At 42.7% G+C, this 60,948-nt stretch overlaps 2 protein-coding genes across 6 annotated transcripts; one reads left to right on the top strand and one right to left on the bottom strand.

Moving 5' to 3' along the window:
- Window positions 1-31,603: 31,603 nt before the first annotated feature.
- TACC3 (transforming acidic coiled-coil containing protein 3) lies at window positions 31,604-50,892 on the bottom strand. 4 transcript variants are annotated; one of them, XM_080343431.1, is made up of 16 exons: window positions 50,795-50,892; window positions 47,046-47,226; window positions 46,783-46,928; window positions 43,364-44,455; window positions 42,083-42,182; window positions 41,432-41,624; window positions 40,597-40,649; window positions 39,584-39,717; window positions 39,382-39,493; window positions 38,530-38,682; window positions 36,117-36,193; window positions 35,983-36,026; window positions 34,779-34,939; window positions 33,367-33,473; window positions 33,041-33,161; window positions 31,604-31,772 (listed from the first exon to the last, which is right to left on the bottom strand). In XM_080343431.1, the coding sequence occupies exons 2-16, from the start codon at window positions 47,223-47,225 to the stop codon at window positions 31,707-31,709; spliced, it is 2,739 nt and encodes a 912-aa protein (XP_080199557.1). In that variant the 5' UTR covers window position 47,226; window positions 50,795-50,892; the 3' UTR covers window positions 31,604-31,706. The 4 variants fall into 4 exon arrangements, with proteins under 4 accessions (XP_080199557.1, XP_080199558.1, XP_080199560.1 ...); XM_080343432.1 differs by lacking the exon at window positions 50,795-50,892 and adding an exon at window positions 50,761-50,779; XM_080343434.1 differs by lacking the exons at window positions 46,783-46,928; window positions 50,795-50,892 and having other exon boundaries at window positions 47,046-47,167.
- Window positions 50,893-51,158: 266 nt separating this feature from the next.
- TMEM129 (transmembrane protein 129, E3 ubiquitin ligase) lies at window positions 51,159-60,121 on the top strand. Of its 2 annotated transcripts, none has more exons than XM_080343976.1 (5): window positions 51,159-51,524; window positions 52,182-52,656; window positions 55,010-55,169; window positions 57,892-58,151; window positions 58,274-60,121. In XM_080343976.1, exons 1-4 carry the CDS (start codon window positions 51,320-51,322, stop codon window positions 58,138-58,140), a joined length of 1,089 nt encoding a protein of 362 aa, XP_080200102.1. In that variant the 5' UTR covers window positions 51,159-51,319; the 3' UTR covers window positions 58,141-58,151; window positions 58,274-60,121. The 2 variants fall into 2 exon arrangements, with proteins under 2 accessions (XP_080200102.1, XP_080200103.1); XM_080343977.1 differs by having other exon boundaries at window positions 58,321-60,121.
- The last annotated feature ends 827 nt before the right edge of the window (window positions 60,122-60,948 follow it).

The raw sequence follows: 60,948 nt of genomic DNA on the forward strand, positions 1-60,948 counted from the left end.
AATCCCAAATTAGATACACAGGAAACACAGCAATTTTCAAGAAAATGTGTCTGCGAGTGGATTCAAAGTCACTTGGGAGTGTCACCTCTCTGGACCTGTGCTGGTTCGGGACCACAGCCCCACCAAAAGTACAAAGAGTCTTAAGTTCATTTCCCTTTGTGTCTCCCCATGCTCACCACGTTGTAGATATTGTGCTTATACTCTGCAGCTATTATGAACCTGGGACTTTGTTCTTATACGTAGTATTTTCCTTTCCAAGGGCAAACATAATAAGCAGGTTCCTAACATGCTGGTAATGCTGGGAATAGTCTGTGCTTGTGTTGATTGCTGACCATCCTAAACTGCTCCCTCAGCTCCAGGCTGGGAAACGCTTGTCAGTGCTGGGGGGCTCTAATGCTGGAAGACTAGAAAAAGCAGGGCATCCATGTGGAATTGATCCACCTTGACAGCACAGACATCTCCAAACTTACCGCATTGTGTTTGCAAACTCCAAACACAGCGAAGGTGCAGAAGTTTCAGCAGGATATTGAGTGCTGGAGCTGCGATGTCACACATCCTACCCACTCACATGGCCATTCAGTAAAGATGTAATCAGCAGATCATAGAATCATTAAATCATAGAATGTCCCTAGTTGGAAGGGACCCACAAGGATCATCAAGTCCAACTCCTCAGAGCATCTTATGCTGGCCCAAGTTGCACAGAGAGGTGGTGGACGCCCCACCCCTGGAGACATGCCAGGCCAGGCTGGATGCTGGATGCTGAGCAACCTGAGCTGGGTGAAGATGTTCCTGCTCATTGCAGGGGTTTGGGCTAGATGAGCTTTGAAGGTCCCTTCCAACCCAAACTATTCTATGTACGTAAAAAAAGGGCTGAGCAGAAAAAGCCACACACTGCCAGTTGAAACATGGCCATGACATGTCCCTATTACATGCTTTGCTATGTGCTGTACAGAGTAAAGCGGATAACGATCTTGCTGCTTAGTGCCAGAGAGGTTAAGGGTCCTTGGCTGATGGTAAAGGCAGATTTTGGAGAAAGACTTGATATCACAAATATTTGTGAACACTGAAACAGAGTAAAACTTAATTTTTGGACCTCAAATTAGGAACCTCAGGAAGCAGACAGGCTAAACCTGCCAAATATGTCAGTTGCTTTGTAAAGCCCCAGTCTGGTGTTAAACTCCTGCCAAACACAGTGGCAATAAACTTACCAGCTATCGTCACTTGAGCTGGGGCTTGGAGAGGTGAAGGAAATGGCTCATAGACGAATGCTAGGGCTGGCGAGCACCTTGCTGGCCAAAGGAAGCCTTCCCTCCAACCTCATCGAGATGTGAATTCTGCCACTGTGCGAGGCATGAAATCTGAATGTTTCCTGACGTCCCACACTGCTATTAAAAATAAACTGAAAAGGTTTCCAACAAAGCAGCACATTTTATATATGCCAGGAATAAAATGAATTAAAAATGCATATCTTTGTTTCTTCCTGACAGTAAGCCATTGATGCAAAGCAGTTAACAAACTAGAGCAACAATCAGCACTCTGCAAAGAGTTGCCCATAGCCAAGCAAGGAGGAGGTTTTGTTCCCTACCTTTGGACTACCCTCGCTAATAATCTGGATTTCCATGCACATCATTTTGATCTGTTTCAGACGTGAATTTGCACCTGTCTGAGATGCTGAGAGGCTGCCATGCAAGTGCCTTATGGTCCCGGGCTCCTTTATAGACCAGCCTCAGCACACCCAAGGCTTCCCACCCCAAAAATACATCACCAGGTCCCACAGCACAACACAGAAATGCCACAAGGCAGAAGGCAGTACTTCATTGTGTGTTGTGTAGTCCAAATCCTAGTGACTCGGTCTATCTAAGAGAATGGGCCATCAAGTCTCCATCCTGTGTGAGCTGAGCACACAGAAACGTTGAACACAGCTGAGTCCAAATGTTTCATTTCAGTATTGTTGGCTTTGTTTGTTATTTAGCATAAATGATGGACAATTCTCAGCCAGCTGTAACAGTGTATTGGTCTGTCAGCACTCCAGAGACATCCCCACCTCAAACTACAGAGCAGAACTGCACCCCTGCTGTCTTCTCCATGACGCAGATGGGCAGGAGAGAGGGGCTGTGGTTATCAACACTGGAAAGCCTGTCCATACTAGTGTGTTCTTGTCCTGGATCTGTTCTGGGGGCTAGATCTGTCCATTTCTTCTCTCCATCACCATCTTCAAGAGATCAAGCTTCTACCTTAAGCTTGTTGCTTAAGCTCTCTCACTAAATCTGTCCTCATCTTGTGATCATTTGTCCCAGTCTTGCCTCATGCAATTTTCCAGAGGAGATCTGGGTCAGGGAGCAGAACGGTGAGTGGGGCCAATAGAAAGAAAGTCACCTTTGGAGAAAAGGAGAAAAAAATCATTCTCAACACAGAGCTGTAACAAAAAAAATCCCAGTGGAACAAGGGCCATTGTTCTTTTTTCTGTGAGCTAGTCTCAGCATCAGATTTCACACCATCCAGTAGAAAAGGATGGTAGAACTGATTGCGAGTTTTAGTTTTTCAAATGTCTGGCCTAAAAGCTGCTATTGTACATTTTCCACATTTAATGCTTTCTCACATATTGTTTTGTGCTCTCTAACCATTGCCTTTCTGGGAATTCAGGTGACCTGTGGCTTGTGCAGGAATTTCCTCACCAAACTTCATTCTTCCAGATATTTTGGGTATCAAGAAAAATAAGCTCCACTCCACACACACACACTGTTTTTACCTTTGAAACCTCAATTTCTCCTGGAGCAAGCACGGATCAGGAGCAGGCCAGGACCACACACAGATCTTCTAATATCCCAACCTGAAGAACAAGAGAGAGATGGAGGAGACAACCAGCACACTCTGCAGAGAGGAAGGAGGTGAAATTCAGCCATCAACAGGAAAGGACCGTGAAGCTCTTACCCAGATCAAAAATCCTGTGAAAATTAGTGGAGCTTTTGGCAGAATAAGGCCCATGTTCTGCATCCCAGAGCTATGCATGAGACCATAGGCCCCATTTTGGGGACATCGTGCAGGTTTGGTGTGCCCATTGCTTCCTCCCAGACGCCTTGCAGGTCCCTCCATGGGCCAAAGTCTTCTGGGCATCCAGGGACAAAGGTGGGCTTCTCACAGCCAGCTCAGCACCAAGGCTGGTCCAAGCCCCTTGCAAAGCTCCTGGTGAGGTGGGGGGCTGCCCCAGGGGCTTTGCTAGTAATAAATGTGTTGCATTCCTGTGGGTTTCCTTGCAGGCTGAGCAATCACACCCTGCTGAGTTAGGATCACAATGGTTCGTTTACTGTGGACTTACCTTCTGATCAAATGGAAGATTTGATTTTGCATCGTAAGTCGTAAGTCAAAATGTCACAGGCTGCGAGGATGTATCTAGCCAATGGCTTGAAATGATGCATTGGACAGATTTCTTGCAGAAGGGGATTGTTTTGTTCCAAAGACAAGTCTTCACCCAGCAAAAGTTGTTGCCTGCAAATGAAACTTCTTCCTGGAGCCCACAGCCCTCCACACATCCTTTGCAGCAAGCACTTCACTTACAAACAGGTCTTGCTCTTCCCTGTATTTTCAGGGTGTAGGAAGATTTTTGATACACAGTCTCCATGGCCACAAACACACTGTGCATGTTGAGGGCTCAACAAACAGAGAGAATTTGTTATATTTTCCATCAGATACTTTTCACCAAGATATCACACATTCTCAGGTCCAATCAGTGGAAGATTTTACTCAAGAAAAGACTGGGAAAGATGTCTGTTGTAGCAAATATTAGCTGATATTAATTGCAAAGGGGCCTTTATCTCCTGCAATGTTATGCTAATTAAAAGCAGATGGGATTTGCTTGGACACCATGGCGACAGGGCCAGGTTGTTAAAAGAACCAGGACTGTTCTTAAGAGCAGACTCACTCAACCAGACCTAAATCCTAGAAATGCTGTAACCTGGCCAGAAAGCACCTGACTTGTTAACAGGGTAGGTTCAACTGGTCCCACTGCGGTGAGGTCTGCCCATTCAGATGTGCAATCCCATGTCAGGCCAGGACTTCACCTCTTTTTCCCTGCTGGAGTGCCAAGAATACTCAGTCCTCCGCACTGCAAAAAGGCTGAAGTGTGTGGCTTTCTTTCCAGCAAAAGCATCAAGGAAATCACAAATTCTCAACCTTTCAGTAACCTTTAAATAATGCGCAACTTAGATAAGTTGAGACAGATTCTGACATTTTGCATCAACCTACAGCTGCATAGTAGGAACTGATGAGGAGTCACTGCATGTGGGGAGTAATTTGCTGGTGTCAGGGCAATAGAATTGATTAATTTCCAATCCTGCAGGAGCACAAAAATATGTATTTGTGGCACTGGTTTCAGAGGTTTTGGCTCCAAAAAATTCTTTTTTCAGTTTGCTTGAGACCCAGGGAGTGAAGACACCAGAGAGTCAAATGATGCTTCTCAAAGTAAGTGACTCTTCAGGAGTGTAGAAATAAGGATTTCCAGATGCAAAGTCACCTCACAAACTTCAGGAAAATACGTCAAAACACAGTTACAGACGGGGACAACAGCAGCCTGAGCAACCCTGCCTGCTGACTGCTGGCCCCAGCTTTGGGTGGGTGTCCCCTTTGGCACCCAGCCATGAAGAGATGGGTACCATGGTGGATGACAGATCAAGTAAAATCATTCTCATTATCTGCCCCCTGACTCCACTTTTCCAGCTTAATTTTACCTCTCAGCCTTTTTACTCTCTCCCTAATATGTTATCTGCACAGTTGTTTCCTACTTTGCTCCTAAACCTTACCATAGCCTCCCTCCACTGATGCTGAGTCCCTTCCTTGATGCTCCATGCTAAATGAATTCTTACCCTGGAGTCCTAAATGACACTAGAAAAAAAAATATTTCCTCATATTTTTGGAAGAATTGTCACTTTTCAGATGTGCTGGCTCAACTGTTGTACAGATGATTGACCTGAAATGAGGAACAGCTCATTTGCAGAGACAGAAAACAAGAGCAGCACAGATGGAGGAGGAATAAGGAGACCTCGCAGAAATGCCACACAATGGTTGAAGATGGCATCGATACCTTGCAGCAGCATAACTTCCACAGGTCGGTGGCAGTATTTGTAAGAAAACATAGTCTCCCGTGTATTTATCATCTCTGAGTTCAGATGTGTTGGAGATGGCCACAGTATTGCAGCTAAACAGAATGTCCACCTATAACTCTGAAAGTGGAGCCCTTTGACTCAGGTATCTTTTTTGTATGTTGTCGAGGGTTTTGATTGTGGGGTGACAATAAAACTCTGGCAGATGTATTGTTAACCTCCTTGCCCCCTTCCCCCTTTTATCCCTCCCTCTCCCCCCTTCACACTAAGTACAGGCGATTGGGAGGGAAAGAAAGACAGAGAGAAGAGAGTTGGAAAAATTAAAAATGTTTTACTAATGCTACTAATAAGAATAGAGAAAATAATACAAAATATACAAAACCAATCTTGAAAGTCTCAGCAACTGCAGAGCCGGCACCCGAAGTCCTGAACTGGACTCTGCAGCCAACCGGGACTGGATTCAGTCTCTCACTAGGTCTCAGTTCGCAGGGACAACTCGCGAGGTCCTCTCCTAATGTCAGCCATAAGCAGAAGGGAAAAGAAGGCAAAAGGGACGAGATCCTCGTGATCTCCCACTTTTATATGAAGTATTCACGTGAATGGGATGTGATACACAGTTGGTCAGTTTCTTGGTCACCTGTTTCTCGTTGCCCCTCTCACAAGATGTGAATCTGTCCTTATCAATAAGTTTGCATTCCATTGCTATGTTTACCAAAACATGCATCTGGTTCTCCAGGAAAATGCAGCTAATATGAAGCTTTAGCTGACAGGCAAAATTCACTAAAAGAGAAACTTGTTTTTTAACAAAACCAGGACATCTGTCAAGTCTTCCTATATCATCTGCAAAGCTGCGAGTCTGTACACTAACACAGCATCTGCTCACGGGTGGGTTCACTCTTTCTGCGACTTCAAATATGAAAATTTAAAAAAAATCCTAAAATTCCCAGTTCAAGCACAGAAGCACCAGAACTAATTTTCCGGCAGATGCAAAAGACTGTCGATTAATGTAGGAAATTAAATGTTTAAGGAAATTATAGAATGAAAATATAAACTCTTGAAAGGAAGCCAAAAAATACAAATTCCATCATTTATCAAAAAAAACCTCCAAAATGAGCCTGAAATGGTGTGGGGACGGCTGAATGAAAGGCTATATTCAGGCAGCAGCACTGTTTAGCTTACTTTTTGGACCTTTTCCCTTTATTGATGCTGTTGGGAGGCCCTCATTCCAAAACCTCTAATGCCGTCGTGTTCTAGGATGAGTTACTAAAAGCAACCGTTCTTCTGCATGTGAAAACATTTGATTATTTGCATGTTCGGTGTCTTTAATGCCCCTTTTGTGCCTCTGATTTTTGGGAGAGAGGCAGATGAGGGATCTTGAATTTCGGCAGTATTCTGATATAAACTTCCTCCAAGGGAGAGAAGGAAAGAAAAAGTCTTTGCAAGCCTGAAACAGAGCCGAGGAGGGCTGGCTTTCTTGATTTACTTGAAGGGACTCATGAAGGTGTTTATTCAGGATTTGTGAAGCCCTGCCAGCTCTTAAATGAAGACTCAGCTCTGAACTTCCAGCATTACTGAGCATTCCTTGAGCCATGTGACAAAAAAATGCCAGTACGAACCATCCCAAACTGTTGCTGTAGTGGCACAAATACCAGTGCTGTGCACAGGAGAGATGAAGGGCTCAGAAAGCTGTTCCATAAGCATCTCCACACAGAAAGGGGTGAGGGTGTGCATTTCTAGGCAAGTGTTTGGGAGAAGAAAACCTCCCAGCCAGTCACAGCAGTCAAGTCCAAACCTCCATGTGGTCATCTTGGCTCTCTCTCATATGGGCTAGAAGGTTACAGGAAAGCTGGAGGCACCTGGCCAGCTGTAGACATGTTACTAGCACTAGGAAATACTTTAGATACTGTCCAATTGGCCTGTGAAACTCACTGTGACAAGGCATTACCAAGACTCTGGGTATAAGCAGATCATATCTAGTTCCTTACCAATTTGGATGATGTTGAAAGAGTGTCTGGCGCTGGGGGAGATCCTACCCTTCTGTAAATGCAGGTTAAATCTCAGTTAAAACTGCTGCTGAGCTCCACTGAGCAATTGTAAAGGACTAAAAGCTCACAAATGGCCAGTGGCCACAGCTCAGTGGAGAAGCAGTAATTCTTCACACCATGACAATTCAATTGCTTGTGATTTTCTTCCCATAACCAACTAATCTATCAGGAATCCAAAACAGAATTGCTTGCATTTATGGCTCACACGATTAGCTGGTCGTAAGAGCCAATATTAAACAAACAACCAAAAAATAAATGAAAGAAGAAAGAACGAAATAAAAGAAGAACGGAAGGAAGGAAGGAAGGAAGGAAGGAAGGAAGGAAGGAAGGAAGGAAGGAAGGAAGGAAGGAGAAGAAGAAAGAAAGAAAGAAAGAGAGAGAGAAAGAGAGAAAGAAAGAAAGAAAGGAAGAGAGAAAGAGAGAAAGAAAGAGAGAGAGGAAGAGAGGAAGAGAGAGAGAGAGAAAGAGAGAGAGAGAAAGAGAGAAAGAAAGAGAGAAAGAGAAAAGGAAGGAAGGAAGGAAGGAAGGAAGGAAGGAAGGAAGGAAGGAAGGAAGGAAGGAAGGAAAGAGAGAAAGGGAGAAAGGGAGAAAGGGAGAAAGGGAGAAAGAGAGAAAGGAAGGAAGGAAGGAAGGAAGGAAGGAAGGAAGGAAGGAAGGAAGGAAGGAAGGAAGGAAGGAAGGAAGGGAGAAAGGAAGAGAGAGAGAAGAAAGAAAGAAAGAAAGAAAGAAAGAAAGAAAGAAAGAGAGAGAGAGAGAAAGAAAGAAAGAAAGAAAGAAAGAAAGAAAGAAAGAAAGAAAGGAAGGAAGGAAGGAAGGAAGGAAGGAAGGAAGGAAGAAAGAAAGGAAGAAGGAAAGAATCTATCTCAGGGTTTAAATGGGGATTAGGAAGAAATTTCCCTGAGGTTCAGTTATTCCTAATCTCTTGGGGATGCTTACATCTCCTGCCAGAGCCTTTGCCCAAGAAGTACTGGCCTAGAAAATCACTGTCCTCCCTCAGTGTGGACAAGCCTGGCTGCGAAGAGGACAGCTGAAGGAGAACGCCTTGTCCCCATGAATCCCACGGTGGTCGCCCACCACTTGACGCTGTCTCTCTGCATCCCATTTTTAACTCATCAGCGTTTGTCACCGGAGCTCAGGATTTACCCGTCAAGGTGCTCCCGCAGCTGTGAGCCACCCTGGTTTGCTCAGTCCCTATGGCTTGCTCAGTTAACACGGTTTTTTATCAGAACTTTTGTTGAGATCAGAGAATAGAGCCCAGGTTCGCTTTCCTGGGCCAGCAGCACCATCTACAGCCCGCTCTGACATCTGCAGTCTTATACAGCTGGTGTGTTGTACCAAAAGAAGAGAGGTAGGCTTTGTATAGTTAGAGGCAAGAATGATGTGATTTGAAGCTAAATGTTATATCTGCTGATACCTTGTTCTCAGGTGGCACTGCATGTGTTTGGAGGGGAAAGCTCTTCAGCCAGGGGTATGCGAACTGTGTACAGTGTTTTCTTGATGTAAAAGGGTGGAAAGAACTTGGGCAGAGTTATAAAAACAGTCAGGTCCAGACCCTGTGGCCACTGCTTATGATTTCCCAGCCAACAGCAGTGTTGTTGCTGTTTTTCCAAAGGCAAACAAGGAGGGTCATTGCCTTCAGTGTCCTAAAAACATCCACCCAGTTCAGACAAAGAGGCCATTGCACAGTCCCTCCACGTACCTCGACATGCGCTGGTGCTGTGCTGTGCTTTCCACAGCCACATATGGGGTAAACTTCCAACTTCAAGCAGAAAACCATACGAAATCACTATAACATGCCACTAGAAGAGAGCAGGAGAAACCCAGGGCACAGCCTCTTCCAGCTGTCTGCAATAGGAAGGAATTTGTAGGATAAGGCTCTGAGATAATTCCAGTAAGTGGAAAGTGCCTCAGGCTCACATAGGAAAGTAAAAGTGAAAAACTACATCTCTCTGTCTTCTGGTTTACGGGAAAACCCTTCGTCATGCCCCATCACTTTAAACTCACCAAGCTGACCTCTGAAGGACTCAGCTGGATGGAGGAGCTGGTACCCTAGAAGTGAGTGTGGGGTAGCGTGCTGCCTTCCCCATAATGACCTGGAAATATCATATCCTGAAAAAAAAGCTTAGCCAAAGCAGTGAGGTTTGTACAGGAAAGGACAGCCCTGCATGGCCCTGGTGCTACATGCCACCACCAAGGACATCAGAGCAGCTGTGCACATCTGCATCATGATACACACAGAAAGGCAGGAGAAAGTACTGGATGCTTGGAAAAAAAAAAAAATGGAACAAAATGTCCTAATTTATCCTGTCTGGTTTCACCACAAATCTGTGCTTTGCTTTGTTGTTACAGGAGTCACGGACCAGCAAACCCAAGGCAAAGGATAGAATTCTCGCTCTTCTCCTCTTCCTTTCTCTCCTCTGCAGAACACAGGAGCTGCTGTTGTGGCAACAGCTGAGTTAGACTCCAATAACACTTGTTAGACGAAGCTCCCTGCGGCACAGATTGTACCTTGTGGCTACATCCACCCTAGGGACCCAGATGGGACCAAAACACAGTCCCATGGTTGTCCATGCCTCCCATATGATGCTGGAACACAACAAAGCAACATGGGCCAGGAAGTGCTTTCTCAACAGGTAGTTTGGATGAAACCCTCAACCACTCATTGGAGGAAATGTTTTGAACAATTTGGAGGGAAAACCGCTATATGCAGTTGGACATCACAGTCTTGGGTACCCAGGAATAGCAACTACCAGGTCGCAGAGACACAATTGCAAAGCAAATGTTCATGCCAGGAGGGAGCAGAAATTTCCCAGAAGATGCTGAAGTGCCAGGACTACATGACTTTGATCTTGTTCTACTCTGTCTCTCTCTCTCTGAGTAACAAAGGACTGTATGGGAATAAATCAGCATATTAATGGAGATGCTCATTGCAGCTGAATCTGGGATGAACTAAAATATGCACATTCCTTTTAATTAAGAATTCTACAGCTCAATTTGAACCACATTTGAACAATTCATGAGAGCAACTATTATTTTAAAGATCAACCATCCTTTCAAAGGCTTTGATAATTAGATTGAAACATAGAAGCAGATAACAGGACAGATCCCTATCTCTATGTGACAGCATAATCCAGACTACGTCCCTTACAGTGAAGGAGACAATCAGAGTACCTGAAGTCAGGACAGGGCCCTGTATTCCATAGAATCATAGAATCACTGAACGGTTTTCTGTTGGAAGTGACCTTACAAATCATCTAGTTCCATCCCCCCTGCCATGTGCTGGGACATCTTCCACTAGACCAGGTTGCTCAAAGCCTCATCCAACCTGCCCTTGAACACTGCCAGGGATGGGGCAACCACAGCTTCTCTGGGCAGCCTGTTCCAGTGCCTCACCACCCTCATGGGGAAGAAAATGTGCCCTTTCAATAAGAGGCAGAAATAACACTTCTGTTCCATTTTTCCTTGGCTGAGCAATGCTGCAGGAATAAGTAATTGGCCTTTCAATGCCTGTGTGCAGTGACCACATTCTTGAGTGAGCATAGACCTATGAAGTACCTGTAACTATGAACCCTACATATTGGTGTGTCTGTATGTATATATATATACACACTCACATATTTGTGTGTGTGAGAGAGACATAATATGTACATGTATGTGTGTGTGCTGCTTTGGTACCACTCATCCCTGTGCAGAGCAGTCGTGGGGTTACGAGTTTTTCCATTCAAATTTCCCCAGCCCAGGAGGACTTCACAATGGGGTTTAAGCACCTTTAGCTTTTTCTTTTCATTATAGGCAGCTTAGTGAAGGAAACCTAAAAGAACTTTAATGTTCTCTCATACCCGTTGTGTTATACATGGCCCAGAGCCTTTTCCTGTATCCACTACCACTGAAGGTTAATGTCTCTTACAGGACTCTTCTGAGGGCAAGAGGAGAGATGAGAATCCAGGTTCTGGATCTTCCCTACCTTCTTCCAAGCTCTGCTCATTTGATTCTTCAAGCTGAGCTTCCAGACCTCAAGCTGTCTTGCATAATGAGTTCCACAAATCATACCAGCACTCCTCACTCAGCCCACTACTTTGTGTGAAATATCCCCAGGTTTTGCTTATAGAGGGTAGTCTAAGTGTCCAGTCTGCCATCTCTTGTTAGTCCATCCTCCTGCCAGTAGCTTTTTTCTCCCCCTTTATTGGTAATGATCATCATAAGATAAGACCCAAGTCTCATCTATCAATGCAGAATTTCGGAGTTTGCATCAAGTATTTAATGAGTTGGAGATACTTCCAACTACAGAGAAGCTGCAATAGCCCTTAGGAAATAATTTGAGTTAATCACATAGTCTCCTCTTTTTCTAATGTCTTTCCATTAAACTCTCTGTAGATCCCAAAAGCACCTCACTCAGGTCTTCTTCAGCCTTTGGTTGCCTGAGGTCTCAGCCCCAAGGCCAGACACTGGCTTCACTGGTACAGGAACAACACCCAAAGCTTCTCCCTCTGATTTTTCCAGAATGCCACCAGCAAGAGGCCTCTCCAAACCTCTCCCTCCCTCATCCACATGTGGTCTTTTCTTCATGGCTTTTCATCCTGAACACTTCTTACATGTAGCCACCCCAAAAAGGTTTGCCTGGAAAACAAGTAGGTTGGCAAGTTTCCCCATTGTAGCCTATTGTCACTTCTTTCTGGGGCTTTGTTTTGAGAGTGGAAAGATCCGGGGCCTTCTGACTTGGGTCACACCTCAAATCTGAAGAGGCTTTAATTGTGGCAGAGCCCACAGCTCTCATAACATCTTGATTTGGGATATTGCTCTACTCTTAATAGAAAGACTCAGGGACTAAGTCCACACATTCACATACTTCCTTCTATATGGAATTTAATTTATGGTGTGTTGTCATATAGAGAGCTGTTAAATGGAGTGCTGATCCTCTTCTTTAAGGCAGAAATGAAATAACACAGGAGTATGAACAGGTTTTTGCACTTGAATCAGTCAAGTGACATCTCTCCAGGCCATCTCCCCTGTAGATTCAGGGTGGGAAGTCATAGCACAGCTGGTGGCAGTGCCTGAAAATACATATTTTCTGACATAAGAGATATGCAAAAACTTGCATAGTACATATAGAAAAACTTACTCTTCAGGTTTGTGATGTGCAGGTATACGTAGAGTCTGGCTTCGTTTCTTTGGCAGAAACCTTATAACTGGCTGAAACATCCAAGTGTGACCAGAGAGTCACCAGGGACCCTGGGACAGTGGTCCTCAGTGACACTGGTACATGGGGCACAGCCCCATGGACACTTGGAAAGACAAAGTTTAGAGGGCAAGAGTAGTGCTGGGATGGCTGCGGATTCCCCACCACAAGTCTAACCTCCTCCAAGAATGGTTCAGGGGGATATTTCAGGTGATTATGGGAATCAGCTGTGTCTTGGAGCATGAGATTGCAAGAACCACCCAGCTTTGCTGGGGCTGTGATTCATCCCATCCCAAGGATGCTGAGCAGGATGACTTCCCCTCTGGAATCACTTTTCACTTCCAGCCTTCAAGAGCTCACCCTGTGCCAGGCAGGGCTAGAGAACAGGCTCCCCCCACACTCAGCCCACCAGTTCACCCAGTCCCACCAGCCCAGGATCTGGTCACATCACGGACGTATCCTGAGCACTCTGCCACCAAAGTGCCAGCTGAGCTCCCGGAGCAAATGGCTGGTGATTTAACAGGGCAAGCATCCTGTAAAGTAGCAAATAAGTGGGTCAAAAGTAAATAGCAGGTTTTATATAGTTTTTATATTTATTCTGCTGAAGTGTTTTGATGTCAGATTCAAGAGGAAAGGGGAGCAGAAGTTCAATTCACATAATGAGAGCTGGCTCCTGTATAAACATCCTTCCAAGCTTTGTCAGTCACTGTTATAAAAGGGGTGGCAAGGTGGTCTAATGCGCCAGCTTTTCAGACTTGCAGATATATGTTCAGTTCAGGGCCACTCACTGATTCCAGCTCTCACTAGTTTAACATGACCTTGACATGGGGCTCTGCTCCTCGAGATTATGCCCCTGCAGTCAAGGACACAGGTGAGATGCTCAGCTCATGATGAACAGCAAAAGCTTCAAGACACTGTGGTGGGGCAAAAAAGCTAAAAAAAAAAAAAAAATATACGGTAAGAACCTCAAATTGATAATTTATTTAGACTCTAGGAGTTTTTAAATGCATTCAGAAATTTCGTGAGCCAGGATACAGGTTTCAACAAGCGGGCAATCGGGAACAAAACCCATGCCTGTGTGCCCAGCAGTCCCTTTGGAGAGAGGCTGAGAGAGGGACCAAGGTATGTGTGATGGTTGCTGCTTGCAGGCTGGCTGCAGTGATGACAAATGCATGCATACAAGGAGGGAACTTTTTCCATAGGTTGCAGTTTAAAGTATTCACAGATTTGGTATTTTCCTCAAAGCCAAAGATCTGACCAGGTGATCTTTGTAATGTTTATCAACATACTCAAATGTAATGTATCATATCTGAGGATACTACAGGTCTTTAAATAAAAATCAGTTTAATTTCTATCTGCTTGTGCATCTGTCTACTGTGACAATGATCTCTGACCAACCTGCGATGCCAATCAGAGCTTCCCTCTGAGATTTCCACACTGTCATTTTACTACAGATACACTGGACAGGGTACAAGAGTGATGATGCCTGAACACAGCAGATGTGTGTGAACACACACATCCAATCCACTGCCCCTGAAAGCAGAAATACCAATATAAAAAACTACCAGCCACACAAATCCTTGCTGGTAAAGATTTTCTCATGACTACTGACATTTCTGCAAGAGGCAACATAATAAATACAAACAGGCTTCCATTTACCGCAAAAGCAGAGTTTTTACCCAATGGTACTATACAGCACACACAAAAAGTCAGCAGAGCTAAAGATCCTAAAAAGTTTAGCCAGGCCCAAGTCTACAGCATCATGGGATTTTAATACTGTTTAAACCTTTACCGAAGAGGTATAGAAGCAAGTGCCTAAATTATAGTACAGGCCAACAGAAATATGACACAAATAAGTGAAAGTCAATGGAAATGCACTGGAAGTTGAAGGGCATGCTGTCCAACATTGGCTGTTCCCTAAGAAATGGTTTCTTCTGTTTCCCAACATGCTACAGAAGCAGCCAAGGAAAACATGTGGGTTTTCATAAATAAAACCAACAGGACCAAACATCTCTCCTCTCCTTGGTGTCCTCACATGAGAAGAACTTTGCATTCACAGCCTTGTGATAAATTTTTCACATCAGGTGCCTCCTTCACCCTTTGGCTGGCAGATCTCCAGCCAGGCTGCCCACAGAGACACCCGGCTGGCCAGATATTTGTGCCCTGTCTTGTCTAAACAAGCCCTAGGTGAAGGTTTAAAGAAGCTGCTGCTGAAGCACAGGAATAACAGGAGTCTGCTGAGCCATAAACTACTAACCCCAGTTCCTCTGCTCTCCTAGATAGGTTCAATGGACAAAAGGTCCTATCCTGGAGCTCTGCAATGACTCTCCTATCCTGGAGCCCAAAAGGGCCATCCTGGACCTGTGTAACCACTGACCACATTGCTGGTGGCTCTCACTCAACATACGTGGACACTGAGTGCTTTATCCTGGCTTGGTCCTCTCATTCTCTGGGCACCCAGACAAATAACAAATCTCTGACCAAATCTGCCAGCTGCGTTCACAGGGTGGGCTTAAAGCAATGGAGACACATCTGCATCTTCAGAGAAATCCCATTAGCTATGAGAGGTGAAGATCTGCCTCTGTGCTTAGTAATACCATAATTAACACAAAACCACACCTGAACAGAGTCTGGTCCTGTGGGTTGCCTGACTAGGTGTTTTGCCATTGACCTGGCAGCAAAGAGGATCAACTCCACACATCAACATGACGGATCTGAAGGCTGCGAGCAAAACTCAGTGAGTGATGGAGAAGGAAGGAGGAGGAGAGCTGCTCAGTGTCCAGCTGGACACAGCCCATGCGGGGTCTTGGAAGCTGTAGCCTCACTGCAGCACAGACAGACCAAAGTTGGAGGTCACCAGTGTGGCAACAGCTTCCTTTCTGCTCTAAGGACATTGTAGATAAGCAAGAGGGAGAAGCATGGAGATGTGACCCTGCTGCAACAGGTCTGTGAGGAGGGGTCTTACCCTGAAACAGCCCCCTCCCAGCCCTGCAAGTGGTGGGTTCTGCAGATAACCAGGAAAGATGATCTAGCAGAACTGGGATGTTACTGGAAAAGTAAAAAGCTGTCACTGAATGACTACTGAAGCAGCCTTGAGTAGCAAATGAATGGCCAGATCCTGCAAATGGCAGTCATCTGCCCAGGAATGACAGGAGGAGCACAGGTTTCCCAAGGGAAATGCTCTAAGAAAGAAGCAGGAATTCAATGTGTCTATGCCTTGAGTTGTAGCTACAACTGGCAATTTGGTGATTAATTCTCCTTATAATGATTTGGCAGCATTTTTCACGGCTCTACATCCTTTGATGTTGTTGCCTACAGCCACAGGTTGGCTGCATCGTTGTGGAGATCTGGAAATCAACCCACTCAGACATAAGGCTGAGTTGGAGCTGGTCACCCAGCTCTGTTCCATGCCACCTCTGGGTGATAAACCACCCCAAACCTGAAGAACGTGGTGTCACCACACAAAGCTCCTTCCTTTTCTGTCCTGAAAACAATGAGACAAAATGCTGTACCAACAGAGTGAAAATATTGCTCCTAATATAGCAAATAAGAAGAAAATGAATGCAGGGGCTGCTAGCAAGATATAGCAATAGTGACAAAATTTTATAGACCTACTTTTTAAGTTAGATCAAAAAGAGATGACAAAGGACGAAGTGTTAAGGAAATGGGTATAGGCAGAGGGAAAAGAAATGAGCTTTCTACCTCCACAGCTAGGAAAGACCACAAAACAGGGTGAGGTCACTTCAGGTAGCCTAAAATATAAAATTAAGATAAAACAGAGTGGAGCCTGCCCAGAAACAGAGGGATAAGTACAGGCATTCCTTATTTGCAATAACACAGGTTAATATGAGTGACAAGCTGATGTGGGTGGGCTCTGCCCTGAGCCATGTCCTTACCATTGACTCCCTGTCCATGCCCAGATCTTCCCACTGCAGTGGGACCCCATCTCCCCACAGCTGGACCCCTGCAGCTTGGCAAGACTTAGTCCTAACCCACTGGCACCCCAAGAAGAGTCCTTATCACAGAGTCACAGCACAGCTGTGGTGGGAAGGGACCTATGGAGACCTTCTCATCCAACCTGCTGCTCAAACTAGGTTAGCCAAAGCAGGTTGCTCAGCACCTTGTTGGCATCCCAGTTTGTCTCACCAGCGCACATTTGGTCCTCCTTGCTGTCAGGGAGTTCACCACCCTCAGGGAAGCTCCTGCTGCAAGGACTGATCTGCAGCCCCACATGGAATCCTCTTGCTGTGCCTGGGACACATGCAGAAAGGCAAAACATAACCCCAGTTAAAAATCTGTGTCTTCACCGCAGGTTTTGCTCCCTTGCGTTCAGTTAAAAATCTCCACTGTAAGGCACATAAGTTACATCAGCCTGTGTGTCTGTGAGACGTGATGACAGAGGTTGGGCCAGAGATGGTCTGGAGCAGTGTGTTAGCAGGCAAACCACGTGGAAACAAAGCAAACCGGTGCCAGGACTCTTGGGAGTGATGGATTTCTAGAGAAAAAACATCCTTCAGACCAATGTGGAAGCAAGTGCAGTGTATATAACAGGTTGATGATGGGATAAAGTGAAGGAAACAAAAACGCAACCAGTTTTACTGTCTCACTGTGTTGAGAAGCCTATGAATCAAGCAGGGTATTGGAGAATGATGTCCAAAGGAATGCAAAGGCTGAGGAGTCATTTCATGAGCAACTGGGACTCCAACAATTGGAAGAATTAAAAGAAATAAAATTGGTTTGGGTTTTTGTGTGGGCTTTTTTTGTTTTGCTTTTCACTTGAAACTAAGGAATGTTGGACAGAGTAGAAACTTCTGCTCCACAGCTGAGAACTTTGGCATCTGCATATGAACCGGGAAGTATAAACCCCTCCTGGCTTGAAACAGAGCTCTTCATGAAACCCAAGATTTTCATAAGGAATTACTGTTCAGTGATGCAGAAAGGAAAAAGTACTTAAAATCTGGACAACAGCACAGGGGGAACGAAGCTTACTTTGTGTCCTTGCTTTCCTTTGTCAGAAATCAGGCACGAAAAAAGCAGTTCTGGTGACTGAGGCCTTGGCGCTCTCCAGCGTAATGGCAGGTGTCTGAGGAGGACCCAAATCCAGCTAGAATTAGACTGGATTAGAGAATTTTCCCCTCTAGTCCTCTCCTCACCATGTAAAGATATTTTTACTACAGAAAAAAGGATAAGTCAAGGGAGAAGCTAAACTCAACTGTGGTCCCAAAGCTCTGACACCTCTCCCATGGTGAGAGACCAGAGGCTGACCATGGTGCCCTGATGTCCCTGTCATTCCTCAGCATTCCTGGCACTGAGAGAAGGGTCTGCACCTTAAAAAAAAATGTAAACGTGAAGCATCTGAAGGCTGACAGCTCTCTGAACTTATATTCAGAGGTAACTCACAAAGAATCACAGAATGTTAGGGATTGGAAGGGACCTAAAAAGATCATCTAGTCCTGCTGGAGCAGGAACACCTGGATGAAGTTACACAGGAATGTCTCCAGAGAAGGAGACTCCACAACCCCCCTGGGCAGCCTGTTGCAGGCTCTGTCACCCTCACTGTGAAGAAGTTTCTTCTCAAATTTACATGGAACCTCCTGTGTTCCAGTTTGAACCTATTACCCCTTGTCCTAACATTGGTTGTCACTGAGAAGAGCCTGGCTCCATCCTCCTGACACTCACCTTTTATATATTTATAAACATTAATGAGGTCAAGAGGTGTCACAGAGACAGTCAGAAAACAGCAAAGACCATCCTAAGCAAGAGGTCACCCCTAAACTATTGCACCAGTGTAGAACAACCAAGGAACAGAGTGGAGAAGAGGGATAAGAACAGCCTAATGCACAGCCAGAAATCCCTAGAGCCTTGGCCAAGGATGGGGATGTTCCCATGAATGTGTCCCATTTATTGGCATCCTGAACATGGACCCATGTTAACCCCCCACCATGCCTGGCTGACACAAACAGCCAAATGTCCTCAGGTACCCACAGCTAACCACCTAAGGAGCTGGTGGTGGTTCCCGTCCCTCAGCTGGCTGCCTCCTTCCCTTCTTGGATGTGCCTGCTTCCAGGATGCCTCCCAAACCCCATTTCACAGCACACAAGGCCAAAATAGCAGGTGCCAGTTTCCCTAGCATCCCACCACAGAGGAGCAGTAGCATAATTGTGGTCATCTTAAAAGAAGAGCATGACCTTGCCCTGCACCCCTTTACTCCTCCTGACACAGCATATGACTGAGGATGACAGTCCCCAGCATTGCTCAGCCACTTGCTAGCAAATCCAAGACAGCCCCATCCTTGGATGTTAGGGAGCATTTTAAATCACATTCAGCTTTGTGATTTGACAGTGGCTTGCTATGCACATTATGGTATAAAGGTTTTTATTTGTTCCTGTTGTTGCAATGTTTATTCCCCAAAGTCTTTTAATAGTGAGCTTTTGACAAAAAGTGTTTCCCCAGCAGTGGGAACTACATATACAGCACAAAGTAAACACTTGCAAGATAAACATCCTTCACATCCCGTGCTGGTCCGAACCCCTCAGAGCTCGTCGTTACCTCCCTTGGAGCAATTCAGCACAACTTAATCGAAGTTAAAAATGATACTGTGTGATTTTATTTTTTGTACTTGCTCAGTGAGCTTTTATTGCAGCTGCTGCCAGGATATGGGACTCTGCCAAATTCCCTGGTTATGTTGCTCCAGTGTGGACAAACAAAGAAAGCCTATTTAAAGTTTCTTGGTCGCAAATAAGGTAAAAACATAGCAAAATAAAAAACAAAGTGCAATTATTTGTTTCCTTTATGAAGGACCTCCTTTGGAGTCCTTTGAAATCTGTTCTGGTTTCCACCTACAAAAGTCACCCAAGTGTATTATTTAATATTAACAGACATTCCTGAACAAGAATGTTACAACCAGAGGCACAGAATCCAAGGGAAAAAGGCTTTCTACCTTTGCCTTTCATATTACACTCTCTCAGCAAAAATAACTTTAGCTCCTTGCCTTTCCCAGTAACATTTGTTTCTTCAAATCATGACTCAAAACAACTTTGCACTTAAATTATTTAAGCACAATTATATTAATGAAGGATTTTATATTAATTAAAGATTAAAGCCATTGACAACAATGCCTGCCTTTATGTGCATGCATTGATTTCTTGACCTTTGGTGCTTCTGCATCAAAGCTGCCACCTTCTCACGACATTGTACAGGCAACCATTGCTCATGTGTGACACTGAGGGCCTTGTCACCTTGTTAAGGTCACTGCCATAGTGCTGGACCCTTCAATGGTTAAAAAACCAGAAAGACAAATGACAGCCCTGAATGCACAGTCTGAAATTCATCCCTTTGCACATAGTAGCTTTTGGCCCCATATCCTATGTCATAGGGAGAGAGGTGTGGAGAGGAGAGAGGGAAAAGTGGGGAGAGGGACAGAAGGAGAGGAGAGAAGGAGAAGAGAAACCAAGAGGAAAATCTCTCCCTGTTGGACAAGGCTATTTGGCAGCACTTTGGAGCCAAAGTGCCTCCTGTCAACAACACACACAATGGGCTTTTGAAAAAGCAAAAGCATACACGCAGTTCCTTGGCAATTGGAAATAACAGTCAATATACAGACAAGCAGGTTTTGGAGTATATGCTTTTTGAACTCCCAAAAAACTGCAGCTTATTTGCTTTTTTTCAGACCGCCTCCAATTTATTATGCAGAGTCAGTCGCTTGCTGGTGTGCACAGTCCCAAGTGACAATAAGCATAAGCAGAAAAGTCTCTCAGCGGAAAAGTCTGACAGCAAAAAAGAGCTAAAAAACTTCTTGTTTCTTTACCAGTGTCTGCAAAAAGGAGATTTGGGAGGAAATAAAATCCCTGCTTTGCTTCTCCGTCTCACTCAGCAAGAGAGTGCCTCTCAAAACTCATTTAAGAAGACTGAAAATTCGAAGTCTAAGCAAAATTCAGGTCAATTACAATAATTTTTAGGGCTCGGGAAATGTCTGGATTCCCTCCTGTAAGAGAAAGCAGGAGCTGAGATACATGCCTGCCTTGCTAGAGCACTTTTCTCACCTTCAGTACATCCAGAGCGCAGCTGCATCAGGACAGCAGACACGGCCACCCTGCCCAGGCCAGGAGTCACCTGCCAAAAACAGCCCTTGCCCATGGACACACCATGTGCTTTGGGCAGCCACAGGGACATGGGGACATGGGCTGGAGACCACGGTGCCTCAGACACTTACCTCTGGAATTTGGCTTCCTCCACTCTTGGAGACAAAGGTACCCCAGCACCCGTGGTGTCTGTGTAAGGGACATGCGCTAGGACACGCATGGTCCCACAGAGCCATCCTGGGGCTCATGAAGATGATTATGTTAACACTGTAAGTTTCACAACTCCATTTATTTCTGTGCAAGGAGATATTGGCTCTTTACTGCTTTTATCAGGGTCAATGTGATTTGAAATAGGATGGAGGAAAATAATTGGGACTTGATCCCAAGGTGCTCACAGCTCGTGTCAGACCCTCAGTCAGGTAGACTGTTTGGAGTGAAAAGTCTTGGATATGTAAAGGAGACCTTTAGCATGGCCTCAACCTGCCAATCTTTGGAAGTCACAGTCCTTCAAATCTACCAATTCCTTCCTTCAATTCATTCTCTGCTTTCTGCTGTGACCCATCAGCAGTTCTAATCCAGCGGGATTTCTTGTGCCTCCTCACTAGTTCTCTTCGTAAAGGAGGGATCACCTCTCCACTGGCCTAAAAAGAAAGCTGAGTTGGAAATCATCTATTGATCCATCTGCAGAGCTGTGGAAGAGAGAGATGAAAAGGAAAGGCAATTTACTGTGACACAAGCTTCCCACCCTGGAGAAGTGCATTTTGTGCTGGGGAATCAGCTGAGAGGCAGGTTAGCTCTCGGCCAGAGAAACGGTTGATTCCACTGCAGCAACACCAGCTTGCTTCAGCCATATGATTCTAAAGATATCTTTAAAAAATATAAGTTAAAAAGTATTGCAGCAAAAGGAAATTGCAGCAGAGTACAGCTTAGTAGCAGAGGTTCCCCCAGCTTTGCCATCTGGGAGATTACCCAAGGGAATGGCAGGAGGATGTGCCAGGGAGGTTCAGGTTGGACATGAGGAAAAGGTTCTTCACCCAGAGGGTGCTGGACACTGGAACAGGCTCCCCAGGGAGGTTTCACAGCCCCAAGTCTGACAGTGTTCAAGAAGAGACTGAACAACACCCTCAGACACATGGTGTGAACTGTGGGGTTGTCACATGCAGGGACAGGAGTTGGACTTGATGATCCTTGAGGGTCCCTTCCAACTTAGGACATTCTATGATTCTGTGATCTCCACTTGGGGAAAAACTCAGCATGTAGAGGAGGAAGAGTGCTCAGCTCTTCATCATGGGTAGGTGCCTCATTCCCATTGAAATACATAAGAATGACATATCTAAACCCCTTTGAGGATCTGCCCTTATTGTACCAGGATATTTCTATCTTTTCATGCATGAGAGTCATACTGAAGCACACCCTAGATCTATTTATCACTACTGCTGAGACGATGCCTGTTTCTGTTGGTGCTAACCAAGTCCTTGAAGTTTTGCAGTGGGAATAAAGCAAGTTCAGAGCACACAGTTTTACAGTCGAGGCAAAAAACTAGCTCCTTCCCATGCCTTGCTGCAGATGGTGAGGATACACTGCCTAGCAGTTTGGTCTGTCTTGAACGAACATTCCAAGGGATAAGGAAGAAGCAACTCCAGTTTCTCCTTTTCTTATCTGCAGACCTCCACCAGCACACCAAAGCAGGTGTGAACTAGTAACTGGAGCATCCAATCCCACTTACAGCATGTACTTACCTCTCATGGAGCCCCAGCCTTTTGCAAACCACAGGCTGAAGGTCACTCTGGCTCGTTCTGCCCTGTGTCCATCAGACAACATGCTGCCAGCAGCCTTCCCTGAGCTCTGGGGTCTGCCACCATCATCTGCCATTAATTCAGGTCTCAAATCCCTCTCAGCATGCTTGTATAGACCTAGAGACAGGCTCAGTGCTAACACAGGGACCCACAAATTTGTCCGAGCCATGCCAGAAGACCTGGAACTCAAATTGGCCCATCCAGTTGATTTTTCCTGCAATATTTGGGTTACAGCCCTTTCCTTTATATTTTACTCATTGTTAATCAAACTAAAACCCAAGCCACAGTTCATTTTACTTGCCAGAATGTAAATGTAATTCCCTTTTATCCATTTCTTTAACGTTGTCTGGATTTTGCAGCCACAAATCACAGCAAAATCCAACTGAAGGATGAAGTCTGAAGTAATTACTTTGTTGGTTGCCAGAAGGATAAAGTTCCTGCTAATAATATTCCTTACAATGCCAAGAAATTGAATATCACTGTGAGCAAATCAAGTAATGAAAGTGCAGAGTAGTTTCACACCTGGACAGGCAGTACAGGTAGCTTAATCATCTACAGCAATCAAGCTGCTTTGCTCCCTGTCCATACATGCAAATCAGCTGAAAAACACCTGGTAGACATGCAAAGTGCTTTCCTATCAGTGCATTGAGCCTCTTGTTTAGCTACAGCAGGACTTCTCCGAGCTGACAAGCCCCAAGGGGCTGCAAGGGGCATTCCACATCCCAGAGATGCAGAGCATTAGTGGCTGAGACCAGGCTGCGTGACAGGACCACTCCTGTTTTGCAGTGGGACCTCTGAGAAGAAGTTCTCATCACCCACCTGTGAACTGTTCTCCATGGCACACAGCTCAAGACTGGTGGCTTTCAGCACATGAATATTTTGGGCTTGGTAAGGAAGTTAGGTCACCTGTATAAGCTCAGAAGACGGACGCTGATTCTAATAATAAAGCAAAAAAAGTCAGATGCCTATTTCTTACATATGGCTTTAAAGATCTCTCTTTTGAGCGAGTTAAGCTTCTTGTGCAAGGGTAAACAGTCAATAATCTGCAGCCAGCCTCATCCTCATGGATCCCCTGTAGAACAAGGATACCAGGGAGCACCAGCTCTGCAACAAGCAGCAGCTTGCCCAGCACATGCCGGGATAAAAGCGAATAGATGGATATTAAAAGAAACCTTTAGCTGTGTTTCCTAACAGACTGATGCATGCATCATCTACATTGCTGCTGATGTCCTAGGCAGCTTTGATCAGAAATCAAGGAATCACACTTACAAAGATGCATGTATACACACAGATACAATGTATATTTGTATGTATTAATATATGTCTATAAAGAGAAAAAGTCATGTATCCTGCCAACATTTCCAGCTGCAGTTCTTTTCCTGCCCAGGTTAGCATGGATTTTCAGATCAGACCTAATCCTGGAAATTAAGATTAGGGCACACGGAGACCCATTTCCTTCCAGACAGGACTCCCACCCTTTCTGGACCCAGCCAAACACAACCCCTGTTTACTCTCAAATATACACAGATACTTCCCAATATTTCCTCATGCACTCTGAATGCACGTAATATTCTCAGTCCATTGCCAATGACATTTCATGGTACATTCATGCCTTATCCAGCTATTGATCAGTTACACACATTCCTCAGTTACCTTGTCCCACATCACCAGCTGGTGTCACCACCAGTATCCTCCTTTGGCCTCTGCACTCTGGAGTTCTCTAAGCTGACAGCACAGACCCTTTTCCAGGGCTCCTCAGATGAGATTTATGGGAAAAGATGAGAATAGCACTCGGAGGAGTGAATTACAGATCCCTGGCTGACAAACTGACTCCAGGCTCCCCTTTGCATAATTGTCACTGGAAGGACCTCAGGCACCAGAAAGAGGTTAATTACAGTCAGTACCCAGGTTGAGTCACTCCAAGTATTGAAACACCATGAGTTTGAGCAATGGATTTGTCGGTGCCAGATAAATGATGTGTGGTGAGGGCTCCAGGATGCCTGGTCCTCCTGGATGCTCATGAGGTGCATCTGCTTGGCTCCCAGCACTGACTGCTCAAGGTTCTAACAGGAACCACCACTCACTGAGTCCTTATAAACCCTCATCTTACAGAAAACATGAGGTTGTTTCCAGTTTTATTTAGAAGCAGCACATTTTCTCATTATAAAGGGGTGATGTTTACTGCCCTGTCTAGTCTAGAGGTATCATGGTGCTATGAACAGGGACAGTTTCTCCATCACTTGTCACAGGTAACGCAAAAAGCTCCAGGTCAGTATTAATCATGTTTCTATTTGGGAGGTGGGTGATTCTTGTATACCATCTACATTAAAGAGTTAAATCCAGAGCAAATGTGCCAGCCCTGATATCCTGGATTCCAGTGGGACTAGACCTCAGCTGGAGACTTCAGATTTTAGGACTCAGTTTTTTCCATTGTTTGGAAACAACTGCTGATCAAAACATTGTTTTGGAAATGATTTTATTTATTTACAGAAGTCTCCATAGAAACTACAGCAGAGGTTTTTCAACCAGATGTGATGCTTCATGGTTAATTAGTTCATTTATCGGAACAACGGCTTTTCTATCATGAGATGTAAGCAGCCAGAATTTGAAGTGCTAGCTCTGGGCTGCCCATCAGATGGAAAATATTAGTAACACACTCGGCTTTTGGAACTGAAAACCTCCAAGTGCGTTGTGTAAAAGCAGCAGACATTGTTAATCTCTAGTCACCACCATGGAAGCAGAGACACAGAGAAACCACCACCAAAGTGGTTTCTCCAACAGCACGTTACTATTCGGGTACTTGGATCCCAACACACAAACTCAGTTGCCATCAACTAGACCATCATACCCAGCAAAGCACCAAATTCCACCTCACTGCAAGATCCAATAAACAACATTATTGATTAATATTATGGATTATATCCCGCAACATTTTGCATTTAGGCTCTGGGGGCCATGGTGAGTAGCAGCAATAAAATCAGGGTAGCAGCAGAAAAACACCATGATTAGGAAAACAAAGCAGCCGTTGCATTCAGGGGTTGGACTAAATGACCTTTGAAGGTCCCTTCCAATACAAACTATTCTATGATTCTATGATCTCTGCCTCCCCAGCTTTACTGAGCGCAGTTTAGGAGCTAGGCTGAGGAGCTATTTTTAGACTAGCACTTACCTCTCTTCCAACCCAAACATAGTTCTCCCTCAGTAACACCAACGATGTTTTTAAATGGAACACGGAATCGTGGCGCCACGATTATAAATAAAATTATCAGCTGCTGGGCACAGGCTCCCGCACGACGACTCAGTGCAAACCAGGGTAACACTTGTCGCTTGCTCCCAAACACAGTCCAGTGGGGTTTGCTAATGGAAAGAAACGCAGAGGATGTTGTTTCAGGTGCCAAAAGACTGACAAGTGGTAGAACTTCCCACATGATGGAACGTTGCATAAGTGACTTTAAAAAAACCTTTATTTTTTCTGGGTCTGCCATCTAATGGTAGTGGTTTTTCCTTAATGTTACCTGTCTACTTAAACTGGGGACAAATCCCAGAAAAGAAATTAGTGGAAAACATTTGGATTCTCTCATCACCAGGACCTGACTGGTGCCATCCAGCATGCACAGCCCATTCACGCTGATTAATATCCTGCTCAGTCCCCCAAAGCCAGCATCACCTTTCTCTTAGCTTCTTTCTCTTTTTGCTGCTGTATTCCCCAGATGGAATAATGGAGAACTGCCTTGAAGAACTTGTCCAAAAGGAAACAGGTTGATTGAATTCAAAAATCACAACTTGTGTTGGGAGAGAGTGATATAGGCTCTTGATTTGGAAAACATAAGAAAAGACATGGCACTGCAGGGGAACTGTTTCTTTGAAGATCAAGTTAAATCAGATAATAGAAAGCAATCTGATTTTTAAGACATTAAAAGAAATGAAAAAGGAAAAAGTAAAGCAGTTAACTGAGCTCCAGGATGCAATATCATGCAGCAAGCTTGGAATACAAAAAGAAAGTGAAATGACTTATTGGATAGCTTCATGCCATCCTGCACCATTTTCCTCCAGAATAGTCTGAAGTCGATCCTGGCATTGTACAAGAGGGCTAGGTACCAGGTTAAGGACTAAGGCAACGTGGAAGTGAGTATTGGAAAGGTCTGAAGATCTTCCCCCCAGTCTTGCACTGCAAGTCTAAGTGGATTTAAAGAGAAAAAGAGAGGAATATTCACCATGTTTTTGTCCCAAGTGGCTCTTTCCTCAGGCTGAACAAGTCACAGGACACACATGAGCACACTTAGTCCCCTGCTGCAACCCATGATGTGCATCAATCCCATTAAAGTCAACTACTTCTGGGCCACAGAGACCTATAGTCAGACAAGCTGGTCCCCAGCTCCATCTACTCCTGATAAGTGACAGTGGCCAAGGGACAGTCCTCTTACACACCAAGAGCCAGGAGAAACTCCATAGAGATGAATAAAGCTACACAATAACCCTCTTAAGGACAGCAGAATTTTATCACTGGGAAGCTCTCTGCCAACAGAGAGAAAAATCAGACCCAGGTTCTGAGTGTGCAAACTACTAGAGAGACTTTCAAACAGCAAGGCATCATTGGCAAAAACCTGGCAGTAAGCACTGAAAAGTAAATAGCTGATGTAAAATGCAATTAATTTTACTGGCAGTATAATAAAAAATAGGATAAAACTTATGAGGAACTTCCTTCACTTCCCTCCTGTGGAACATTTAGTTTGCCTGCAATAGGTATTACTGGAAAGGAAAAGAAATCCATAAGAAAGTAGGTGCTGTGACAGATCCGTTTGACAAACTCAAAGCCACATCGGCCTTTGAAAACTCTAAAAAGATTAGTCATGTCATGATCTAATGACTTCTGAAAAGGCAAAGAGCTCCTCATACAGCATGCTGAAGTTAAATGATTTTTAAGTTTGTTTCCTAATGCCAAAATAGTGTTAATTTCCCATTTCTGCATTAAAATGCTCTGTTGTTTACTGGTTCGGGTAATAAATTCTCCCTACTGTGGAAAAATAGGAGATGGTCCATCATTTGTCTGGTTTTCTTCTGCACAATTTTTTATAACAGGGAGGGGAAAAAAAAAGATGAGTTACATCTGTTTCATAGGTATAAATTGCAACCCTAGAAGTGAAGCTGAATGTTTAAATGCTCACTTGAAGTCAGAGTTTGAATCACAGCTTTGCCTGGTTCCAGTTTTACACCAAGATGACTCTTGAAATTCCCTTATGTCAAGCTATGGCATTTCTTTAATTATTCTGTTCTGTCAGAGCAGCACAAAAGGACTAGAAAGTTGGTCAGAATTCAACCCACTAGGACCAATCTGAAGACATTCTCTGAATCCAGCAGGGTTTCAGCCATGGCTTCTGAACCAAAGCCTTTAACTACACAAGATACTAAAATCCGTGCTCGGACCAAGATAAGTGTTCTGCTGAAAATTGGGTTTGATGGAACAGGGGTGGAAATGGTTGAAAAGAAGGTGACTTTGGACCACAAGGCTACACAGTTATGTTTGCTTTAGAAACCTAAGAGAAGAAAAAGTCCTATTAAAGGAGAGACTGAGCAGCATCATTGTAGGTATATGGCACATATTACCCGCATGCAGAATGTTCAAGAAGAGTCCAAAGGCAGATGTGTACCCTGAAGACTTCCCAGAAAATGCAAGAAATGCCATGAAAAGGTGTTAAAAAGACAAATTTCTGGAAGCCCTTAATATAAACACACCAATGCTTTTAGAACATGCAAGCAGCTTTAGTACCTTTGATGCACCCTGATCAATTCTAAAATAAAATACATCCTCCCACATACTTGGACCAGGAACAGGCTGTCTGGAGCAAGAACTGTCATCCTCGGTTTGTACAGCACCTAGTAATTGTTCACATAAATAATAAAATTATATGACAGAGGCAGCAGGCAGTATCATTTTCCCTCCTATTACCTGTATGCAGAGAGGCCAGTTCTCATCAAATGAAGCTCAGTAAGTAAGCAGCAATAAGGTAAGAACCAAGCTGTCTGGTTTGTTATCTCTGTAAATGTATAGTAATTCTACTGAAACACACACATCTTACACACAGCAGCTCACACAAGCTCATTAACGTGCAACTGGGCATCTGCATTGTATGAATTCTTCTGAAGGGGACTGTCCAGCATTAGGATAGTAAAGATTACAGTTGTTTAAGATGAGCAAGGTAATATTTATAAAATACTTTTCAGCTAGGAACTACGAAATACTAAATTCTCATGGGTGGCAGTTCAATTGGAGGCAAGCACTCCACCTGCAGAGAAAAATAAGCTGTCCCTTCTGAGCAGCTTAAAAATGCAGAGTGCTCCCACTTTGGGCAAACAAAATATAGTTATTCAAGCCAAAAGCCAGGTAATGCTTAGAAGCTGAGCCTTGGGGTAGACTCATGTTCAAAAACTGCCCACTCATCCTCTTCAGAGTCCAGGCACCTACAGCAATCTCCATTTAAGCCTCAGTTTTCACATACCATCAGTGTTAAGTACTGAGACAACCAGGGAACAGCAGAGCCTCGGGCAGATTTCTCAGACAGTGATCACAGATGACAGACGTGCGGTGTGTTATCTTTCCACATCACACTGAAGTACAGTTTCCATTATCTAATATCAGCAGGCAATAACTGCCCACACAAGGTGTAGTTATTGATAAGGTGTAATATGAGACCAAATAAGAGTTGTCAGGCAACAACAGTAACACAGCACCTATATTTGGTATGCTGGTTTCTACTGGACTACTACTGTGTCCACATCCAGCAGTGATGTCCGTAATGTCGCTATATTCGAGCAACATCACAAAATAAGTTCAAAGTCTCCACTCCCTTTTACACCTAGCAGCTCTTGTCCCTTCGCCCAGCAAACTACTGGACCAGAGACATTCTGCATAAATAGGAGAAAGATAAGGAAGATCCCAGTGCTCCCTCATGCAGAAGTTGCCTAAAGACACACACAGCACTATAATACTTTGGCACCTACAGCACAAGAACTCCAGATAGCATTGTTCCTAATTACCTGCAATCTGTTGGCATACACCACTTCATAGCTCTTTATCCTTTCCAACAGGAATCCATTAAAACAATTATCTTATTAGCATGAAGCACAACTAGACAGGGACGATGTCCAGCACTGCAACGGGCTAAAGCACAGCCCAGTCTAGTGCAGCCAATATTTCAAAGAGCAGCGGCTACATCTTGTGGAAAGTTTTAGCATTGCAGGTTTATTCCTAATAATGCAAGTTTATGAAGTCAGGAAAGCAAGTTCAGCTTTGCATTAATCTAGCCAGGGATTCTGCTGAAATGTGCTGCCCTTTTCCACCCCTCTTTTTGTGCAAGATTAACGAGGGTTTTGATTGGGGGGTGACAATAAAACTCTGGCAGATGTATTGTTAACCTCCTCTCCTCCCCCACTTCCCCCTTTTGCTCCTCCCTCTCTCCCCTTCCCACTCAGCACAGGCGATCAGGAGGAAAAGAAGGACAGAGAAGAGAGTTGGAAAAATTAACAATGTTTTACTAATGCTACTAATAAGAATAGAGAAAATAATACAAAATATACAAAACCAATCTTGAAAGTCTCAGCAACTGCAGAGCTGGCACCCAAAGTCCTGGACTGGACTCTGCAGCCAGCCGGAGCTGGATTCAGTCTGTCACTGGCCTCAGTTCACAGGGACAACTCACAAGGTCCTCTCCTAAAGTCAGCCATAAGCAAAAGGGAAAAGGGGATGAGATCCTCATGATCTCCCACTTTTATATGAAGTATTCACGTAAATGGGATGTTATACACAGTTGGTCAGTTTCTTGGTCACCTGTTTCTCGTTGCCCCTTCACAAGGTGTCCATCCATGTTTATCAATAACTTTGGATTCCATTGCTATGTTTACCAAAACATGTGTCTGCTTCTCCAGAAAAATGCAGCTAATATGAAGCTTTAGCTGACAGGCAAATTCACTAAAAGAAAAACTTGTTTTTTAACAAAACCAGGACAAAGATGTACAAAGTAAACCTGCCCAGCACACTGGCCCACTGCAAAACAGCAGTTTTGTCCAGCCAACACCCATTCCCTTAGACCAGCTTGTCTGGCTCATCACACTGCTGAGATGATCCAACACCACAGAGGAACAAGCAGATCCAGCCTTTGGCTGTATGCTGAACCTTATGTCATGTACGCCAACAATCTGCAGCCTCAGTACTCCTTGAGGACTTTAACAGAGATCATTTGCCATGATTAAAACACACATGAGCAAGACAGTTCACAAATTAGACCAAATACAAGATAGCTCCCTTTTATTGTTGAGTCTATATACAAAGGAACATCCCAAGATGATCTGGAGTAATTCCTGCTCTTTGAAATTAAGGCAGGGAGTAAATTTTGCTGTCATACACTCTGTTACATGACTAATTGTTTTTCTCTGCTACTATCTGGTACTTTCCTAAGGTACAAGTTAAAGAAAACATACAGCAGCACAACTTCTGGAGCCAGGCATTCAATATTGTCATACTGACACCCTCAGGTTGGTGCAGAAACCACAATAAAACCCCACATACCATGAACTTGAAGTGTGTTAACCAACTGTAGACCTGTTCTGCACTATGGGATATTCCTGCTACACAGTTCCCAATACACAACACTGAGCACTAATACCTAAACGCAGAGTAATCCCCCAACTCCTAAGCACTGCCACTCGTATTTCCACCTGCCCTGGCAAACTACTCTTACATGAAAAGGGCCCCAATACAGTAATATCAGAGATAAAATGCTGTAGCTTGCAATGAGACAATCCTGTTAACATCTGTAAGGTAGTAACAGCTTATCCAAGATGTCTGCTATAGCCCTAATTAAAGCTGGCTTAACTTATGGCCTGCAGCCTACATCTCTCAAGGCTTTCCATTGCAGGGAAGTGGCAGGGAATTTTCCAAGTGGTGACTGGAAAGTCAAGAGCATCAGACAGACTAATGATATGAAGAAAATCCTGGAGACAGAGTAGTAAGTGATCTGCCCTGCTATTCAGTGCTCTGCTCAGCTTGCCTGCAGAAAAGGAATCACGCCAGCTCCTCTCAAAAAACAAAGTTCCTTTTTTTTTCCATCACTAAGTACTTTATAGCATTTGTGACAGGTCAAATTTTGTTATAATCTTGTACCTCTGGAATGTTTCAAGTGAGACAGCAGGAAGTACAAAATAAGTGACACAGTCCATGCTGACCCCCACCAGCAAAGCACATAACCCTAGTGTTCTTCAACAGAGAAAAGACTGAGGGTGAGACTATCAGAAGTTTTTCCTTTGAGCAACATGTGAAAACATTATGCAAGACATCACCACCTAGTGGAAGCAGAAACTGAACTTAAATTCGATGTTTCCTGCAAAAGATACAGCAAATAATACGCAAGACAAGTGCAAATCGAGAATTTTATTTCTTTCTCACATAAACAATTTAAAAAGAGTGAACACACAAGACAGGAAGAAAGACTGGACATATTTACAAGACAGTTAAGCTATCAATCTTTAGCCAGCTTCGAGATCAAATCATCACAGATTTTCGTTAGTTCATCGTTTTCTTTAGTCTGTTGAAGACAGGAGATAAAAAAAAGGAGTGAGTCTGAGGTATGGCTAAGCTATGCTACATCTGTGCAGTTAGCTGAGTCACAAGTCATGTTTTCCAACTTGTGGGACAGAAAGTCCATTTACATGCTAATGACTCCTGCACTTTTACTCTAAAGGACATGCTACTTCATAAAGGTCACACGACAGCCTCAGATGCCTTAGGCAATGAGTCATAGTCCACTATACTGTTTCTACTTCTTCCACAGATTTTCCCATAATGTGAAGACCAATTGATCTAGGGAAATAAGACTATTCAGACTCAAAGTCTGTTAGATGCACTGAAATTCAAGGCAGTAACAGTTTAGATTTTAATCTTTGAGAAAGACAATTGTGTGGCATGCTGCTTTGATGCTTTTACTGACATGTGGCAATAAATTCCAGTTTGTTGTAATTCCATATACGGTCAAACCATTTTAATATAGAAGTGTTTAACGTAACATATTACTGTACCTATAACAGGAACAAAACTAGTTCTGCATTAAATGGCTTGTCTCATCTCTCCAGTTACAGGCCGCTTTTTCCTCAGCTATGCAAACCTTAGCCATACGCTGAAGACTAACACAAATACTGGACTTTTTCCTAACAGGAACATGTCTGTATTAGATATTTCTGAATCCTCAACACCAGCAAAGATACAACCATGATGCAGTAGAACTCCTAGCATGCATTTCCAGCAATATGACTCTTGACTCTCAAAAAGCTTTTCTTTGCAGGTTTCTAAAAAAGGAGACTGTGCTTTTAAGACACTCTAAGACTACCTGTTATAATATGAAATATCAAATACAAAGATTAATGCCCTAAATGATATTAAAATAGTTCAGTCAATACGGAGTCTGTATTAGTGCTAATAGCTTACAAATCATGGAAATGAACATGCTGAACCAGACAGTGATTCAAGATTCATCCCCAGATTCTGCTCTGGGACATGATTAAGCTTTAGATCACCATCTCCTTTGCAAGTTCAGACAACCTCCTGATACATGAGCCTGGATTGACCACTTCTGTGACCCACCTATGGGAACAAACCTGCTCCAAAAAAATCTAAACATATAGATGAGTCAACATAAGAGTTGTACCTTAAAGTTTCAATGCCTATTTCCCAAAACCTGCCAAGACAGAAGCCAACAAAACCAGCACGCTTAGCATGGCTATTTCTATAGCACTGGTCCTTCTTGACCTAACGTAAGGCAACAGCTTGAAGAGGCTCACCTGTGGCATTTTGACTAACCTTTTGTTCAAGGCTTGTCTCTAAAGACTGGATCCTCATTTGTTCTTTGCGGAGACTGGCTTGCAGTGCTGCAGTCTCCGCTTTCGCTTTGCTTCGTACCTGGGCAATTTCCTCATTTGCTCTGAAACAGAAGCAACATGGTGTTTACATTCCCTTCAGACAGCACAGCAAAACCGCTCATGGAATCACCCTAGACGCATATAATTTGGATGAAACTCCAAGCTAAAAATGTTTTCAGCCAAGTCTTGCTGTAAGTTAACAACATTTTGCAGTAACTGTGATATATATTTCACTCCCAGTACTTGGCTTCTTGACATTGTACTTACTGATGCAGCTTTTCTTCAGCATGTGCCTTTAATGCCTGATATCTCTGCTCCTCTTTTTTAATTCTAGCCAGGTATTCTTCAGCACATTTTTTCAGAGCTTCTTCATTCTGTCGCAAAACCAAGAAATTTGGTTAGCTTTATATATGCTAGTAGATGAAAGAATCTCTCCACTCCACAAATGGGGTGTTTGACTACACCGAAGCAGCGATATTTGCTCATAAGAGTAACAAGAATAACTGTGAAGCCCCACAGACCTACACAAGGACTAAAGGTCCCCCCTTTCAACTCTTAGCTTTGCAAACTGAGATTTATTCACCTTATTTCCCTCCCAATATACTGTTTACTCAGTAGCAAACTTTAGTAAATGGGAAATCCATGGAACAATTGAGGCTTTGGACCCTGACATAAATGAATCCAATGTTAACAGCAAGAAAGTTACCTTGGTACGCACAGACACTATGACACCTTGTTTTATTAGCTATTATAACAAGTTGGAACTGTTTGAAATAAATGCTAAGACACTCTGCTAATTCCAGCTCTTGAATTGAGCAATTCTGTTTCCAAGTGACGCTTTAACTCTGTGCTAAGGAAAGGGTTTCTGAATTTCAGGTGGAGAGAAGGAAGGGACACAAAATGAAAGGCGGCTGACATGTGGTAGGAAGGCAGAAACTTAAATCATAACACAGACGTTATGCCTGTTTCTCAAACTTAGATACTACAAAACTTTAACAGGCTAGTTCTAAGCTTGAGTAAATAAAGGACATTAAAGGATAACCAAAGGGAAAAGTCTGAAGGCATTTTTTCCAAACACTACTGAATCAATATTTATGCATTTCATGCAATAAGAAACTATAGCTTATGCTGCTCATGAGCTTCATTCTGCTAGCCTCTGAAGATACTACAGAATGAAGGCCTGACTTTACCAAGTTTGGAGGTTTTTTGTTCTGTTTTTGTTTGTGGGGTTTTTTTTTGGTGATGTGGGGTTTGTTTGTTTGTTTTTAGCTACAGAACACCAAATAAACTATTAGCATTTTGACTTGCAATAGCAAATCATCTTTCGTCTCCATTCAACATGATGTAGTAGAAACAACCTGCCCTTACACAGCAGTCATGACATAAGAGTCTGTCTCTATGATTAACAGAAAAGTGATATGCCTGCAGCAAGAAACAGCTCATTCTTCTGTTTGAAGAAATTTTGGCTTCTAACAGAGAGATCATTATCATACTTTAAGCCAGCAACTAAATACAACAAGCCAGTAATTTTTTTAAATCTTTAAATAAACAACTTAGCACCTGGTTTTACAGGTAGTACCTACACTAGCTAATTAATGGCTGCTCTAGAAATCCATCATTACCTCTCCACCAAGTTTCATCTATCTTGGAAGGATATTATTTGCATTATAACATCTTACTTTGCGGTAACCCTCTAGCACTTCTTTCTGTTTTTCAAATCGTTTGAAGAGTTCAGAGAAAGATTTCTCCATAGAGTTGAGATCTGAAATGACTTGTTGCTTCTCTTCCACCATCTTCTGCATTTCTTTCTTTGAAAATTCCTTCTGCTTCTGAGCATCCTCTAAAGAAAGGGAGTTCACAGGGTTACACTCATGATAGTTATTACATTAGCATAAAACTAGTTCTATAGTATGGACAGATAACTCCTACATCTACAATTCTTCCTCTTAAGCAGAAAAAGGGTTTCATCATGCATAAGTTTTCAGATAATGCAAAGGGTTTCAGAGGAACATAATGCTCCTCTGAAAGGATCCCATAGCTTTGCTTTTAGGGAAGCAGTCACATTCTCTATTTGCTACATACTACCTCATACCAACCCTAAAGCCATTAAAAACCAGTTATAAGGTGCTTGCCAAATCATTGTTTTTCCTGCTATGTAGTCAAAATATTACACCCAAGTTTACCATAACAGAAGCCCCAAGTGTTGTGATAGAAGGAATAAAAAAATATTTTTCATTAGATATACACAATAGCTGGAAGATCCAGAGAAGACTGGGATAACAAGCCGAACTAGTGCAGCAAACTCTTTCAGGACAATTTTGTTAGGACATCTGAGCTATGCTTCCCACAGGCTTAAAGCAGCACAAAAGCACTGACCTAATATTCAGTCTCCTTAAAGAACTAAATTTAAGTGAGGCACAGATTAGGCTATTCAGCTTTGAACTAGGAGAATCTACCTATACAACAAAAGTTTCATTCAATATCCTCCTAGCTTTGAAGCTGAAGTAAAGGCCAGATGTGTCCAGCAAGAGCTCCTATTGACATCTTATCACTGAAATGAGGTCAGATAATCAGCAGTTAAACGCGAGGTACAGACAACAACCCACCAGTTTTAATAAACCAACAGCTCCACTGGACAATAAGAAAAAGATGTGTTCACGCCTGATTCAGGAAGTCATCATTACCCACCAAGCGACATCATGTCCATATGAATATACATAAAAGCGTAACTAACTACTGTTGTCTGAAGCCTTACACTCACCCTGGAAGCACTTGAAATATTTATGCCATCAGAAGTGAAAGACTACTAACTTCGGTTAGTAACCTGAGGTTAAGCATGCCCCACTGGCCTCAAGCTATTCGAAGTGTAAATGTGGAACTTACCCATCATTTGTGTTATTGTACTTTCGAACTCAGCAACTATTTTTCTAAAAAAACATGAAAAATAAAGTTGAATACAAGTTAGGAAAAGTTGCTTGAGTAAATAAGCTGATATAAAAATCAGGATGAATTCATACCCCATTTCCTTGTATTCCATATGAAGCACATCATACTTTCTTTTCCATTCCTGAGTCTCCAACTGTTTCTCTTGAACCTTTGAGGGAGAAAGTAAACCTTTATTTCTTGCATGGGAAGAGATACAAGATTTGATACTCAGAACAGTCTGAAAGGCAGCTTAGGAATACTTATAACTTGATACAGAGTGCTACATTCTAACTGCTTAACAGAATCAAAATTAAGTGTTTCATTACAAATGTGAGGAAAATAAGATGTGGATTGATATGCAGATTTTTATATGCATGATACCCACTCAATGTTACCGATATCTCTTTTCAAATAGTAAGATCGGAACCACCTCAATCAACCTCTTGGCTACTCTTACCCATCCTATATGTAGATCATAATTCCTTGGGCAGTTACATTCTCTCAAGAACTATTATCTCAGGTGACATGTATTTAAAAGGCAGGCAAAATAAACCACAAAAATTTGCTAATCTTAACAGAGGAAAGTACAAATTATAGAAGTCTACTCTAGCCAAGATTAATTTGCTGTTTGGAGTAATTTATACTCAACATTTAATCCTTCCCTGACTATGCTTCCAAATTTAAAGATGCTTCAGTTCATTTAAGAATAACCACACCTATTTCACATCAGTTGAATTAAAGCAGACCTCACGGCAACAGTATTAAGCAGCAGAAGCACTCTTTGCTAAATGCTTTGTGCAAACTCCATAAATTTAATGTTGTCTTAGAGTTTCTATTAAGAACCTTAACACTGATATCTGACTGCAGTGTGTGAGGCCTTCAGTAAGAGGCCCAAAATATATAAAACCACCTGGAATTTTTAACAAGACAATGTGTTTACTGCTGATTCCACCTCAAAGTTGCACAGTATACTGTAGTGCACTGATTTTTTTAGTATTTCTTTTTGAGAAAGCTAGTTTTAAATGTATTATAATATTTCAGATATCAGGAAGGGAGGCAGATGTGAAAAAATAACGTACCAAAATATAAAGAATTAACGATAGTTAGGCTAGAAATAAGTGTTACAAAACCAAAAATGGGTGAAGATGGAAACTGGCTAGAAACTTTCATTTGTAAACTCAGAGGTTGCTCAGTAGACCCAGAACAACAAAACATGCTTCTCTGAAGTGCTGCATTTGCCCAGAAGGGAGACAATGAGGCTTTTTTCCTCTCCTCTCCCTCTTGAGTCTTGTCACCAAAAAGTCATTTGAAAATTTGTCTTCCTTTAATGTTAATATAGTAATTCCAAGCATTTTTATTTGTTTATATGACACACAGCTGGAATCATCCAGTCATGCCTGTCTTGCTACAACTATGTTGTCATGTTTAAAATACATCTCTGAAATGAGAGATTAGAGCCCCAGTTTTAAGATATTACAAGCTTTACTCCCTGTTATTATATAAATTCTTCATTTTAGATCAATGCACTAAGAACTGTCCTGTCAAAGCTGCACTTGTTTTCCTGGATTAGACAATATGCTGGCTAAGAGTCTCCTCCTAAATGACAGCAAGCAAGAGTTACTCCTAGGGTACAAAGACACGGACTTTTCTAAGTGGAAAGAATGACTTAAGCAGCAAATAACCACAGGTCATCTTTGTCTGATGTCCTTAGTGTCACTGCCTGCAGCAGAGCTAGTTAGGAATTTTGAATGCTCCATGTTCTCCTGAAGGTAATTTTGAAGTGACATGATTAGCTGTAAGGATATTTATGTTTAATTACCTCTCCTAAGTTATTTAGTATTTGTAAGGTTATATAACCCAGAAGCCATAACAAATCAAGTATTCTGCTTTTTGAAGTAAGTGTATACATAACTCTTCTTGCATCAGTAAAAAGATGGGTGTTCAACAGAATTTCCATAGGGACATAGTTACAGAATATGCTTAAAATCCTACCAACTGCTTCTCATGTTTTTTTCCTACAGACTAAGCTCCAGATCTCACTTTTATCAGCTGGACATACTGTTGTGCCTCCCCATTCCACAGGGAAAACAAAAACAACACTGCACTGATTTAGCATTACAATTTTATCTTGTTTTAAGGAAATAGTTGTGTAAAAAGTTCTTCCCAGTGGTAAGAAGAGGTATTTCCTACCTGGTTTAATAAAAAGCATTCAGATCACTGATATTAAGCCTAACCATTCCATCGAATAACAGATGCTTTTTAATACTGACCACTTCTAAGGCAGAACCTGACTAACAGTGAAATTTACCACACTTCCTAAGATATTAGCTCTGAAGAGTTCTATACGTACTGCTCCTATCAAGTGCACAGCAAGCTTTTCAGAATGAGATGCTTATGCAAAGTACAATAGAAAGAATTACCAAGTATAGATATCTATACCAGGTAATCTAAACACAAGTGACCTTCAAGGCTGCACAAAGTTCCGCTTTGGAAGGGTCACCATACCTCTCTCTTCACCAGTTCAACAGCTGCATCCATGTCTTTTTGGCTATATTTTAACACATCTATAATAGCATCCACTGCAGTGTTTGTGGAAGCAGCAAAAGGGAGCTGAGAAATGTCACTAGTCAGGGAGTCTGGAATAAGGGGTTCTGAGTCCTGTGAAGAGGGGGAAAAAAAAGTGGAGATTCAATAGATTCCTATCTTCATGCCATTGATTAGTTGTATGCAAATTAATCAACACTAAGTCAACATATTTTACTTAACACCCAAAATACCTCCATAACTTTGTTACCACAACTTTCTTACTTTGTAGATATATTTTTGAACCACATAGTTATCTTTAAGGTATAACAGAAACTACTATCCACCAATTATAGCTAACAGAAACAAAGCAGAAGACACCACACCATTCCCCACCAGGATAAAAAGGCACCATTTCAGGAGGAACTGCTGTGGGCAGATCTGTTGATAAAAGGCTGTTCAAACTATAACCCTTAGACTACAAAGCATCAAGTTTAATCAAAAGTAGTGCTTTTTATCCCAGTGGTGCAATTAAAATTGTGGCTTCAGCTGCAAGAAAGACTGCTTGATTAAAGGATTCTTAAAAAGAGCTCAAATTCTCCTAGACCACGTGTCATGTCACCAGTTTCCACAAGAAAGACTTTTAATTCTTAATAAAATTAAGTCCACCAGAAAGTTCAACTTTGATATGAGTATCCAACCTGCTTTTTAGGATAACAGTTTAGATAAGCATTATTTGAGCGATCCTTAGAATATCCACATAATCCAGAACCTAGCCCAATCCCCTTCCCAAAATATCAACATGAAAACAAATACCACTCCAGATGCCCTTACACGAGCTGTAAATGTTCCCAGAAGATCTAGCCCTTTTGGTTTTTCTTCATTTTGAAGACTTGCTGCAGGCTTTTCAGTTTCCTCAAGTAGTTTATTTATATTAGCAACAGGACTGAAAATGAACAAACATACACCATTACATTCAAGCACTGCCTTTCTTTGTAAAGCTTTGTACTAGAGCCTAGACTAAGTCAATACCTACCCACACAGATGTGGAGCTGTCATGACATTCATGTTTGCTTCAGTAGTACCAGATATTGGTTTTCTCGGACTGTCTCTCAACAGAGGGTCAAACTTCAAATACAGCGACTGTTTCCTCAAGGCAGACTCCTTGAACTGAGGGTAAAGAGGCATAAACTGGCAGACCTGCTGCTTCATAGCACAACACACACATCCCACACACACACATATAAATAATCCTCTGGAGAGAGGGTGAGCCTGTTCTTCAGTGTCCAGAGCATTGTTCTCAGGAGGAAAAATTATGTAAGAGAACTCTGTGCCCACATGCTTAAGTCCTTATGTAATATCAAGTGAACTCCATCTGCTCACAGACAAAACCAAAAGGGCAAATATTAATGAACTACTCAAAACCAGCAGAAGACACTGAAAGGGAAAGATAGTATTGTAAGCCAAACAAGCAGAGCATGTCATTCTTTGTCTTTGCTCATACAACAAGAACAAAAACAGCATGACCAAAAAACAATTTCAATTCAGCATATTCATTGTAAATTCAGAGCCTCTCCTACTCCGGACCAAAGCAGGAGAAAGAATAAATAAGCTGAACTGATTAGAACATGACATGTCCATTTTAGAGACAGATTTCCTGAAATTGCTCATAAAACAAAAGAGCTTGGGAAGAAATATTTTCAAAACAATGATCCTGCACTTTCAAAGCATTATGTTCTTGCAGTTTTGGCAACCAGAGAGGTGAAATGTCATCCATCTCAGTTTCACCGCTGTTAAAGAAAAATAGCATGTTTGCAAAATGAAAGCATAAGACCTCTGATCCTTAGCAGAATTGCTTATGACTGTTCCTTCGTCCATCACCCCCTGCCCAGCCTTGTAGACACATTCCTTTGGAATAGAACCTGTATTTCTGGCGGCAAGTTCAAAGTGAAGTTATTTCACAAAAACATTTCAGGCTTGACAGTTTCATTTTACCTCCCTGGCAGAGGGAAGAGGAAAGGAAACAAAATATTTCAATGTCATACTTACTGATGAAGTCCCAAACTGTTCCAGATAGTCTATTTCTATGCCCATTCCTAGAACTGGAAAAGAAGGAAATGATACAGTGAAGATGCAATATTGTCATATTATCTTAGAGTGAAGCACCCACAGACAGAAACAGGTATCTGTATAAAACAAATAAATCCCTGCTCCCACATGAGTTCTAGTTTTACATTTGCTAAAAATATTCTATTTTTAGCTGGACCTGAAAAAAGTAACATTAAAAAAAAAAAATCAGGCAAAATTTCTAAGCTAAATGAACTTACAGTTTCCATTTGTCCTCAAATACTTGTAAGAATACATAGAATTTAACACACAGTTGAGGAACTTCTATTGTCCTATGGTTAAAGTAGCAAGCACATTCAGATATTCTACTCTTTTACACAATGCCCCATAGAAGAGTAAAATGGGCAATCTCACCACTAACATGAGCAGACAGCTCAGATTTGAACAATGAAATAGCTATTTCTCAATACATTGTTTCCTTAATAGCAGAAGTGATTTTAAGGGAGCATTTTTTCAGCACAGAAAGCTGCCAATGAAACTCTAAAAACATTGTTTCTGTACCAGCCTAAGCTTCATCCTTCCAGACAACTGAATGCCAACAGCCAGCTTTGAATTTAACTTAATCCAGCAGAAGTTAGAAATAAGCTTAAGTACATTTCCCACCCCTGCCAGTCAAGGTGGGTTTTACAGTCCTTTCAGAAGAGCAAAACGAGAGACAAAGAACAAGAATCAATTCCAAAAATCTAAGTAGAGAAGTACATACACAGAAGTTACTGTAACAATATACTTTCAGACTGTTCTAAAGAAATGTGCTTACCTTCTGATGATGGTCTGAAGATTTCCTCAGGTTCAGTGCTTGCTGTCTGCTCATCTGCTGTTACTTCAGTTCTGTGGGAAGTAGGTTTATTTTCACCTGCAGACATCAAATTTTCTCCACTGTCAGCAGAAACCAAATTATCTTGGGAGGGGACGTTAGCTGGAGACATTTTAGATGGGCTCTCTTGCTTCTCCTGATGAGAAAACATGCAATACTTTTTACTGTTCAAATAGTGATTTAAATACAATGAAAAAAAATCATGATAATGATTGGTGTGTCATAAACTAGCTGGGCAGTTAGTTTATTATGGCTAGTCAGCATAATAAACTAAGAGTTCTCAGGCACAGAAACTAAACTACCAATAGCTCATATTATACAGGAGACATTTTTTAGAGTCCACACCCCTATGTTTGTAATTATATGTGATTCCTGATCAAAAAAGACACTAAATACCAAGGTACCAATTTGGCTGTCTCTGATGTTACCTTCAAAAGACAAGTCTGCACAGTTGATATTCATTCTAGAGATGCTGAAGACACACAAAAACACACATTCTTAGACAAAATACCAAACAGGAGTTTAACAGGTTAAGTGAAAGAATTCTTTCATGGAACAATTTGGTAAGAACTGGCTATGTTTCCTATACCTTACCATGTCTATCTGTCCTAGAGGTGCAGCTTCTGCCTGAACTTCTGGCTTGTCTTCTTGAGTTCTCAGCTTGTCTTCTACCACAGCCTGTTTACTGACTTCCCTAAAGCAAATAAAGAAATTCAAGTCACACAGATAGTTCTGAATTCTGTTTACCAGATACACTGAAGCATCACACAAAATAAGTTTATTTCAGAGTTTCTACTGCCACAGTACAGAAAGCTCCAAGGAGGGTGGTGATGTAAATTTAGAGTCTTGACAGCCTAAGCAACAGAAAGTTCTCCCTTCATCAGAAGCAGCGCTACCTGGGAAGCAGCAAGTCACAGCAGGATCACTTATTCATATTTTTTTAACACTGATGTCTTATTTCCATTTGTTAAGACCATTATTTTAATTAAAGATTGGCTTCTCTAATTAAGAACAGAATTAATAGCAGCCTGCCACTCTTTCCAAAGTAATACAGCGATTCTTGGTATAAAGTACAGAACTACATTAGAGAAGTCCAACACTTTAGCAACTGCTGACAGCACAAACTTAACTTTTTACCCTGGTAAAGGGTAGCTGATCATGATACACAAGGATAAAGAAAGCAAATGTTTCTGTCAAATGAACATCTTGTACCAATCTAGTTCTGATAAGCACTTGGCTATCTATAGCAATGCTGACATTTTAATAGTTAGACTTTCTAGGAAAGGCAACACAACATCTCCCATTCTCAAATAAAAAGTTCTACATGGTACCAAAAATATGCAACTTTAGAGACAAGCCTTTTTATTGGAGACAACATTCAGATGCAAAGCACATGCAAGGAAGGAACAGCACCTCAGTTCAGCCAGGACGCTACACAAAGACACAACTGCCTGCTCCTTTCAGGTGCTGCATGATGTGCAACTATGCTGCCCACTTACCTGGCACTTTGGTCTGGTTGGGTTTTGTGGTGGCAGAGGGTTTTTAAGGCAGCAGCAGCCACACAATTCTCCACATTTTACTCTAATCTTGGAGAATTTGGGAAAGAACCACTTGACCAAAGTACTAATGCTCTTCCCATATGTGCCTGTTGCCTCCCATTTCACCAGATTTAAGAACATCCTTTGCCCAAAGGATGCTTTCCCCAAGGAGATCTCTGCTGTTACAAGGTGTTATTAAAGGTTACAATGTGCAACAGACTCAGACAACCTTGGAGAAAGACAAGGAGGTAGGAATCAACTAGTTAGAGATATCATTAACTATCTTTTCCTCACATTAGTTCAAGGTGCTTCTACATTCAGGTATAGATTTACTTACAGACTTTCAGGTTCTCTTTTCTCAAGAGTTTCACAGGTACTTGGCATGTTATCGTGCTCCCCTGGAAGAGGCTCCCTTCTTGATGATGTCCTGTCCTGCTCCTTCTGCAAGTGACCTTCCTGAGGGCTAGGTTTAGAACACTTGGGTGAGCTGGAAATTTTAGAGCCTCCTCCAAACGGATTAAAGTCTGGATCATCACATTTGTCCCAGTCCAACTTATAAGATGCTTTGGGAACAGGGATTTCATCTTCCACATTACTTCTATTTTGCACTTCAGTATTCTCTGTTTTTGTTTTGTTAATAGGAGCTTTTTTGGAAGGTGGCTTAATTCCAGGTCTTTTACCCAGTCTCTTAGGAGGTGGCTTTCTAGCAGTGGTATTATCAAAGTCAAATTCCAGTTTTACTGGTCCAGCCTTGGTAACGCCAGGCTTTTCTGCAGGTTCCCCTTTGGAGATAGCCACCTCTTCCACAGGCTTTGACTCTTCTGCAGAGGCTTTTTCTGCTACTGAAACATTCTCAGGCTTCGATTCGCTAGTTTTAGGAGAATCAGTTACATCAGAACCACTGGGACCTAAGCTGCCAGATGACTGCGGAGGAGGTGGAGGCACTTCTGTTAATCCCACTGAACTATCAATTTGGCTCACATCTGTGGAAACAGACTTCACATCCTGCACAGAGCCACCGATTGCTTGCTTAGGGGATACCCTGGGTTTGTTAGACTCCAGCTCTCTCAATACAGATTCTTTTCCAGAGAAAAGAGTCTTCTCTTCACCTGAGCGCTCTGTACTTGCTGTGCTTGAGGCAAAAGAAGCTGTATCATCTTGAAGAGACTCATTACTTTTTTCAACAGCTTTTTCAGGGATGCTAGATGCTCTTACAGGAGACTTTCGTAGATTTACAGGAGAATTCTGCAACTGCGCTGAACTTTGAAAGGGATTGATGTCATTTAAGTTATCAAAATCAAGATTGTAGGAACCTCGACTCTTCACTGGCATCTCATCATCTGGGTAAGGAGCTGCACTGACCTTCTCTGGCATTTGTGTATTTTTCACTGTATTATTTGCTTCAGCTTCAGTCTTTTGTTGACATATGCTGCATTTAAAAAAAAAGTCAGGTCACCCATGCTATAGTTATTTTAAGACATCATTCAAAATCATTTCTAGAAATACATTTGCACAAGTAGCTTTATATGCTCAGAGTAATCCAATTTTTTTGAGACATAAGGCAGCTGACAGCAAAAGATTATCATACAGCAAAAATTCAGTTGCCACCTTCACAGTCAGAAGTTAGGAACTTTGGTACACAGAGATCAATCCTTTAAACTAGTCAGTATTCTTAAGCTACCTGTTCTACACAGCTGTATTACCTCATATATTATACACCAGTCACCACTGGAGCCTGCTTTACTTACTACAGCACATGGACACCTCTGTTTCACTTGACTGTGAAATTCAGATTGCTTAGGAAGAGTTATTAACAACAAGCAGCTCAAATACAGGCACTAGTAGTACATTTTCATGTAGATTCATCTGTGAGTCATGACAGACTCACAAGTCTATGGACCAAACTGCATCATGATTCAGGTTCTCCAATTCTAGTGATTACTTGGGTCACTCTGCAGATATTTTTCCCCTGAAAGAATGCACAGAATTTAATCTATGATAGCCTACATACCAGAACAGAACCTAGACTTGAGAAACTCTAAACTCTGTACAACAGTAGATCTGAAGAGCAAAGCAGTATACAAGAAAATACTTCTCCAGTAAGAGAAAAATAAGATTCTCTAGCACAAGAAACAGGTTAAAGAAAGTTTGTGCACTCACTACTGTGGGTATTTTACAATTTATTGCTCTCCACGTTATTTCCCCAAACTCTACTCAACTTCTAAGACTTAGCCTCAGACTACAGAGAGTTAAGCCATTACTTCCTGAAACAGGATTTCCTCCCATTGTTTTGTCCCTTCGTGAAGTTATTATTTCTATGTGCCATCCATATCTGCCGTAGAACAGAACATGATTAAAAGTCACTTACTAAAGACACCACTTTGATAAGCTCCAAAGCAAAGGCTGAGATAAAAGTTCAGGAAGCTCTTCTCACCCGCTCTGAGCGCCTCTTCCCTGCAATAGCCCAGCCCCAGGCTGGTTCAGCTGCTCAGGCCCCTCCCTTTCTCCTTCAGTCTTTAACCTGATAAATGCCAGTCAAGAGGAAGACACCTGCTTGAAACTTCAATTTATTGAGACTAGCAGAAAGTGACACCCTTCAGCAACACCCAGTCCTTTCACTTATTTGCTACAAGCAGATCCTTATATTTTAAAGTAGAAAGAATATGTACAGTAAAAGCGATATCTTGATATATAACTATGTCCTAACTAAAACCATAAATGCTATTAAGTTATTTAAAAATTGTGGTGGCTAGCTCAGAAGTACTTTTCTAAACTAGAGTACGCATACAAGTTAACAGCCAAACATTTAAATGTTCCCATATTTCTCCTTTGTCCCCTTCCCAAAAAACAAGAATAGAGGTCAAATGAAAGTAACTGGGTCATTAAAAACAAGGAAAAGGATGTATTCCTAGCAGAAGGCAAAACTAAGATCTGAGATTTCTTGCCACCGGGCATTAAAGATGTCAGATGTTTATACATATTTTAAAAAAAAAAAAAAGGAGCTGTAAAAGTCTGTAATGAAAAACATGCATTGAGCCTTATTAAATAACATTATATTATTCTATATTATTCTACCATTGTAACAATATTTCTAGTAAAGGAGAGTTGCAAAGCCCCAAATTGGGACACTGCAGACTTTGGCCCCTGCTAGCTGTCTAGAGAAGAACACACTTTGAGATCCAGGCTGCTAGACTATAAATGCACACAAACTTGTTTGTACTTGACATTGATGTTATATGCAGTTTGTGCTGCTAGATTTTCTTTAATCTTAACACTCATTGACTCAAGGTGTCAATTCAAGCTAACTTTTCAGAAGATATATCTTAAGGAGAAAAATCTAGAGAGAAAACTACTCTACATACAACAGAAGACATTAATGCTTAGCTTCTGAATAGTTATAGTCTCACATGAAAGCCTTACTGTAGGAAAGTTTTGTACTCTCAGCCCAATGCATCTCTCTTCTCTTAAACTGTTTACCAATATTGTAAGTCATCTCTACAAAATCAGTTATTGATGAATTAGAAACTGAGTTCAGTATTCAATATTACAACCAACATAAAATTTTAAGAAAAGTAATGACAATTATATTTGAAAAAGTTTGTGCAAAGTCAACATTAATTTTGGTCTTTTTATGTAGTTTACATCTTGCTATAAAATACAAACTTATATTTTAACTAGACAGGTTTATGAGGGGGAAAAATTAACCTGAGTATGCCCCACATTGCTAATACTACTAGCAGTGAACACGTTACTTACTCAACACTGAAGGATGTAGATAAAAGATCATCCTCCAAGACATCACTGCAATCATCAAGTGTGAAAGTGGCATCAAGTTTGTCAGTCATAGTAGGACTTAAGATTTTTCGAGTTTGAGGATCTCTTAGAGGAGTTTGAAAAGTTACCTTTAAGAAAGGGGCAAGGAAGAAAAAAAAGGAAGAACATGAACACCACAATATTTTCAAGCTCCAAATAGCACATGTAGCAACGATCAAAGGAGAAATAATAAATCAAAAGTTTACCTTCATAGCTTTTGCCACACTTTTTGGCGGCAAGTTTTCTTTCTGGGACAGACGTAGAATGGAAGGTCTCCCTGTAGGTTCCGGAGGTGCAAAGAAAAATCCACAGTCTTCCGCTGTTAGATCATCATTGACGTTTCCTCCATTTTCTCCATTTTCTGCATTTAAAATCTGCAGACTCATTCTAGAATATCAACACATACACCATGGCAGCATGAATGAGAGGGTGTGGTCAGCCAGATGCACTTTCAGATAATCAAAGTAGTGGGAAGCCTGGCACTGGCTAGCAAAGATTAACACTGAAAATCTTCGTACAAAAACATGCATCTCAGAAGACTCCAAAAGCGTCTAAGTGCAGCACCGCACGGCCCCTCTGCTTTTGTGGAAGGCCTGAGAAGTTAATTGTTACACTTTCTACAGTTAACATCATGTCCTTACTAATTAAGCTGTCCATCCTTTAAAGCGAGCTCTGTCATTTGCAAATTTCCTCATTCCTAGTCCCTTGAAGCCAGCAACGACTTGAGTCATGTCTCTCCTAATAGGGCATCTAGCTAACCAAAATTACAGCTTTTGTAAAGGGCATATGACAATCATTTCTCTATTTTATTCACGTGGTCTCGTTGCTACATTGCACCTCAGTAAACAGCAACAACAAATTTGGTTAGTTAGGGTGTCTTTAGAATCACAGTCCTGAATAAAGTTATCTAGCTTTTTCCTGCACGTGCTGCTTTTGTAAGAGACATAGTGCTTAAGAATCCTTCGCAGCACAGACATTATTGGTATGCAAATTGGAAAAACAATTAATTAAAAGGGCATTTCTTAAATATTGTTCTTAGAGTGGACATGCATAAGCTTTAGTAGACCATGCAGGCTGATCTCATCTTACTAGTATTTCAAGTGTGAAGGACTTGACTCTAAAGCTTGCATTGCATCTAAGACTACAGGTGAAAATCAGTTAGGAATAGAGAAAGAACACATTGAGTATGCCAGGCAAGCCAGTACAGTAAAGGTACTTGAACTCTGTCTACCTTTTATTCCCATTGGAGCCTCTACTGTTATTAAAGGTTTAACATTACTGCTCAGTAATGCTACTGCTGTTTCTTTAAAACAGACAAACCCCAAAACAGGACGAGAGCACAGAAGGCACATTACACAAGATCCAAGCATAACCACCATCCATCCAACATGACCCCTGAGAAGCAGTTAGTTGTCTGTCAAACTGCTTACAAGGGGATTTCTTTCATAAGAACTTGTGTTATATTATACTGCTTATACAAGGTAATTGGTATCATCAAGTGGAGGAGAGACATTGGCTTTCTGCAATGGATAACCATTCTAAATTATTTCAAATGCTTATTTGATCAAACAGCTGAGCCTTAGCTTGTTTTTCCATCCTCCATCATGCAGTCAAGATTAATTCAGAAAAATCAACTGGGAATTCCAAATTATTGTTTTAGCTGTCATAAAGAGGTAACAAGAACACTCCCACTGAAAACTTTAAGTCACATTTTTAATCTCATTGTCCTTATGTATTTGAATTTCTGTATTTAAGTCTCCGCATGAATTTCCCCACTCTTACATTAATCCTCATGGGAAAATTCACTTCATACTCTGCACTGAACTCAGCTGCTTTGTCTGTGAGCCCAACAACAGTGCTTTTAATCACCAATGGAATGCAAACAATGGCTACAGAAGCAAGAGTAAGCCTGTGTTAGCTCTTTCATTCCTCCTTTATTCTTCATCATATTCATACTTTAACCCAAGTTATTTTATACATAAAGTACTTTCATACTAACATCTTGTAGAACTTGAAGTGAACTTCATTACTTTCCTTCATTCCAAACTAAAATCAAGACAAAAGATCAAATAGATCTTTACAGACTACAGTTGTTTACTGTAATTACTTTATAAACAAAGCCTAAGACATGAAAAAGTTGGCAACACCTTCTAAAATAAAACCCTCAAGTAAGAGAGGTTAATTTGGAGAATTCCTCAGGTTTGTCACTGAGCTATAATACTTGTGCACCATTGCTAAATCAGATCATTAAAATACCCATAGACACATACTGGGTTTGCCCAGCAATTTAGATATTAAAGCTTTAAAAAAAAAAAAAAAAAAAACAAAAAACACACCACACACCAAACTCCTTCCTAGGATTAAATCATTAAAGTACTTCAGCATGTACTTAAAATATTTGCAACCAAGATTTCATCTAAATTCTATTTCACAAGTTTATTTGCTAGTAGCTGCGATAAATTGAAAGGGATGCTTTATTAAAGGCATATTTTTGTGTAAGGCAGTGTCCAATGCATGAAGTGTTGTGAAAGGCAGCAAGTTTTCCCACTATGGCAAATCAAAGTTCACAAAAATGAAACTGCTCCTAGTTTTAGAATAATATTTATCCAGGCTCAAGCAGCAGTCTGTCATCCTGTTTGAGAATGAATGTAAATTCAATGACATCAGATAATTAAAGCTTGGGTAGCTATAGCTTGTAAATTAAGGGTTTCATGGCCACTACCTACTTAATGATCACTGGGGCATATAACATCCAAATCACCAATGTGGTCTCAAATACCAAAAGGAGCTGTTGAACATACAAAGATGGAACTTTTCTACCTAATTACACTTCTCCAGCAACTAAGATGCACAGTACTTGCTCACAGAGCAAGTTAGTATGTACTATGAATATTTCCATACAAACTGACACAGAGATTACTGATATAGATAGATAGATATGTATAGTTTTAGTGCAAATATCTCGAGTCAGAACAAATCAACACTTTTCTGGTTAACAGACTCCTTCATGATCACGAATGTCCCCTGACTGCAGAAGTCACTCGACTCTCAACAGAGCGTCCGAGGAAGGGGAATTCACAGCAGTTTTAGCCAAAGCCAAGCTTTAGCAGGCAGAGGATGCAGATCCAAGCCCAGAGGCCTCGTTAACGCCCGGACCAGGCACTCGGGGCCCAGCAGCTCGTAGCATGGACACAAAAGATGGCCTTGACCTTCCCGGCTGAGTCAGAGGCAGCCGGGGCGGGGGCCGGCGGTGTGGGGCTCCTCCGTGCCGGGCAGAGGAGAAGCAGCAAGGCCAGGGAAGAACCGTCCCTACCCATCGCTGCCCCAACCATGCTTTAAGGTTTGTTTTTTAAAAAACAAACAAACAACAACAACAAAAACCCAACACCTCCTCTCGCACAGCCCCCCAGTGCTCCTGTGCCACGACAGCCCCATATCACCCACTCCAAAACTCAGCGGAGTGTCTCCACCGAACCCTGGCCGCCTGAACTGCCAGAACTCCCCGGCCCCGCAAGGCCCCCAGAGGTGCCGACGTGTATTCGCCTACTCACCCCACCCCATACTCAGAGACCCCAAAGTCCTTGACAGCCCCATATCCCCCTCAAAACACACAGGGACGCTCTCAAGAGCCTCCCCAAGCCCCACCGCGCCCCCAAACTAATGGGGTTGCCCCTGAGCTCCCCTCCCATCACCCCCGACCCAATCCCTGTCACCCCTACAGCTCTCGGCTCTGCTTCACCCCCAAACTCACAGAAGTTCCCCACAGGTCTTTTGTCCCAAGCTCACGAAAGTGCCCATGAGACTCCTCGACAGGGGCTCCCCCAACGCCGCACCACCCCCAAGCCCGCAGAGGGAGCCCCTGAGGCTGCTCCCCCACTCAGCCCCACACCACCCCAAGTTCCCCCCTCATCCCTCACACACCCAAACTCAAGGAGGCACCCCAAAGGACCCCCACCTGCCGGCAGGGCCCGGGCTGGAGCCCGCAGACACTCAGCTGAGGTGATGCACCGGTCCCGGCTGGCGGAAACTCCCCCGCAGCTGCAGCCACCGCCGAGCAGCGCCCCCCTCCACCACCGCCGCAGGATTTCAAATTTCAACGGCAGCCCCGGCCCGCCAATGAGAAAGCGCCATTCGAAACGTATTCGCCAATCAGAAGAGCGCTCTGCGGGTGGGGCGGGGACAGCCGCCACACTTGGCCGGTGAGCCGGTGCGCAGGCGCGGGCGGTTCGTCATGGCGCCGTGCTGACGCGGTGGCGGTTAAACACCTCAGAACCAGCGCCAGGAACCCGCCTCCTATCGATATCCCTGGGGCCGCGGCTCCGCCCGGCGGACGCGGCAGCGCTCACGTCGGGCCAGCCCTTCCGCCCATCCGGGGCTGCCGCGGCGCGAACTACCGCTCCCAGGGAGCCGCGGGGCGGCAGGTCGGGTCGGGTCGGGCCGGGCCGGGCCGGGTCGGGTCGTGGCGGGAGCGGGCCGTAGCATGGCGAGCCCGGCGCTGACCTTCACGCTGGCCTACGTGGTGTTCGCCGTCTGCTTCGTCTTCACGCCCGACGAAATGCGCTCGGCGGGGCTGACGGTGCAGAGCCTGCTGTCCGCCTGGCTGGGCAGTGAGGACGTGGCCTTCGTACAGTACCACCTGCGGCGCAGCACCGGCACGCTGCTGGTTCACTCCCTCCTGCCCCTGGGTGAGCCCCGGCCGGCGGCGGGAGGGCCCCGGGGAGGGGGGGATCCCATGACAGCCCTCGGCCTCGGGGTGAACCTGCGCTCGGGAACCGGCCGGGCGGGAGCCAGGGGGTTCCTCGCCTGTGACCCAGTGGTGGGTGAATGAGGTGACACTCTACATCTTGGATATACTGTGTTTTAGCATCGCTCAAGCTTCTTTGTAATGTACAGCCTAAGCTTTGTAACAAGTCGGCTGCATCGGAGAACAAGCACTTATAAAGGAATAGCATTTTATTTAACTAGTGAATTCAAATCAGCTTCCTGTAGCCATATAATTCTGCTAAAACTAAGTGACATCTCACAACTAGTTTTATTCAATTAGCAAATTCAAATCCTTTACATACTTAATTCTGATAAAAGCTGTATATTACAGGTAATTTTATTTAACCTGTACATTGAAATCAGCTTCATTTAGCTATATAATTCTGGTAAAAATCAATGACAGGTAAAATGTTATTTCAGATTGCTTAGGACAAGAGGCTTGAATTTGAGTTGTCATCCAGAAGTACAGTAGCTCTCCAGGAGCTGAGCTCACTGGTTAGATAACTATATGAGTCAGGGGGATTTGCTTATGCATATACTTAATTGCATCCTGAAAGTAAGTCTTTCTTTCCTTGCAGGTTATTACCTTGGTATGTGCTTTGCTGCTCCGGAAAAACATCTTTGCTCTTTCTACCTGGCTTCAAAAGGATGGAAGACTTTCTTTTTTTTCGCTGTTTTCTTTCCAGCAGTCACCGGTACCCTGGCATATTACTGGTCACGGAAAGGTTGGAATAATCATCCGTTAGCCCGAACACTTGCTGTTCATGCTCTCCCGCAATCAGGTTGGAGGGCAGTAGCTTCTTCCATCAATACAGAATTTAGGAGAATCGACAAATTTGCTACCGGACCCCCAGGAGCGAGGGTGATTGTTACAGACTCATGGGTGATTAAAGTGACCGCCTACTGTTTACATGTTGCCCAGCAGCAGGACATTCACTTGACAGTGACAGACTCCAGACAGCATGAACTCACTCCAGACTCAAACATGCCTGTGCAGTTCCTCACCATCCGTGTTTCCAGTATTAACCCCTACGTGAAAGCATTTGATATCCGGTAAAACAACTACCCTGTCGTGTTATATAGATGCTATTTTATAGTGCTTTGGTGGCAGATCTGAAGATTTCTTGGGTCTCATCCCTTCCTCTTTGCTCTCTGCCTGGTGTTCAGAGATGCTGTATGCACAGTTCTGCCACACAGTGCAGTGAAAAAAGGTTGTTTGGAAAGATTCATACACTTGCAGCATTGAATCCACAGTGGCTAAACAGAGGGACTGCCCTGTTAGATCTGGAGAAGATTGTCCTGGATGTAGAAAGAAGTAACTGGAGAAACGTAGGTGGAAGATGCAGAACAGAAATAAAAGGGAGAATCTTTGATCTTCCAAATTTTAGGGGAGGATAAATAGTTATTTCTCTAAAAGCGGATGTTATTCACCCATGACTTTTTCTTTTTTCCTTTGGCTCAAGGCTCCTAATTTTGTTACTGCTCAGAAGAGTTCTTGTTGAGCTGCTGTAAGCTGGCTGCCCTTAAAGCAAGGAAGTAATTGTGGTCCATTGCTCATGTTTGTGTTCTCCTAGCAGTAAATCATGGCAAACATGCTGTGAACTGTTTGGGCTTGTTTTCCAGAGGCTCATGCTATTTTTTTCAGCAGTCTCTCTGTGTAGTTAAGCAAAAGTGCAAGTTCTGCAGAAAGCTGTAATGCTGATTAGAATGGTGCTAAAGTCTCTGTTGTCACTGTGTCATTAAAAGGAGTACCCAAAGCCATGCTAGTGTTCTTAAAACTATATATTTGAAAAGGTAGTTGAGTGTCTGCTTGGTGTAAATCTGTATGTCAGCAGCATTTATTTACTAGGTAAGTAAAAGGAGGCAGACCACCAGACTTACAGGTCAGCAGAGGGTTCCTGGTAAGCATGAAGAAGGCATAGAGGTGATTGTGTTATATATCCAGGTGAACAGAGCTCAGAACAAGAGCTTAGTTAAGGTAAGCATGACGATCCTAAGAAAAGAGGAGACTTTTATAGACCTGTGGGAGTGGTGACCAAATAAGTATAAAACAACTAATGATTTACTTCTTGAAGTGCTTCAGTGCCAAAGTGACAAAACTACATCCCCAGCTGAGAAAATCATGGCTTCTTTGACAATTCCTTTTAGGGAAAAAAAATCCAAATCCAAAATCTTATTTTGTGGCTAAACAGTACAGCAGTGTTTAAAAGTTCAGAAATAGCAAATCTCTGCTAGAATGCAGCCATACAGGATTTAACAAAAGTGCCATAGGACAAAATTCCCCTATTTAGGATATAGGATCATTGTACATATCAGGAATTAGATACAGTGGGATGTGTCTGAAAGAAAAATGCTTTCGTGCAGGCAGGCCATATTTCCGTGCATGTTCTATGTGAATTTCTCCTCTGGATACAAAGGTCTCTGTTATTTGCACAGATAGCATCTATTGGCAAATAACACTATCCTATAGTAATTAAAACAATGGAGCCCGCCGGGAGCTAAAGCTAAGCCAATATTACATTGTATTGGGCTCAGTGAGTGGTAGGAAGAAGGAGGAATTTCAGGGCAATGTTCCCTGAAATTCTTCATGAAAGCTGTGTAATGAGTGGAAACATCGAGCTGCTGGGGAGTTCTGAATCTACACTTCAGAACTGTCATATTAAAAAGGGGTAACAACAGTGATGTGTCACTACAGAATGTGCACAAGGTCTCACCTGCCCCTTGAGGTCTGTGAGCCTCACTTAGAGAGACTTTAGCAGCAGCAACCTAGTGTGGAACACAGCCTGTTACAGCCTTAAATCAAAGAGTAAGTCACATTCAGCAGCTGTTTGTAACCTTTGGGAAATTTCAGGTTTTATCTATAATTGTATAATGAAATGACAGAAACTGGTACTGATTGACATTCTCCTAATACTTCTCTGTACTACATCAATGTGATACATACCACATGATATAACTAATTTCTGTCCTCAGGAGTTTATAAAGCAGAATTTAGATATAATATAGGTAAATAGGCCTTAGAAAGGTAGACAGAAACTGTGCATGCAGTATCTTACAGTTAATGCATTATTTTTGTACCTGTATTGCTGCTGTTCATGCTGATTACTTCAAAAGCCTGCCTGTATTTTTGTATGATGTTTTAGCTCATCTCTAGCCTATCCTGTCAGCAATGTGACGCAGATATGAACGAGGACAGCGTGTTCTGTTGTCTTAAGTTGTGTCAAAAACAACAACTAAACAACAAAAGAAAACAAAATGCTCACTATGTATTTATTCTGACTAATATGTACCAACCTTAATGTTTTTTCTGTGGATTAATTTCTCTGATGTTAACCTCTGCAATGTACTGTCAAGGTATCTGAATGTATAATCAATGTAACATTTTGTCCCATCTTTTCCTCATCAGGTTGAACTCCACAGAGTATGGGGAGCTCCGAGAAAAGCTCCGTGCTCCCATCATCAATGCAGCTAATGTTGTGATCCATCAAAGCCTTAGTGATTTATTTCTAGAAACATTTACATCTCTGGTGGAAAGTAACCAACCGTATCCTGTTCCAAGCACTCAGGTGAGACTTTCTATCCACTGTAATAATTACACTTTTCAATGCAGGTGAGCCTGTGATTACTGTGTAATTGATAACTGTGTACGTAAGGCTGTCACGGGTGAATTATTAAAAGAAGTCACTATTGTAGGGTTAACCAAAAGTATCATTAAATGATAATTGAATTAATTAATTAAACAATAATTATTAAAGATTATTATTAAATGATAATTAAAGAGTAATAAAATGGTCATTAAACTATCATTAAATTATGGTCAAAACTTCTACTACTTTCTGCATTTCTAGCAATTAAGCAAGCTTGTATACAGTATGCTTTAGATCTAATATGATGTGTCACTTATCTTGCTGTAGATAACATGCCAGGTAAGGGATTTCTCAGCCTCAAGGAGTAACTAGTGTCCTACCCAAGAGGCGATGAACCACCGTGCAGCCCGCTGTCGGTCAGGAGAGCTCTGTGGGCTCAGGGGGGCTGCAGATATTTTTAGCGTAAAGTGACTGACTCATAGTCAAACTCCCCTTTGGTGTACGTGCAAGTGTGCAGCCACAGCAGCTTTAGTTTCATCTAGTTCCAGTCCAGGCTGGCACCATTAGCTCCTGATAAGACCTAGCCTAAATTCCTTAGCTTTGTGAGATGTGGCCTAGCACACTTTCTCAAGGTCTGCGCAGCAGGGCTGACTCCAGTCAGGACTCCGTTTCTGTGGTTCCTGCACTAAAGTGCTGTTTGCTCAGTCAGGGTGAGTGCAGGGGCTCACCCTCCCTTTCAGTAATGTGTAATAAATGTAGATCTGGCTGCTTCTCTTCCTTCTATGAGGAGACAAACAGCATTGCGAACATTACATTTTGAGACATGAGAAACAGCAGAGTGGAAGAAAGTCCCCTATAATAATTTCCATTAAAATTTCACTTGAAAACATTTGGAAATGATGAGGTTACATTTTCAGAAAGTGTATAGGAGCTAGAATCACAGCTGTTGTTACAGTTCTTTTGGTGGGTTGCCTCATTACAGCTTACTTTTCTAGACAACCAGGTTTTGCTGGATCTGCTGAAATAAATTAATGATTTTTAAGTTGGGCTTGCTTTAATTGTAAATAATACCATGCAGTCCTTCCTTCAGTAATATTTGTAGAGACCTGGTCATTATTTCACTTGTTCAGCACTTGGAAGTGTGACTAGAACACTATTCATTGTACCAAAGGTAACTAATTAAACTAGTTCTGGTGACCTAGCAGTGAGCCTGTGTCAGATGTTCTAGGTAATGGAGTGAGTACTGGATAGTTTTGGTAGCATCATGGAGCTTATATGGTGTCTTCACTGTACAGTTGTTGCATGAACTAGCTAAAATAAAACTGATCAGATAGATCTGCATATAATGTGGTTGCAAGTTCTGTGGTTGCAGCACCAGGATACAGTGAAAAGAGATGTTCAAAATAAAGAGAAGATACTATTCATTTGGGAGAGTTGCTTTCTTGCAGGGCTTTTAATTTGTGACACATTTAAGTGTAAGCTGAGCTACTGAGTTTTCGTTTAACATCGAGTGATAAATAACATCAGAAGTTATGATACGGACATTAAAAATACAACATGAGATTTTTCCCTATTGTGAAGCTCCTTGAATAAGTTGAAAAAGGTAGTTAACCTTTCTATATTAGAGTTTTTTCCTGCCTAAAAACTAAGATAAGCCCTAATTTCAGAAGTTAAAACTGATAGAGCTTGTGAAAGAAGCAGTCCTGCTTCCTGTACGCTCCTTGTCCCCATGTTGACACAAGACTTTGTGGTCAACCTGGGTGGGGGGAAATGGCGGAGGTGAAAAGAGGAAATGAAAGATGATCTGCTCCACAGTCAAGCTGCTGGTGTGGTGGAACAGACACTTGAGCGAACAAGGGAGGAGACACGAGAGATGGGAACTAGAGACAACAAAGCAGAGCTCTTTTTGTTACACTGATAGCAGTATGAATAGGATTCAGGTCTTCATGCCCGCCTGGTCTGCTGTCTTTTGAACTTTGTCAAGTTCTTAAAGAGCTTTGGCTGGAAGACATATGGGAAATGCTAATTATTGTTTATTAATTGTAAAATATTTCATAGCAAGATTATCTCCTGATATGCAAGTTCATGACACGTAACTAACTGTGGGGAAATATCAATTATTCCAATATTATCCAAGCAAAATTAAGTACATTTCTGGTCCTTCAAAATGAGCGCCCATTGAGTTCAGTAGAGCCCCGATTTCCTCTGTTATTTATGTTTCTTACTTAAAAAGGTGGAAGATAGGAACAGCCATTTGCTGTAATAAGTAGTAAGAATTGTTTGCTTTGTTTATTTTCCTCTATATTGGTATGTTTTTTTGAAAAATAGTATGTTGGAATGATAAAGATAGTGGCTTGCTTACCTTGCTCTGGCTGCTGTGCTCTGGAAACAGGTGGAGCTCTACACAGAGAGAGAGAAGGTTTCTTTTCAGTCATTTTTGTTTTATCAATCTCACACAGCAGTTCAGGGTTTTCTGTTGCAAGAGATACTTTGTTCTCACTCAGAGGGTGGTCTAATAAAACAGGGCTCTGGAGATTGAACGCATTAGGTATCTTCTGGTGGGGCAGTTCTGCCTTTGGGCTCTGCCCAACTCAAGTTCCCACTATTCTTGCGTGCAGATAATTTTCTAAAAGCCTTTGAAGAGCAATGCTAGAAACCATTCTGTTCGGTTTGTAATTTTGATGTTTTTGTCCTCCTTTAGGAGCTGGAGCCGTGCATAGGGTGTATGCAGACTACTGCTAACATCAAGCTCATCAAGAACTGCCAGGAGCCAAATGAAGGGGAATGCCAGCAATGCTACTGTCGGCCCATGTGGTGCCTCACCTGCATGGGCAAATGGTTTGCCAGCCGACAGGACGAGCAGCACCCAGAGACCTGGCTGTCGAGCCAAGTGCCTTGTCCGACTTGCCGAGCCAAATTTTGCATTTTAGATGTTTGCATAATACGATGAATAATACTTGGGTATGTTTTAACTTTTTCAATTTGACTGTATTTCATAGTGAGTTTGATTAAAAGGCCTCTTAGGTTTGTTTCTGAGATTTCACATTCTATAGGGGTGCAAACTCCAACTTTTTCTTTGACAGTATGGAAAACAGGTGTTACACCTTGCAAACACCATCCATGCTTTCAGCTGATGATACAAGAATCCAGGACGCAACTGGCACCAAGCCAGTTGGCACCAGCGTTCCAGATCCCGGGATGGCACCTGAGATGCCTGTTGTGCCCCTCGAACACAACGAGACCCCAGGATCATCTGACAGGCGCAAGGCAGGCTTCCCAAACTACACCACAACGCAGACACACGCTGGCATCGCACTGTAAAGGTCCCCAGGCCCTTTACCCGCCCAAAGGGGACTGTTCCTGGATGGCCCTTTCCCTTATCAGAACTAAACCCCCCATCCCTGCGATTCCCAGCCCCTTCCCAGCCCTCGTGCCTCCACTTAGCTTTCAGAGGGCCAAGGGACCGAACCCATCTTCAACAGAGGAAAACGCCACGTGCATGAACAGCCATCTTCCTGCATCACTGGGTTCCTCTTCAATGTCTACAGGAACACGAGAAAACACACGCTCGCTAAGCCGTGCCAGCACACGGTGTCATGGGGTAAACGCCGACCCCTTCCGCAACACCCACCTCCTCCTAAGTTGCACGGCGTTCCGTTCAGCGTGTCATGCCGCGGGCACAGTCACAAACCCTCACCGCTTGTGATGCCTAAGACAGCGAGAAGCAAAAGAACTGTAGCACTTGGAATGAGTCCCCGGCGCCACGCTCTTCCTCGCCCCTAGCCCGGCTCACCGCAAATGCTCCAGTCCAAAGGGCCCACAAAGAGCCTGCAAAGCGAGAAGGAAACGCTGAACCGAGTCACTGGGCAATACCGGGCTCCTCAACACCCACCACCACCTCACCTTCTCGGCTGCCGGCTGGCCTGCGGCTTCGCCCCTCCCAGCTCGTCTGCAGCACCTGCAAAAACAAAGGCACCTGTGCCGCGATTGAGAGACAAGATGCAGTTTGATGCAAACAAAATGTCCACTTTATTAGTGTACTTCACATACATTTATACTTTTCCTCAGCAACGTGCTTCGAGCTGTTTGGTGTTTCTGTTACCATGTTACAGACTGATTGATCTAAGACATTTTCTTAAACAGTTCCTACCCCAACCCAAGCAATCGTCCCTGCGCAAAAACAAGAGTCCCCTTTTTACAGGACAACCTTATTAACTTGTGAACCTTGTCTAAACATAGAATCAGCACTCTCCACTCCTTCTAATTAAGGTTCTCACCTCTATCCTTCCCATGGCCTGGGACCAACAAGTTCCAGCACATCTCCTTTTACCAATTGATAAGTGCTGGGAGTTTTGCTGAGGCCAGCCAAATCCTGTCCCACATCTCCCCCTTCCTTTTGCACAATAAGAACTCTTTTTATAGAACGCGCAATCAACTTTTGTAGACATCGCAACAAACAAGGCAAAAAGAGTAACAGGAGAATAAAAATGACCAAAACATATACAACCAACTTCACAAGACTCCTTAACTATCCTGACAATCCCCATCCTTCAAAGAGTTTATCTAACCAATCCCAACTATCATTTCCTTGAAGCTTAGAGACCCCAGCTTTAAGCTGTTGAATACTAGCATGAATTGATTCCAAGCATTCAGAGAGATTCATACAACATATGCCTTCAAAATCCTCACAACCGTGGCCTTGCGCTAAAAGCAAAAAATCTATAGCAGCTCTATTTTGCAATGTAGCGTGACAAACACTATCTATATCTAATAAAAGACCAGACAATGCATTGCTAGTAGCTTTCGTTTGTTTAGCAAGCCAGCAGCCAAGCTTATCTAATGTTGCTAGTGCTTTTGCAGCGGCAGCTCCAGGTGTTAAAAGAGGCGACAACGCGTTGGCTAAAAGACCAAAACTTCATATTATCATCACAATCGGGGGTATATGCATGGATGCTACGCTTTGTTCTGCGAGAAAGACGGTGTTGTAGAATCATGGATGTATTAGTAGTCAGGACAGAAAGGCGTCCAAGGCTACACAGACCTCCCTTTATATGAGAAGGGACAACAGGCCATGCTCTATCCCCACAAATAAGAAATATCCCTGATGGTAATAAAAGTGGAGCATTGCTGGATCTAGACAAGTTTGTTGCTGTGTAATTACACCAAGTAGTAGCATTTTTAAAAATGGGATGGACAGGAGAGACATCCCATACCTTAGACTGATTTGTTCCTGTATAGTTAAACCTAACACAGAAATCCATCTTTACTGATCCAAGCAACTCAATTTCTTGTGGCTCTAAAGTAGCCTGCGGGAGAAAAGGGGTCCAGGCATCCCAGTTATTGGTTAAATTGGAAGCCAAGGTTGGAAAGGCTTTTCTCACCTTATCGGGTATGTGCCATTTATCTAGTGGCAGTCCTACAAGGCATGTAGAAAAGGGATTATTAGGAGAGGCAGTAGCGAGACACAAGGTGTCTCGTCCAGTGAGATTTGCTAGTGTTACCCATACATTAACCTGGGGTAGTACAGATAAGAGTGGGTGGCTTTGCGCAACCTCTAACGTAATCATAAAAAGAAATATTCTAAAAGCAACTTTCTGTCCCTCTTTAGTTTCCGTGCAAATAGTTTTCTGCATCTTTCTTTCGTCCAATCCCAATCTTGCTTAATAACAGCCCATATAGCGGGCACCAGGTTTGTTTTACTACACTCTAGATCACAAACTAACACCTCCTCTGCCTTTTTCGGCACTAAATAGGCCCA

This window comes from Nesoenas mayeri (genome assembly GCF_963082525.1).
Source record: "Nesoenas mayeri genome assembly, chromosome: 4".
Lineage (NCBI taxonomy): Eukaryota > Metazoa > Chordata > Aves > Columbiformes > Columbidae > Nesoenas > Nesoenas mayeri.

Excerpts from the sequence above, each read along its gene's own strand:
- TACC3 (XM_080343431.1), bottom strand. The coding sequence starts at position 47,225 with ATGAGTCTGCAGATTTTAAATGCAGAAAATGGAGAAAATGGAGGAAAC. Across the intron at positions 41,625-42,082 it reads CTCTAGGACAGATAGACATG|GAGAAGCAAGAGAGCCCATC; the intron begins GTAAGGTATAGG and ends TTTTCTCATCAG. Across the intron at positions 33,474-34,778 it reads TGCTAGAGGGTTACCGCAAA|AATGAAGAAGCTCTGAAAAA; the intron begins GTAAGATGTTAT and ends GTTTTGCGACAG.
- TMEM129 (XM_080343976.1), top strand. The coding sequence starts at position 51,320 with ATGGCGAGCCCGGCGCTGACCTTCACGCTGGCCTACGTGGTGTTCGCC. Across the intron at positions 51,525-52,181 it reads TCACTCCCTCCTGCCCCTGG|GTTATTACCTTGGTATGTGC; the intron begins GTGAGCCCCGGC and ends CTTTCCTTGCAG. Across the intron at positions 52,657-55,009 it reads GTGAAAGCATTTGATATCCG|GTTGAACTCCACAGAGTATG; the intron begins GTAAAACAACTA and ends TTTCCTCATCAG.